Source organism: Pituophis catenifer, unplaced genomic scaffold (genome assembly GCF_029215685.1).
Source record: "Pituophis catenifer annectens isolate HBS135680 unplaced genomic scaffold, rPitCat1.0.hap2 SCAF_13, whole genome shotgun sequence".
NCBI lineage: Eukaryota > Metazoa > Chordata > Lepidosauria > Squamata > Colubridae > Pituophis > Pituophis catenifer.
The window spans coordinates 8,562,975-8,634,658 of record NW_027256893.1 but is presented as its reverse complement, the minus strand read 5'-3'; the positions used below and the strand labels follow the sequence as shown (position 1 = coordinate 8,634,658).

The following is a 71,684-nucleotide window of genomic DNA, read 5'->3' as shown; positions in this document are numbered from 1 at the left end:
GTGGCAGGGGAAGGATACTGCAAAATCTCCATTCCATCCCACTCCAGGGGAAGGTTACTCCTATGCCTGAGTGGCGTAGGAGGCTAATGACTCCTAAGGCAGCATTTAACATCCAGCTGCCTGCAATTACTGCGAGTTCAATTCTCACCAGGCTCAAGGTTGACTCAGCCTTCCATCCTTTCTAAGGTGGGTAAATTGAGGACCCAGTTTGTGGGGGCAATAAGCTGACTTTGTAAAAATACACAAAAGTATGAAGGCTATTGCTTAGCGCATTGTAAGCCGCCCTGAGTCTCCGGAGAAGGGCGGCATATAAATCAAATTAAAAAAAATAAATAAATAAATTTTAAAAAATCCCCATTTCTTCCCGATCAGCTGGGAATTGGGAGGCAGAGAATAGATGGGGGTGGGGCCAGTCAGAATTTTTACTACCGGTTCTCCAAACTAAAACTTTCTGCTACCAGTTCACCAGAACTGGTCAGAACCTGCTGAAACCCACCTGTGGTGCTGACCCAAAGAAGGATCAACTCTGGGTTCAATAAGATCATAACTTATGTACAGGTAGTCCTTGACTTATGACCCTCCTTGAGTCCATAATTTTGATTGTAAGTCATGAAGGAAGTAATGACACCCGGGCAGGTGAGCGGAGCTTTGGTCCGCCATTGCTACCGGATTGCCGAACCACCGGCCAAGCTTGCTATCGCCTCCTGGTGTGGGACTTTGGGCGAAGGCTGGAGGAAAGTGCCGCTGGTGGTGAAGAGCCGTGAACTCCACATAGGCGTCAGGAAGGGCATTCGGCCAGTAAATGCTCAGCTCCATTCAGTCACCCTGACTCCACCCTGATGCAAGGGATTACAAGGTCATTAAAAGAAAGAAAAATATGTATGACCTTCTGATAATTCTTCGGATGCCTTCTTTCACCTTCAGGTTTGTTCAATATCGAACTTCTTCCGTCCCGTTGGTGAAGATATTTGCAAAATTTGGTAAGTTCTTAACTGAAAAATGAGTGCAATTTTCACCCACCAGTCTAAATCAGTGTGAGCAGCTGTTCCCAACACAGAAGAGGGTGTAACTGTCAATACTCCTTGGGTAACAAAATCCAACAAGCTAATTCAGCCCCACAAAATACAGATGAACAAGAGCTTCAAGGCTGTCAAAAAAAAAAAAAAAAAAAAGCTTTCGATTCCCTGTAGCTGGATGGGAGTTTTGTTTTCTGACACCATTTAAATATATATATATATATCTCATGCTCTTTCTGTCTCAGGAAGAAATCTGTGGATTCTCACAAGTTCTAATCAGGAAAAGAATAAACGAGAGTTCGCATGTTTTCCCAATCTGACTCTGAGTTAGACGTGTTCCCATTTTAAATAAGGCATGTGTCCAATGGTGGGACAAGTGTTTGCAAAGTGAAAGCCTGATGGAATCAAAACATTTATTGCTCCACAAGCTTTTCTCAAAAGAAATGTCTGAAGTAGAAATGGAGGCGGAGGGAGGAGGAGGAGGCAGGAGAGGAGGAGGAGGAGGAGGCAGGAGGAGGAGGAAGAAGAAGAGGAGGAGGAAGAGGAGGAGGCAGGAGGAAAAGGAGGAGGAGGAGGAAGAGGAGGAGGAGGAGGAGGAAGGAGAAGAAGGAGAAGGAGAAGAGGAGGAGGAGGAAGAATTGGGAGAAGAAGAAGAGATGGAGAAGGAAGAAGAAAGAATTAGGAGAAGGAAGAAGGAGGGAGAAGGAGGAGGAGGAGGAGGAGAAGAAGAAGAAGAGGAAGAGGAGGAGGAGGAAGAAGAAGAAGAAGAAGAAGGAGAAGGAGAAGGAGAAGGAGAAGGAGAAGGAGAAGGAGAAGGAGGAGAAGGAGAAGGAGAAGGAGAAGGAGAAGGAGAAGGAGAAGGAGCCTTTTGTTACATGTTACACATGCCACCTCAACTTTGATGTCCTCCAACCTCTGATGCCCCCGACTCTTCATGATTCCTCCCGACCTCCACCCCCATTTTGGCTGCTTCCCATTTTACCTCCAGTGAACTTTTAACAGCATCCACATAAGAGAATGCAGTAATTATTTTTGAATGACTATGTTGTGTGCGCGCTTATGTCTTCTATTGGCTTCTATTCTATCAGCTTTTTACCTGAAACCTTGATTCCATCCCAATAAACTATTTTTTAAAAATAGGACAGAATTCCCCAAGTGATGTGAGTTACATGCTTGCATTGGATGCTATGAGGTAAAAAAAGATGTGAATATCCAAGTTGTAACGTGTGCATGGTGACATCAATGGCATTCAGTTTATAATATATCTTGCTCAACCGAATGTTAAAATAAAAATACAGATATATAGACGGCGCTAATTCAAACTACCGGCTATTGCACTCCTTCTATAATAATGACTCCCTCTTACCGTAGTCCAATATTTTACTGTGCAGGTAGTCCTTTACTTACAACAGCTCATTTAGTGACCATTCAAAGTTATAACGTCACTTAAAAAAATGATTTATGACCATTTTTTCACACTGATGACCTTAGTAGCATCCCCATGGTCTGTTCTGCCCCAGCTATGGACCCCAAAGAATGCAGCAAACACAAAGTCTGTACAAACCTTAGTTTACTAAATTAAATAAGTTTTTTTTCCCAAACAAAGACTGTTAATTAACTTTCTTAACAGGAATCCAAAGAATAAATAATCGTAATTTTACTATGGTTGGCAGAAAGCCCAGAAGCAATTTGCAAAGAACTAAGATCAAGGCATGAAGGAGAGTGAACGAAGTTGTTCCCTGCAAATTGTTTCAGTCGTCATCCTTCCTTAAATAGGCTAAGGGAGTGGCCAATTGGCCCCAAGCCTTCCTCTTGAGGAGACCTCATCCTGAGGAGCCACTCCTGCCTTTTGGCAGCTCTGCGCACCCGTGCATCAAGAAGAGGCTCCTTCTCTTCTTCCTCTTCACTTATGGGAGCTTCTGGAGGTTCTGAAGGCCCTGGCTGAATCCCCGCCTCTGGCATCACATCTTCTCCAGCCTCATTGTCCGACTCGAGTGCCAGCTGCACAGGCTGCTGGCGCAGTACCACACCAGCCTCCTCGCTGTCCGAATCAGCCACCAGCCGCGAAGGCCGCGTACGGGCCACAGCATGGTCACGTGATCAAAATTCAGACACTTGACATCCGACTCACATTTATGACGTTTGCAATATCCCAGGGTCATGTGATCTTTTTCTTTTGTGACCTTCCGACAAGCAAAATCAATGGGGGAAGCCCGATTCGCTTAACAACCCAGGTTACTCACTTATCAATGGCAGTGGCTCACTTCACAACTGTGGCAGGAAAGGTCGTAAAACGGGCCCAAACTCACTTTAACAAATGTCTCGCTTGACAACATAAACTTTGAGGTCAATTGTGGTGGTACGTTAAGGACTATCTCTTTGCAATTTTCCATCCCAGACGGACTCGCAAGCTGTGGCATCTCCCAACTGCAACCCGATAGGAGAGCAGCAAACTGCCACACTAAATGTCACTGCCTTGATTTAATGCAATCGTTTGGGGAGCAGGATATTACAAGCATCATAATTTGTCACATCAAGGCCCCATCACTTAGCACAGCTCCCTTAGGACAGGGCTTTTCGTGATCAGCAACGTTAGAATTAGAAGCAAGAAACAGAGAGGTGGTTTAAAAAACAGGGCCAGCAATACAAAACTGCCAGAGCAAAAAAAAAACCTCTGTAATCGACCCACGAAATCAGATGAATTGGTTTTATTTGGACAAAAGAAAGGAAGAGACTCAAATGGCATCGTATCACCTCTACCCAGGAAATTTCCCACTAGAACCTACAGCAGGGATGGCTAAAGTGGGGGTCGTGCAGGCGGGTCGCGCATGTGCATGCCCACACCCTTAATTCAATGCCCCACACTCCCGCCGCTTTTGGCATGTGGCGGCAAAAAGGTTACCGTCACCCTCCCCAGGCTCCAGGGGCTTTCTTGGAGCCCGGGGAGTGTGAAAACGGCCTTCCCCACCCCACCCCCCGGAGGCCCTCCGGAAGCTGGAAACAGCCCGTTTCTTGACTTCCAGTGGGCCCGAAAGACCCGAAAATTAGCTGGCTGGCGCACGCTCGCATGGCCACAGATACGGCTCCGCGTGCCACCTGTGGCACATGTGCCATAGGTTCGCCATCACGGACCTATAGAATAATAGAATTGGAAGGGACCTTGGAGATCTTCTAGTCCAACCCCGTTTTGAGCAACACCCTATACCATTTTAGACAAATTGTCTCTTTTTGAAAGCCTCACCCACAACTTTTGGAGGCAAATGGGTCCATTGGTTGACTGTTCTCACCGTTAGGAAATTTCTCCTTAATTCCAGGTTGCTTCTCTCCTTGCTTAGTTTCCATCGTTTCTTGTCCTGCCTTCAGGTGCTTTGGAGAATCGGCAAAGACCACCTCTAGCTGGCCCCTGACTCTCTCTTCTTTGTGGCAACCCCTGAGATATTGGAACACTGCTATCATGTCATCCCTATTCCTTCTTTTCATTAGATTACACGTACCCAATTCCTGTAACCGTTCTTCATAAGTTTTAGCCTCCAGCCCCATGATCATTCTTGCTGTTCTTCTCTGCATTCTTTCCAGAGTCTCAAAGTCTTTTCTTTTTTTATTGTGGTTGATCAAAAACACAGATTGATTCCAAATTATTAGCTTCCCGCAAGTTTTTAAAACTGGAATTGTAATTGAAATCTCCTGCTCAATTGTACTGTTATTGCTTTATTTTTTGTACTTTATGTTGTGGCTGTTTTATTGTACTTCTATTATATTGTTGATGGCTATATTGTTCTTGTTAGCTGCTGAGAGGTATAAATCTGACTGATCGATCTACCAGTATGTTGGAATCAAGCAGATAGTTTGTCAAAAAGAATCTAGTCTACAGCCCAAGTCTTAAAGTAAAAAAAATAATAATAATTAAATCAAGGTTCTGCCACTGAAAAGACTTTCTTGTAATATTCCATATTGGGTTTAACCATAGCCATAAACTATATTAAACATACCGTGTTCAGGCACAAGTCATACAACATATCACAACAGCTGGATGAAAACATAATTTCATTTTTTTTTTTGGTTTAGCTGATGAATAAACCAGGCAAAGGTGGCCTGTTAAGCCAACTATAGCTTAAAATGACCCTCTATATCTGTCAGTGGTCAGATGAGCACATTGTTCTATGCAGTGATGAAATCCAATTTTTTTTACTACCGGTTCTGTGGGTGTGGCTTGGTGGGCGTGGTGTGGCTTGGTGGGCGTGGCTTGGTGGGCATGGCAGGGGAAGGATACTGCAAAATCTCCATTCCACTCCAGGGGAAGGATATTGCAAAATCTGCATTCCCACCCCACTCTGGGGCCAGCTAGAGGTGGTATTTGCCGGTTCTCCGAATTGCTCAAAATTTCCGCTACCAGTTCTCCAGAACCTGTCAGAACCTGCTGGATTTCACCCCTGGTTCTATGGCAAGCTAATCAAGGTTTTGCATCCACGGTTTGCCGAACAAATTGTAAATAACTCTTAACAAAGTATACTAAACCATAGTTTGTAAGCCAGAACAACTGCTTTTATGGCACACTAACTCTTGGTCAACTACTTTTTACTGAACTAACCCAATTGGTTAGATTTATACAATGCACTGACAATGTTCATATAGCCATAGTTAATGGAACCGTGTCCCAAAGGTGATTTTTCAAAAAGCAACTGGACCTTCTTTGTTTTTCCTTGAAAGATGTTTCGCTTCTCATCCAAGAAGATTCTTAAGAACTGATTTGCAGGATTCCCTGGGCATTCTTTAGATCAGGGGTGTCAAACTCGATTTCATTGAGGGCCACATCAGAGTTGTGTTTGACCTTGGGGGGGGCAGGGGGGGCATGGCCAGCTCAAAGTCACTCATGTCAGGGGCACCGGTGGTGGCCCGAGCGCTCTACACACGAAAAGGGGCTCTTGAGCTCCGTTTTCAGCTGCGACGGCCTCCTGCAACCCTCTGCCAGGGAAAATAGAGCTTGGGGGGCCACATGTGGCCCTCGTGAGCTCCGTTTTCCCTTGCAGAGGCAACCCGGGCCAGTCCTTCATTGTTTCCAGGGTGGCCCTGCGGGCCAGATTTAAGCACCCCGTGGGCTGGATCCGGCCTGTGGGTCTTGAGTTTGATACCCCTGCTTTAGATCATGCCAAATAACTGAAAAGCATTCAGATCTACCGGTTGCAAGGCATTTTTATTACTGCAGGTTAAATACGTTTTCAGTGTCCAGGAGACAGTAGAAAAGGTACTTTTTCCATTGACCTCTTAGTGTCTGAATAGCCACTTCACCAGTTCTAACCCTCTGCTCAAGACTCCCTCAACCTCCGGTGCATCTCCTTTGCATGTTGGTGGCTCTTGGCTCGGTTGGCTTCATACTGGAAGGAAAGGAAGGCAGGAAATGAATCGCAAAGAAGCCATGGCACCACATTGGAAATGCAGCAAGCTTTCCTTATCATGCAGGAAAGGAATACACGTGACTTGAAAGAAAACGTATACATGAACTGGCAAAACAAAAGCAAGCAAAGAAAGATAAAAAATTCTACTTCGGTTATTATTTGATTTCCGTGATTCATTGTTTCACTCAGTTGAGGTCACTAAAACAGGCAATAAATTTGCTCCTTTCCAAAGCCTCCTTTGCTTCCCTAACGCTAGCATTTAGATTTATATACCGCTTCACTGTGTTTTTACAGCCCTCTCTAAATGGTTTACAGAGTCAGCCTATTGCCCCCAACAATCTGGGTCCTCGTTTTACCGACTTCAGAAGGATGGAAGGCTGAGTCAACCTTGAGCCGGTCAGGATCGAACTGTCTAGCACTTGGCAGAGTCAGCCTGCAGTACTACATTCTAGAAGGGAGGGAGGGAGGGAGGGAGGGAGGGAGGGAGGGAGGGAGGGAGGAAGGAAGGAAGGAAGGAAGGAAGGAAGGAAGGAAGGAAGGAAGGAAGGAAGGAAGGAAGGAAGGAAAGAAAATAGCAATAGCACTTAAACTTATATACTACTTCATGAGCCGAGGTGGCGCAGTGGTTAGAGTGCAGTACTGCAGCTACTTCAGCTGACTGCTAGTTCAGCAGATCAGCAGATCAAATCTCACCGGCTCAAGGTTGACTCAGCCTTCCATCCTTCCGAGGTGGGTGAAATGAGGACCCAGATCGTTGGGGGCAATATGCTATTTAGTATACTGTCTTTGGTGCAAGCCGCCCAGAGTCCTCGGAGAGTGGGCAGAATAGAAATATGAATAATAATAATAATAATAATAATAATAATAATAATAATAATAATAATAATAATAAATAATAAATGGTGCACAAAACGCTGTTACCTTCCCATCAAAGTGGTACCTATTTATCTGCTTGCATTTGCACGCTTTTGAACTGCTAGGTAGGCAGGAGCTGAGGCAAGGAGCTGAGGCACCCCGTAGCTCCAAGCTTGGGTCTCGAACCCAGGCTGTCAAATTTTAAATAGTGCCTTACCTCTTTCCTTAGGCATTTCCTCATTTCTCTGTCAAAATCATTGCAATGGCCAAAAAATTTCAAGAAGGGATGCTGGAAGGAAAAAGAAAAAGAAAAACAATCACTTTGATATTATTAAAAAGAAAAAAAAATCCAAGAATCTCCAGTATTACTTCTCCCTATGCCAACCATGTACTTTTTAAAGTCTTCAGCTATCAATCAACAAGAGAAGCAAAAACATTGCAAAATCAACATCCAACATTAAATTATTTACAAAATATGTGTTTTTTCTTAAATTTTCTTCCAAGAAAATAATAGCAGTTGCTAAATTAAAAGGTAAATTGTTTCATCCTATTCTCTACAATGGTGGAATGTTGTTTGCTTTATGTTGAATTTTCGCTTTGGTGACATCAGCTGTCGAAGCTTGTTCTTGAGCTGCTAAAATAAAGCCTTCAATTTCTTTCTTTAATATGCTTGATCTTACCCAGCTTCATGTGGGGTTTTTACTGGCTTTCCCTTCCATATCCTTCACGTATTTTACTATAGTATTATTACTATACAGTATTATATTTTATTATGGTATTATTACTATATTATACTTTATTATAGCATTATTACTATATTACATTTTATTACAGGGGGATGGGGAGTCTGGTGTGCTGTGGTCCATGGAGTTGCGAAGACTTGGACATGACTTAGTGACTGAACAAAATTATAGTATAGTATAGCCGTGATGGTGAACCTATGGCATGCATGCCCAAAGTGGCACACGGGGCCATGTCGCCTGGCACACCTGGTGTTGCCCATTCCTCTTCTGGGTTTCTGGCGCACATGCGAGCACGACAATCAGCTGGCTTTTTTGCATGCAGCAGTGACAGAAACTAGATCTTCTAGCTGGTCTTCCGTTTTCCTGCGTGAGCATGCGCACTGGCTAGCTGATCATCGCATATGCACCAGAAACCCAGAAGAGTAGCTAGCTGAAACCAGAAGTTCATTTTCGGGCACGCACATGCGCCCTGGGCATCTCCTCTTCCAGGTTGCAGCCCAGATGCGCATGCACTCGGTGCTGAAAAGGTTTGCCATCACTGTCATCAAAAAGAGCCTTGGTAGTACAGTGGTCTAAAGCACCCTGTTATTAAGACCAGCTGCCTGCAATTACTGCTGGTTCGAATCTCTCCAAGGTTCAAGGTTGCCTCAGCCTTCCATCTTTCTAAGGTAAGTAAATTGAGGACCCAGTTTGTGGGGGCAATAAACTGACTTTGAATAAATATACAAAAGAATGAAGGCTATTGCTTAGCGCATTGTAAGCCGCCCTGAGTCTCCGGAGAAGGGGGCATATAAATCAAATTTAAAAACAAAACAAAACTGTATTATATATTACTATTACTACTACTACTACTACTATCACCACTATTAATTTTATTATAGTATTTACTACTACTAAAATTATTATCCACCTCAATCCAAAAGATTTTGGGCAACTTACAAATTCCAATACACAATTAAAAACATCAAAATGTAGAACAGCCTGGGCAAAATCAGTCAAAACAAAAATTACCAGGGCTCCATTCACCTTCAGTATTGCCCTTCAAAACTGAATCTTGGCATGGATCTAATAATTAGCTGCATAATTTCCTTTCAGTACACCTGTAACTAACTGGAAGGGGCACGTGAAACTTGAAAATATGCTGTGTTTAGACGGAGGTGAATTCCTGCTGGAGCTCAAACTATTTTCTCAGGTGATACTGAGCTGGAAATGGAAGTACTCCAGGTAAGCTGGAGAAAATATCCAATGCGTGACAAATGAATAATAGTCTTTTGGGAGGCACACTGGTCATTTTTAAGTCAAACAAAAAGCCGAGTTGGTTTTGTCAGATTTGGGGAGAATAAAGAACCGTAATTTATTTGCAAGTGGTAAATCTTGCAAAGTACAGAGGAAATGCGACTCCTGTTCTACAGCATAAAGACCCTTTTCCTCGCATTGTAATTTAAAATATAGCTGAGAAAGTGTTTAATCCAGCATCTACAATTGAATAAATAATTCCAGAGGCTCAGAAAGGATTTTTTTTTTTTAATATTGCCTCTCCACCCTCCAGTCAAAGGACCTTTGACTAAAAAGCCATTTTTAGCCAATACAATAGAAGAATTTGCTTTTAAAAAAAAATCTCAATGAGAATTTGAGAGTTTCTGAAGTTTTATTTGAATCCTTTGTTTGGTTCAGAAGACAGAAGTCATTGAAAAGACAGGAAGCGGTTGGCAATTCTATTGCTTCCAGTCTGGATAGGCTAACGTTTATGCATGCATTTTCACAATGGAAGACACAATTCGTGGAAACAGAAGTTTGCGTTGGTTTCAAGCTGCCCAAAACACCATTGGCACCAAGAACATAAAAGCCCAAGCAAAGCATTCCTGTTGAGAATGGGAAGTATACAGAGGATTAAAAAGCTTTATTTACGAAGGGAAGGACGAAGAAAGAATATTTTCGTCCTGTCTTCTCCCCGGACCCTTCAAAAAATATTTTCACAAGTGGTGCGGGAGGTAGATTATATATAATATTTCAAGCATACTATCCTTTTTCACAACGCCGGTCCTGGGAATATGTTAGGATAATGGAATGCTACCGGTCTTTGCTGGACCAGCCATTCCTAAAAAGACTGATCCCAAATATGGTTAGAAAAAAAATTGCCTTCAGTTCTTCTAATGCTCTCAGTGGAGAAGAAAGTAGCGGAAGAATTTCTACAGCAATTGAAAGAAATGTTAGAGGCTGGAACTGCCTTTCCACCCCGTGGAAACAAAGGACTCTTAAGACTCTAAGCTCAGTTCCGTTAGGAACGGAATCAAAGCTTCAAGGACTTCACAAGGGTATCTCACCTCATGTGACTTCCTGCTTAAACGTCTAGGGCAAATCTTGTTTATAAGCACAATAAAAAAGTCACACTGTTCAAGGTATAAAGAAGTTCTAACAGGGGGAAACTCTTTTTGTAAATTATGGAAAGCAATTTACCTACAAAGGAATAGAAATTTACAAAGGAAGCAATTTCTTTTTAATCACATTCACCTTTTTTTTTTCCAGGAAACCCTAAGTAATAACAACTCTGCCTTCATGTGTGTCTGTCGGTCTCTTTCTGTCTGTCTGTCTGACTGACTGACTGTCTGTCTGTCTGTCTATTTATCTATCTGCCTCTATCTATCTATCTATCTATCTATCTATCTATCTATCTATCTCTTATATCTATCTCTCTATGTCTATCTAGCAAGCTAGCTCTATCTACCCTGTTCCCCCCAAAATAAGACATCCCCTGATGATAAGCCCAATCGGGCTTTTGAGTGCATGGCAATAAGGCAAGGTGCTTATTTCAGGGTTCAAAAAATATAAGACAGGGTCTTATTTTCAGTGAAACATGGTATCTATCTATCTATCTATCTATCTATCTATCTATCTATCTATCTATCTATCTATCATCCATCCATCCATCCATCCATATCTATCTACCTACCTACAGTACCTATCATCCATCCATCCATCCATCCACCCACCCACCTATCTCTCTATCTATCTCTCTATCTCTCTATCTATCTCTCTATCTCTCTCTCTCTGTATCTATCTATCTATCTATCTATCTATCTATCTATCTATCTATCTATCTATCTATCTATCTACCCTGTTTCCCTCCAAATATGACATCCCCTGATAATAAGCCCATTTGGACTTTTGAGTGCATGGTACTTATTTCAGAGTTCAAAAAAATATAAGAGAGGATCTTATTTTTGGGGAAACACGGTATCTATCTATCTATCATCTATCTATCTATCCATCTATATCTATCTACCCTGTTTCCCCCAAAATAAGACATTCCCTATAATAAGTCCAATCGGGCTTTTGAGCGCATGACAATAAGGCCAAGCGCATATTTCAGGGTTCAAAAAAATATAAGACAGGGTCTTATTTTCAGGGAAACACAGTATCTATCCATCTATATCTACCTACCTACCTACCTACCTACCTATCTAGATCTATAGCTATCTATCTTTCTATCTACCTATTTACCTACCTACCCACCAACACCATAACATATGAACTGGAATGAATAATGTTAATATATTGTTGCCAGTGTGATATCACAGGTACTCATTCTCTCTTTAATGAGTACCCATGATAAAATAAAAGCTGTTTTGTGTCCTTTTAACAAGCCAAAATACTATGTAATGAGGACCAACGTAAACCACTACCCTGGTCAGGTATAATTATGGCTAATATTGTACTTAAAGGTACCTAGTCTCTGAATGCATGAAAGGATTGTGACTGTGCATGGATATTAATTCCGAGAAAGGTTCTCTTGCAATCAGGGACAGGCAAGGATGTTCCCACAGATGAAATCCTCCCAAGATGGGGGGGGAGGGGTGAAAAAGCTCTTAATTATTGACTAAGGCATAATTAGGAAGAAGGAAGAAGCATCTCATTGCTCAAAGAGAAAAGCTGCAATCAATTAGACTTGAAAGTGAGACAATGGCCATTGCTACAACAGGCATGTGAAAACAGATCTTTAGTGACAACTTTACCATATTTGAAAATTTGGAGTTTATTAACAGGCAGAAAGGAAATCTCTAAGGAACTACAAGAGAATAAGAGTCATACTACTAGGACTCAAAAAAGACTGAAAGAAGGAAAGGAGGGAGGGAGGGAAGGGAGGAAAGAAAGAAGGAGGAAGGAAGAGGAGGGAGGGAGGGAGGGAGGGAGGGAGGAAGGAAGGAAGGAAGGAAGGAAGGAAGAAAGAAAGAAAGAAAGAAAGAAAGAAAGAAAGAAAGAAAGAAAGAAAGAAAGAAAGAAAGAAAGAAAGAAAGAAAGAAAGAAAGAAAAGAAAGAAAGAAAGCAGGCCATATTTAAATTTGAGAAGAAAAACTAAAAGCAGATATAACTGTCTCTAAACACAGGCAGTGTTTTCCACAAACACACAGACACACATATACACGTAAAGATTATAATCCTTTTATAATCTACACCAGACAGGATTGAGAATAACAGTTTTAAATTACCGAAAGGGATTTTTTTCCCCCCTCCCTTTCAGAAGAAAAATTTCTCAATGTTCCAGTCCAAGAACAATCTTGGCCAGGCCCCTTAAGGGAAATAGAAACAGTTTTGTGTCTCCTTCTGCAATGCCCTTTTTATATGACATTGAATTAATAACTCCTGACTCATAACCAGCCAAAATCAGACAAGGGGCTCACTTGTTTCCTCTTAGCTGGCAGCTCAGCGAAGATTTCTTGACGAGTTGTCAAATTTCTTGTGATGATTACGGCAGAAAGACAATTAATTGTTTAGCAGTCATTTCTTTTTCCTCAAAACATTTATACTAAGAATCCGATCATCTGATCTGTGTCCCCGGCACTTTTTCTGGTTTAAACTTTTTTATAGCTTCAGAAACTTCCTCTATTGTTACAGGTCCATTCATAATCTCTCTCTGCTCCTCGGTAATCCTCGATAAATTTTCTTTCTTTAGAGGTCCATCTATTTTCTCCACAGAGATATCACTTGCTTTATACAAGTTAGAATAATATGATGAAATGATTTTTCATGGCCACACTATCCATTGATATGGTGTCTCATAGTCTGAAAAAAAAAATCTTTTTTTCCTTTTGTCATTTATATACCAACCATTTTCCTGGCTTCTTTGCAACCTCAAAGAAGTTTTTTTCTTAACATACTTAGTTTTTATTTCCATTTAGCTTACTGTTAACATAGATAACTGTTTGTTGTAAAAGCTTAATTTGATAAGAAATATTTATCTTCCCTGGGAATTTCTTTTAATACTTCCATTTTTCCTGTGTATTATCCAAAATAGCTCGTTGTTTCTCTTGCCTCTTTTTAAAATCATTATTATGCTCTTTGAAATAACCTCTGATAAAAAGCTTTACAGGTAGTCCTCGACTTACAATAGTTAATTTAGTGACTGTTCAAAGTTACAATGGCACTGAAATATGTGAGTTATGACCATTTTCACACTTCACACTGTTGTGGCATCCGCCCGTTGTGATCAAAATTCAGACGCTTGCCATCTGACTCATATTTACGACCGTTGCAGTGTTCTGGGGTCATGTGCTCACCCTTTGCGACCTTCTAACAAGCAACGTCAATGGAGAAGCCAGATTCACTTAACAACCGTGTTACTAATGTAACAACTGCAATGATTCGCTTAACAACTGTGGCAAGAAAGTGATAAAATGGGGCAAAGCTCACTTAACAAATGTCTCACTTAACAACAGAAATTTTGGGCTCAATTGTGACCATAAGTCGATGACTACCCATACTTACATCCCAAACCATTCTTATATCAGTAACTCTTTTGTTCCCGCTTCCTAGAAAGGCTCTGGAGGCTGGGGACAGCAAAAAATGGGCCTTCCGGTCCCACCAGAAGTTGGCAAATGGGCCGTTTCCGGCCTCCGGAGGGCCTCCAAGGGGATGGGGAAGGTCGTTTTTGCCCTCCCCAGACTCCTAGAAAAGCTTTGGAGGCTGGGGAGAGCAAAAAATGGGCCTACCGTGCCATCGCGTGCCAGGAGCAGGGGGAGCGGGGGGGGTCGTGCATGCATGCACGAGGGCAGGGCGCATAGAATTATGGGTGTGGGCACACACGCGCATGACACCCCCCACCCCACCCCGGGCATGCGATGCCAAAAAGGTTAGCCATCAGTGACCTAGGCATTCTGGTTTGCAATACAGGCAATGTGTAAAAGAACCCAAAAACCACCTTGTTGTAAAGATATTCCTAGCAACATTCTGTGCGTTCTTGAGGGAGCAAGGGACAGGCAGAACTCTCTAGGCAAAATAAACTATACTATGGCATTACCAACAAAAGCCAGACTTGTCTAAGAACAGGAACACAAGGTAAGCCTCTTATCGGTGGAGATACTGCAGCATCCTGGATTTCTCTTGGAGTCTTACCTCCTTGTGGCACTTTTGAAGTTGACGGATGATAACATTACACTCTTCAGTATGTAGGTGAGGCGACAAGTTCGGATGCATCACGAGTTAGGAAACCGCTCATCCAAAAGGAAAAAAAAAACATAGATTCTTCCTCCTGTCAATATTGTGATATAAATAATGCTTAACGTCATGCCATCTTATTCTGAACACATTTGTTGAGGAAGAGCACAGCGGTGAAATCTACTTACTTCCGCTACCGGTTTGGGCGCCCTCCCGCATGGGAGCGTGCCTCTTCTGCGCATGCGCAGATGGTTAAAAAAGGGACATAATGATGTCCTGGCAGGTGGGCGGAGCCTCCTGCTGGCGGCGGTACCAGTTCGGCAAGCTGCATAGAACCGGGGGGATTTCACCATTGGAAGAGCAACGTTATTGGAACCACAACATGGCTGTAAAGCAGGGGTGTCAAATTTGATTTCATTGAGGGTTGTGTTTGACCTTGGGGGGTCGGGGATGGGCACGGCCAGGTCAACGTCACTCATGTCGGGGGTGCCTGTGGTGGCCTGAGTACTCTGCCAGTGAAAATGGGTTCCCAACCTCCGTTTTCGGCTGCAACGGCCTCTTGCAACTCTCTGCTAGAAAAAACGGAGTTTGGGAGTGCTGCCCATGGCCCTCAAGAGCTCTGTTTTCAGCTGCAATGGCCTCCTGCATCCCTCCGCCAATGAAAATGGAGCTTGGGAGGGCCGCACACAACCCTCCCGAACTCTGTTTTTGATGGCAGAGTTTTTAATTGGTAAATGAGTTTTAATTGGGCCAAATTTATATATCTTTTAATTGTTTTTAATATTTGTTCTGTATGTTTTTTAATCTGGCTGTACACCGCCCTGAGTCCTCAGGGAGAAGGGCGGTATAGAAATCCAATATAAAATAAAATAAATAAAATAAATTGTGGGACAGTTCTTTGCTGTTTCCAGGGAGACCTCGCAGGCCAGATCTAAGCACCCCGCGGGCTGGATCTCAGCCCCGGGCCTTGAATTTGACACTCCTGCTGTAAAGCAGAGTGGATAAAAATCAATGATTTTTTTTAAAAAAATAAAAAAAAATCAGATTTTTTTTTATTTAAATCGGATTTTTTTGATTCAAATCGGATTTTTTTTTATTTTTATCGAATTTATTTTAATAAAAAACTTTTGGGGTAAAAATCTATCGTAAGATAGTTTTCTATTTAAGATACATAAATAATGTATCTTAAAATAGTTTATTCAGCATGAAATGGAGCTTAGTTATGTAGCATGAGGCTGTATATTCTGCAACACTGGGACTATCGGTGAGTCAACAGTGGGTCAAAGGAGTAGCAGAGATGGCAGTTGCTCTTTAAAAATTATGATTTAAATCGAGTTGATTTAAATCAAGCCTTTTTACTAGTGATTTAAATCATGATTTAAATTGTGATTTAAATCAACTCGATTTAAATCAAATCCACCCTGCTGTAAACCATTTCTGCGTGCAGTTGACCTTGAGCCAACAGCATGTTCTACCAGCTTCCTGCCGTATGAAGAGTACTCCTCAAGTCAATTCCAAAGCAGTGGAAGAACTGGCCTAATGGTCATTCAAGGAAATACAGACAGGTTTTCAAATGGGATTGATTTAAAGAGTGACCTAATCCAGCCAACCTTCTGGAAAGTCGCAAAAAGTTGCTGACACATCAGCTCTTCCTAGAGAAGTTCCAGCCAGAATTAACCACTACAGTATACAGTATGGCAGGACCTGTCCAAGGTCCTGATATTCTTCTTTTAAAGACCACTTAAAACAAAGCCCTGCCCTTCCAATAAGTTTCTGTATTGTAGACTGCGTCCATTGAGATATTTGAACTACCTAGTACAGAATATAGCTACAAAAAGCCCACATAACAAGATTGTGGAACCTGTGTCTTAGAGGCCAGATTTGCTTGTAATCTTAGAAGCTTAGAAGGATCCATAAAGTAAGGACTCCAAGTCTAGCTTGATAAACTTGATAAACATGATAGTAAATCTTCCAATATTTTTTTTTATTTTTTTTTTATTGAATTTGTATACCACCCTACTCCCGAAGGACTCAGGGCGGTGAACAGCCATAGAATAAAACATATAAATACAAAATTTAAAATAGATTAAAACGAATTAAATAATTTGGCTGAACAAATTAAAACCCCCAATAATTTAAAACCAGATTTAAAATTTCCATTTAAAAAGGGGAAAGACTTAGGTCAGGCTGGCTTGATGAAATAGGAAGGTCTTGAGCACACGATGGAAGGTACGCAGATCCGGGATCCTCCGTATCTCCGGGGGGAGCTCAGAGTTCTACCAGTTCTCCAAACCACCCGCCGCCACCGCTACCAGATCAGGCTATCCGGTCCGAACCGGGAGCATTTCACCCCTGGGATTAACCTATTCTCCAAAGCCCCTGAAGGCAGGACAAGTAGCAATGGATGGAAACTAATCAAGGAGAGATCCAACCTAGAACTAAGGAGAAATTCCCTGACAGTGAGAATAATTAACACACACCCCCAACTTGGTAGAAATATATGAATTTTTGAGGGGGAGGAAACAGCTTGTTTCGAGTGAGTGGCCTCTGTGACTATGAAATGCTGATAAAACAAATCAACGGAACCCATTACAGCTAAAAGTATGTTTTCTAACGGTCTTTGAGAAGCTGGTTTAAGTATTAGTTCTTTATGCAGCGATGTAAAGTTACTTATAGATTTGAGTGATTGTTTTAAGTGACATAGGCCATTCAGGTGGCTGAAGTTCTATACGTGATCTTAAACTAGGTTGTGGTGTACGATTGTATTAATTTCTTCCTGCGCTGTTTTACTATTTCGTATTATGGCTAGTGACAAGCTCATAAAAACTAAAATGGACAGTGTTGTTATTCCACGTTGCACACTTTGTTCTCCCTCATTACAGTTTTATTATTGGCTAACTTTTCCCTGCTTTTCCCAAGTTACTAACAATCTGAAAACAGATCTAAATTTGTTCGCAGGGATAAACAACAGTCACACAGGACCTAAAGATCAACTCAGCTGATACCACCAGGTAAATAACTAACTTTACAGCCAACTGTTTTGCAGGAAACACTCACTTTTCAGGGACTTTTTTTTTTAATTTGATTTATATGCCGCCCTTCTCCGGAGACTCAGGGCGGCTTATAATGCGTTAAGCAATAGCCTTCATACTTTTGTATATTTATACAAAGTCAGCTTATTGCCCCCACAAACTGGATCCTCAATTTACCTACCTTAGAAAGGATGGAAGGCTGAGTCAACCTTGAGCCTGGCGAGATTCGATCTTACTTTAATTGCAGACAGCTGGTGTTAAATTACAGTGCTTCTGTCTGTTCACCTATCCAGACTTCAGATGAGAACAAATCAAACCAACCAACAATGGGCCTTACTCCCGAAATATGTCAACCTTAGCATTTACCTGCGAGATCTGCAGTACCCATAATACAGGTCTCCTGTTAGGAAATGTCACGAATCCAGTAGCAAATATTTATGGTCCCAGGATTAAATCACATTAGATTAATAATTGAGAAAAGGAGGAGGGAGGTGGAAGAAGGGAAAGAGATAGACATGTTTCAACTCCTATGGATGGAAAATGGCAAGGAATATCTAGAAGGTTGTTTCCTTCCTTCCTTCCTTCCTTCCTTCCTTCCTTCCTTCCTTCTTTCTTTCTTTTTCTTTCTTTCTTTCCTTTCTTTCTTTTGTTTGTTAATTTTTTATCTCACCTTTAGCCAAAGTTACCCTGCTGATTTTTCCACGCCTAAGGCAGGACTAGACCAGCTCATGGTGATTGACTCAAAATCATCGAGTCGACTTTTATGCCTAAAGTGGAACTAGATCTCACAGTCCCCTGGTGACCAAACTAAAGTCACCTAGCCAGCTTTTGTGCCTAAGGTGGAACTAGAACTCATACTCTCCTGTTTTCTAGCCTGATGCCTTAACCACTATACCAGTGATGGTTAAACTTTTTGCCATCATGTACCAAAAGCAGGGAGGAGCATGGGGAGGTCATGCGCACGCATGCCCACACCCATAATTCTATGCGCTCCGCCCCCGTGCACGCGCACGAGACACATACACATCACCGTGTTCCCTTCGCTTTGGCACGCGATGGCACAGTGGGCCCTGTAGGCTTGTTTTTCACTCTCCCCAGTTGAGAAATGGGCCATTTCTGGCCTCCGGGGGACCTCCGGGGTGGAAGGCTGTTTTCGCCCTCCCCAGACTCCTAGAAAGGCTCTGGAGCCCAGGGAGAGTGAAAAACGGGCCTCCCCCACCTCCTCGGAGGCCCTCTGGGGGCTGGAAACAGCATGTTTCCTGACTTCTGGTCGGCCCAGAAGGCCCGAAAATTAGCTGGCTGGGGTGCACATGCACGCCAGAGCTGAGCTCATGTACCCACTGATATGGCTCTGCGTGCCACCTGTGGCACACGTGCCATAGGTTTGCTATCATGGCACTATACCATACTGGCTCTTTATTCCTTTTTATACTCTCTAATCCATTGTTGGCAAGAAATAGAAAGAAAGAAAGAAAAGGCTGGGGCCAAGTGATCAGATCACAAGGTCTGCAATTTTGTATTAAAGATAACTCATTTTGCACATTTCAAAAATTATTCTGAAATGCTTTGGACTTGGACAAGCAGAACCCTACACTGTTATTTAATCCAGAAGCCCAATCTCACCCAGGCTACCATGTGAAGCTGAAACAGTGGTACCGCTTTAAAGATCTCAACCTCTAATGAATGGATTTCTTTAAAGCAGTGGAATTTTCTTCATTAAAAAAAATGGGCTCCATTAATGAAGAGCAAAAAAGCTTGAGTAAAGTATCAAGCACCCTTTAGAACCATGGTGGCACAGTGGTTAAGAGTACAGTATTGCAGGCTACTTCACTGCCCACTGCCATGAGCTCGATCTTGATGGGGCTCAATATTGACTCCACCTTCCATCCTTTCGATGTCAGTAAAATGAGGACCCAGATTGTTGGCGGTAATATGCTGCCTCTGTAAACCAGGGGTCTCCAACCTTAGCAACTTTAAGACTTGTGGACTTCAAGTCCTAGAATTCCAGAATTGAGCAAAGCTGGCTGAGTTGAAGTCCACAAGTCTTAAAGTTGCAAAGGTTGGAGACCCCTGCTGTAAACCGCTTAGAGAGGGCTGTAAAGCACTGTGAAGCGGTATATAAGTCTAAGTGCTATTGCTATTGCTATTGCTACCCTTTCCTAATAATTCCTGTATGCCAAGCCCTATTACTAACTGGTAGAAAGATGACTCCACAGATTGCAATCTCCATTTGAGGTTTGTGTGTCTATGCAGAGACTTGCATGCTGCTCTTACATGTTTGGAAGCAAAATTTATGAATAAAAACTGTTCAGAAAAATACGTGATGTTGATGGGATAGATATCAATAACACAGATGTCAACTTGCAAAGCTTTCAAGTTGCCATGAGGAGGATGGAGGGAGAACGATAGAGCTGATTGATTTCCCTAACTGAAGTGCATTCCATACATTCTTCCTGACCACAATCAGAAGGAGGGTGCTGGATTTCACAGCCAGCCAAAGTGGTTAATTGAAGAATGTGATTTATGACATGGCCAGAGAGGAGGGGAGAGACATGGTCATAGGGGAACGTAAATCTACGTGGGATTAGTTCTAACTGCATCCAAATATTGCTGAAATGGTGCTCCTAATAAATGACTGTATTTCTTTTGAAGTTCGGCTCATGGCTCATCGATTAATTAGGGCATCTTTCAGAAACTTCACAGACAGTTAGAACTTCACAACAGAACTGTAGTTCTGCAGCACCAAAACACAAAGTTAGCGCAAGCCCTGGATTAATAGAGCACAGAGAAATAAGTTAGGAAGCTTACACGATGAAGTTGTAAAGCTATTACAACGGGGAAAGTGATAAGGAGAAATTCCATTTCGTAAATGGCTCTAGTATGTTTGCAAAATTGGCACATCTCTGATGAGCAACTGGCCAAGATGTCAATTAAATGATTTACTGGGAAACAAACAGTTGCGTTTGTTTGCTTGTTCCTTGTTGATGGATTGCAGGATTAGTAAATGAGTTAGTCAAACTCATAAATCACTCAAGCGTAGAGCTTTTCTTATTATTTGATTCAAGGGTAGCTGAACCTACATGGAAATTGACTCGTTTTCCTCCACTTGCTAAAACAAAAACAAAAAACAGGAAGCAAATACAGCCTGGCCTTCTTTTCTCTGGCTCTAATCTGAGATTAGAAAACCTATCTGGTTTGGTGAAGGCTGTCTCGAGTTTGGAAAACATGTCATAGATGCCCTCATAAAATAGCTGCCATCATGGAGACAAATCAATTCACAAGCTGGCATTTTGTGTGGTTTTGTTCCCTTTCGTCTTTTCTAATCTCCTTATTCAAGATGTTATCCCAGCACAGATCTTCCTTTCCTTGTAGGCAAGTGGATCCAGTTCTAAATGAAGTGTGGAAACCTTTTAACAACCCATAAATCGATCCCTGATTTGGATCATATGAATTAGTTTGTCTGATGAGCCTGAACATCGTAAAATAACTTTCTACATTCCATATAAGATTTATTTATTTATTTATTTATTTATTTTATTGAATTTGTATACCGCCCTTCTCCTAGTGGACTCAGGGCGGTGCACAGCCAGAACTAAAACACATACCAATACAAAATTTAAAATTATTAAAAGAATTATATACTTTGGCCCAAATTTAAAACAATTTGAATTAAAACCCATTGCCAGATTAAAAGCTAAACAACTAAAAAACTAAAAAAAGGTGGGGGGGTTCATGCCAGTCCTGCTTGATGGAAAAGAAAAGTTTTCAGGGCACGGCGAAAGACCCAGAGATCCGATATCCTTCTTATCTCCAGGGGCAAATCGTTCCAGAGGGCGGGAGCTGCCACAGAGAAGGCCCTCCCCCTGGGGGTCGCCAGCCGACATTGCCTGGCTGACGGCACCCTGAGGAGTCCCTCTCTGTGGGAGCGTACTGGTCGGTGGGAGGCTATCGGCGGCAGAAGGCGGTCCCGCAAATACCCAGGTCCTATGCCATGGAGCGCTTTAAAGGTGGTAACCAACACCTTGAAGCGCACCCGGAAGACCACTGGAAGCCAATGCAGCTCACGCAGGAGAGGTGTCACATGGGAGCGACCCCTCGCTCCCATAATCCCCTGCACGGCCGCATTCTGCACCAGTTGGAGCCTCCGGGTACTCCTCAAGGGGAGCCCCATGTAGAGAGCTTCTAGCATAGGACAACTGCATCCTCCCCTTGCTCACAGAGACATCACAACAGAATAGAATAACATAGTTGGAAGGGACCCTTGAAGTCTTCTAGTCTAACCCCCTGTTCAAGCAGGAGACCCTATAACATTTCAGACAAATGGTTGTCCAATCTCTTCTTAAAAACCTCAAGTGATGGAGTGCCCATAACTTCTGGAGGCAAGTTGTTTCACTGATTGTTCTCACTGTCAGGAAATTTCTCCTTATTTCTTGGCTGCTTCTCTCCTTAATTGGTGTCCATCCTTGTTTCCTGCCCTGGCCTTCTGATGCTTTGGAAAATAGGTTGAGCCCCTCTTCTTTGTGGCAGCCCCTCAAATATCGGATCACTGCTATCATGTCTTCCGTAGTTCTTCTTTTCTCTAGTCTAGTCATACCCAATTCCTGCAACTATTCTTTGTATATTTTAGCCTCTGCCCCAATCATCTTTATTGTTCTTCTCTGCACTCTTTTCTGTATCATGGTGACAACTGGATGCAGTATTCCAAGCGTGGTCTTATCAAGGGATTATAATGAGTTAAATAAGGAAATGATGCCTTGATTTACACTCAAGCATTGAGCTGCTCTATTTCCCGCTGCCAGGTGCCGCTGCCATGGAGGAGAAGAAAAAGTCAGCCTTGGAAAACTGACTTAAACTGATGATAGCCAACAACAGAGGGTTTCAAGATACTCCCCACTTCCTTTCTCCCCGTACACTAATGTTGAACCAACCTAATGCAGGATGACCTTGATCAGCACTCATATCATTGTAGGGCTGAGCCATGCTTTGGATTCAGTTCCAAACCAATGCTTTGCAGCCTGCAAAGGTGTGTATGTGTGTTTGTGTGTGTGTGAATGTAACTCCTCTCTGCAATGTATTTGAAAGCGAGTCCCACTGGTATTCTTTTTTTAAAAAGAAAAATGGCAGCTGGATGCAGCCCAGAGCTTTAATTTACAAATGGGCCCCCTGCCTGAAATAGAAAGCAAATCTTAGCTGGGATAATAGCATCCTGGATTGGGAGGGGTGGGATCGGAGAACTGAGCTTAACTCCTAGTGATGACATAAATATATCCGTTCGATTTTCTTGCCAACGGTACGGAAGAGGATTGCCATCTTCTGATTTTTTATTTATTTATTTTTTACTTCCAGTCTAGTCTGTAGCCTTGAAATTCTCTGATAATTTCCTGTCCAGCTACAAACCATGCCCGGTTCCGTTTAGCTTTTGAAGCCGAAAGGTCCTGCTGTCCATTAAGAGCAGCTTTGGGGAAATAGGAAGAGCATTTCCCAACATGTCTCCTAAATCTATGGATTACGGATGTTCAAATTATATAGCACCTGCAGAAGATCACGCTGGGAGCATTTGAGCTGCTTTTGAGCCAACTGGCAAGCGTCTTCCTTCTGCTTTTAGGGCTGAGGAAATCATTTACCCAGTAAAAGGAGTTCCTGTGAGCAAGAAACAAGTTTTCTCTGGGGAGAAAATTATTTCTGTGCTTATTCATTTTTTTTCTTATTGTCATCCCACCTGGCCTGGACGTTTATTCAACGTGGCTGAGCATTCCACGAACAAATTAATATACAAATAGCCACAAGGTGGCGAGGCAGAACAGATTATCCACTGCCCTTTTCTTGTAAGTATTAATATGTAAACCGTGTAAGAATAATAATTCTATTTGAATAAGAAGCTTAAAATGCCAGTTGTCCTGTTTTATGCAAAAAATGCATTTTTGGCCAGGATTATTTGATCCCTTACAAAGTGGTATCATATTAAGAACTTTATGTTCAGTTATAGCACAAGGCTATTTATGGCCTAAATTATGTGACAAAAATGACATTTTCACGGATGCTTCCCTACAACATGCTGCACAGAGTAATCAGGCTTTTTTCCCCTGGAATTTATGATTCCTCCTTAGTAGTAAGCATCTTAAGAGAAAAATGTCTTTCTAATTCACAACGGAGATATAACAAAACACTAATATGATTCAAATGATGCATGAAATCTATTTCTACGTTTGCACAAACAGAAGAATGAAAATAGAAAAGGCACAGAGTGCCTTTCCTTCAATTTATTTGGTGGTTAACACTACTTTTAGGATTCAATATTTCTGCTACAAAGTTATATATTAATAATGAAATACTCAGAAATTTGAAATCTAAAGCTGCTTTTCTTAAGTTGTTTATTAAGAAGTGACAAAATGACGCTGCCTTAGGAATCTAACATAGCCAAATCATCCTACTCCCAGACTTTTTAATTGGAGTAGTAGTGGCTCTTCACAATATGGTCAAGCTCTTTTAAAAATCTATCTAAGGACCGAGTTCAGGATTAGCTATAAGCAAAGCATGTAGAGGTCCTCACTCAATGGCCAGTTGCTTAGTGATCCTTCAAATTACAACTGCTTGGTAACTGTTTCTCCTTTACAGTCGGTTACAGCATTCCATTTTTACGTGTTGCGATTTACAACATTCCAGCAAAAACACCACAGAAATGCACTGATTCACTTAACACAATGGCATTCCGCCACAAAAAAAGGTTGTAAAATAGGGTCAGTCACATGGGTGCCTTGACTTATAATCATCATGACTTATGATGGAAAGTCTGGGCTCCATTACCATCACTAGTCTAGGACCAACTGTATATGTTATGAAAATCAGTTTTCCCTTCTGATAAATATGAATAGGATTGCTATTACAAATCCATGTTGGTGAATGACAAGCAAATTTAAAGTTCCTTCAACCCAACTTTATTCTCAGTTTAACATCTGCTGCCTAAAAGATACATCACAGTCTTAATATTACTAAAGCAGATGAATATAATGCCCAACATGCTTTGTTCTGCAATTTATATACAGTATCTTCTGTTGATTGATTTATATTTCCACCTTTCATTTCAAGGGTGCCTCCTACAGTATCACAACAATACATTACCCAAATACTTAAATGTCAAAACAATTGTTCTACTAGTTCAGCTTTCAAAATATACAATGATCAACATAACTTACAAATGGGTCACAATCTCAGAGAACAGAAGACTGCTTTTAAACTCATTTATGCTCAATAAATTATTAAGAATCTGTGTTGCTAAGCAAGGCAGTTCTTAAGTAACTTGTGCCTTGAGTTTACAACCTTTTTGTTGTTAAGTGAATCAGAACAGAATGGAATAACAGAGTTGGAAGGGAGCTTGGAGGTCTTCTAGTCCTGCTCAGGCAGGAAACCCTATATCATTTCAGACAAATGGTTATCCAATCTCTTCTTAAAAACTTCCAGTGTTGGAGGATCCACAACTTCTGGAGGCAACTTGTTCCACTGGTTAATTATTCTAGCTGTCAGGAAATTTCTTCTTAGCTCTAGGTTGCTTCTCTCCTTTAAATTTTAGAGTCTGGCTCTCAAAGTCTGTCTAAGCATCTGACATCCAGATATGATTGTCTGAAAATACAGCAAGGTGATCACCCAAGACAGAGGAAGGAAGAATAATATCTTACTTAAAGAGAAGAAAAACCATAAAGGCTACACTTATTTAAAGTTTTACCCCCTGGTATTATTTAATACTGATGACTGATGGGCTGCATGCAATCAGGTCCCCAAAAGCTCAATGACAAATATGTCCAATTACCCAATTTGATCCATTTATTAATAGATTAATCACTAAACATAAGAAAATCAGCAGTATCTAAATCCAGTTAGCACTTTAACTGCATTATTTCTCTTTTAGGAATGACTGCGATCCTTTAAAATAGCATTAATTTAAAAAAAATATCTTTATCTTCCTGGGAGGCCATTCGCTCTACACAAAACTTTTCTTTTTCACTTTCATCAATGAAGATATAAAGGGATCTTCAACTTTTTTTCTGTTAAACTCTGCATTCCCCTAATAAATATTTTGAGGATAAGCAACCTGATGCTCTCCAGGAATCCAGGACTACAAATCCCCAAATTCCTAGCTTGATTATGTCTGGGGATGATGGGAGTCATAATGCAATACTCTGGAGAAACAAGAGAAATTTTTAGAACATTTATTCAAATAGATTCGACGCGCACACATATAATTTAGTTGTATAACTTCATTTTATATGAAGTTTTATGTATAGACATACATCATTACTATTTTTCTTCCCCTTCACATTTTATATTACTATATAAATCATTACTATTTTTCCTCTCCCTCACATTTATCTCCCTCAATTGAAGTTACACTCCGGCTTTTCACCTCATTTTAAGAAAACTAATAAAAAATTAACTCACGCTGAAATAGAAAGTTAAAATATCTTACCAGGAAGTGCGTAACCCGGAAGCGAACGCTCATCCATCCGGAAGTTATTCTTGGTTAACCTTTCGTCACATGCCGAGGTGTTTCGCTCCGTCCCCGCCCCCCCCCCCTCCAAACCGGGCCCAAGCACTTCCAAGAACGTCACACAAGCACGGAATGTCGCCGGCTTGGGGGAGGAGTCTCGTTGTGATTGGCTGATTAGGCGCGGCGGAGGCGGCCGATTGGCCAATTTGAGAGGGAGGGACTTTTCAGTCTGGAGGCGGCGATTGGGTGATTCGAATGGGCGTTCGGGCGGCAAATGTCCTGAGGAGAAAGAAGGAGACGTCAAAAATGGCGCCGAAGAGGCGGCTGCGGAACAGCGGCGGGCAGGATCCCCCGTCGAAGTGAGTTGGGCGGGAGAGCAGCAACGGGAGGGAGGGCTACCGCCAATCCCGAAATGGCTGGAGTCTTTTTGGTTTTTTTTCTCCCCTGTGCATTTCGGGTGGGGTTGGGGGGTCTTCTCGTCCTCACGACGACCCTGCGAGGTCGACCGCTGCTGTTGTGAGACAGGCCGGCAGGCCTGAGCCGCGACGGAGAATGAAGCGGCGATGGCAGTTCGTCTGGGAAACAGACGTGGAAATGCAGGGGGCGGGGCCTGAGTAGCCTCATTCGGGCTCGAAAGGTCACTGCGTGGATGGGAGACCACCAGGAAATCCCAGCCTTGACGGAGATGCCGAACGACGTTCTGCGAGGAGACAGTGGAGAATGATGTGTACATTTTTGCTAAGAAAATGGCCTTATTGTGTTCAAGTAGGCGCCAGGAATAGGGCTTAATGGGAGCCTTTGATTCTCTGTAGGTTTGTTTGCGGGAGGTGTCTGTATATGTTCCACTTTAACATTTTTCTTGAGCTATAAAATATTATAAAATACTAAAGTAAACTTTATATTGATATTGTTTCCTGATTGCTTATTTCTACCCTATGACTATCATTAAATGCTGTACCTTATGATTCTTGATGAATGTAAGTTATTCTCCTTATGTATACTGAGAGCATATGCACCAAAGACAAATTCCTTGTGTTTCCAATCACCCTTGGCCAATAAAAAAACTCTATTCTATTCCAAAAGCAGTGGGGAAGAGACGTGAGGAAGGATAAGGAGAAAAAAAAAAAAAAGAAACAGAAACATTGACTTCCGACTCTCTCTGTTGCAATAAAATAAGGCATTACCATCACATCACAACTTTTTGCTTTTTCATAATCGCATGAACCAGCCGTTTCTGTAAAGATCTGTCAATCTACTTGGTAAAACCCAAAATCAAGGAGGTGTCTGTATATGTTGATTCTAGTATCTTTGCCAGCATTCTATGCAAGGATCAACCAGTTGGATCTGCTAAAAATTCAACATCTGGATAGGACGCACTTGCCATCTTTTCACATATGTACTTAGTGTCTGGTCTTCAAAAGCCTGCCTCTTTGCACAGCTGCTCTACGGGGTTGTGAAGATAATTTGAAAGAGTCAATAGCCCTTGGGTTTCTTAAAGGAAAATCATGTTAATAATAAGGATATGAGTGTACTTTATCAATAGATGAATAATTCTAAAAGCACTTTACCTCTGCAGTGCATTGCAACCTGGTAATACAGGTAGCCCTCAACTCAGGACCACAACTGAGCCCAAAATTTATCTTGTTAACTAAGAAATTTGTTAAGTGAGTTTTGCCTGACTTTTACAACTTTTCTTGCCGCATTTTTTTTTTATTTGATTTATATGCCGCCCTTCTCCGGAGACTCAGGGCGGCTTACAATGCGTTAAGCAATAGCCTTCATACTTTTGTATATTTATACAAAGTCAGCTTATTGCCCCCACAAACTGGGTCCTCAATTTACCTACCTTAGAAAGGATGGAAGGCTGAGTCAACCTTGAGCCTGGTGAGATTTGAACTTGCAGTAATTGCAGACAGCTGGTGTTAATCACAATGCTATTAGTCTGCTGAGCCACCAGGCCTGTTAAGTGAATCACTGCAGTTGTTAAATTAGTAATACAGTTGTTAAGTGAATCTGGTTTCCCTACTGACTTTGCTTGTCAGAAGGTCACAAAAGATGATCACATGACCTGCAGCCATCATAAATGTGAGTCAGATGTCAAGCAGTCGAATGTAAATCACTGACCACTGGGATGCTGCAAAGGTCGTGTGAAAATGGTCATGAGTCACTTTTTTCAGTGCCATTGTAACTTCGGATGGTCACTAAATGAACTGTTGTAAGTTGAGGACTACCTGTAAAATATTAATGTGCTCTGTTTTCTGAAGCAGAAAAATGCTACAATTAAATGTTTTTTTACAATGTAAAAAAATTAATCCCAAAACTGAAATTGGTTGTCCTCACTTTATTAAACCAGTAAAATTTACTGGCTATCAGTGTCTTAGAATTACTCAAGTTCCATAATTGCATTCCGTAGTGTAAGTAGAAATGTACATACTGTGCTGTAACATTTATAACAGCATAGATATCTTTTATTAGTGTTCACTGGTCTTGCTTTTGATACACGTGTGTCTTTAAGTTGTCTTGTAGTTTATTTTAAGATGAGCTGTCCAGAGTCCTTATTTTGAAAGTCCATACAGCACAAGACTTGGTTAAGAACCCTTTGTTTCTATTTTCTATTTTCATTGTCCACTATCTGCATTGTACTGTATAAAACTAGAGTGTTTGTTCTCTGAACAAAATTCCTATCTTATTTTTTTGGAGGGTCTTTATCATGGATGAAACAGTAGCTGAATATATTAGAAGAACTGTGCTGCGAATACCACGTTCAGAAACATCAAAAATGCTGGCTTCATGGGGGTTTCTGTCCGAGACTCAACTTCAATCTTTAAAAATTCATTATTTCAAGGAAAAAGTATCTGAAGCAGTTGTTGAACTTTGTGAGGTAAGAGCAAACTATAAATGCTTTTATGTCATCTCTCTGAAAATATATATATAAATATATATTCTTATAATAAAGGTTCCCTTTTATTGTAATAAAGATGAGTTATTTGGAAAACACATAATTGCATATGTTTACAACTGCTCTTAATAAGATTATGTTCATAAGAGACACTGACCAATATTATTGTTAACCTCATTTTAACCTAATATTTCTGCAAAGTCAACCTATGTTATTTAGCTTACACTTTTTTCTGGTGAGCAGGGTAGCTAAGAATTTTTTAAAATATAATAATTAAAAACATTTATTGCTGATGAGTTTTCTGTATAAATTATTTCCCATAAAAATAGTAAACTCAACTAAATTCTAAACTGAGTAAATGAAAACAACTTTCTTGAAGTAGACAGGTAAGTGATATCTAACAATCTTTTGAAATCCACAAAATAAGATATGTAAATTGGAACCTCATTTTTAAGGACTAATTGCAATGAATGGATTCCATTATTTGCAACAGATTGTAAGCATACATTATTCACATAATGTGTAATACAATTCTGATTCATTTTACTCAAAAATTCACTAGATTGAGACAATTTCAGTGACATTCCTCTATTATATATTTAACTGGTTTAATGCCTTATAACAGGGGTCTCCAACCTTGGCAACTTTAAGCCTGACGGACTTCAACTCCCAGTAATCCCCAACCAGCAAAGTCCGCCAAGCTTAAAGTGCCAAGGTTGGAGACCCCTGCCTTATAATACTCAATATTGTTCCAATCTCAATAATATTGTATTACATACAGTTGTAATATTGTTCATAAGTTACTCTTTGTCTTAAAGGAGAACCAGGCAACTATCAAAGATGCAGCAGAGTTAGACTTAATTTGTAAGTAGAGTCTTTTATTTAAAGAGAGGAAGAGTAAAAGTCTTTTTTTCTTTAGTCTAAATCAATTATATTATAAACTAAGTTCATTTAATGGGATTGATATATATCCTTTCTGTGATACAATTTAAAAGCAGTTTCACTTTTTTAAGAATAGAAAATTATTGTTTTCACTGGAATGAAATATTATATATTATAATAGTAGGATTGTTACAATGGATTTTATACCTGCGTTTTATATACTGTATTTTTCCTAGTATAAGACGCACCCTTTTCTCCCCTAAAAGGGGGTGAAAATTTAGGTGCGTCTTATACACCGAATGAAGATTCGCTCACCCACTTCCCCCACCATTTGGCCTCTGCCTCACAGCAGTTACCTCCTTGCAAGCAAACAGCAAGAAAAAACAGCTCCTTTCAGCTTCAGCACAGCCTAATTAGCACAAGTTGATTGGATCAGCCTCCAGACTCTCAGTTGATTTGCTCTCAGCTGTTTTGCACATGGCTCTGCTGCTTGCTGCAAAGAGGTAAATTGCTGGAGCAGATTTGTTTTTTTTCCTTGTGCTAATCAAGCTATGCTGAAAACGAAAATGAAAGTAAAGCAGGCTGTTTACTGCAAGGAGGCAAAATTGCTCAGAGGCAGAGGGAGATTTATTTTTCTTTTTTTCCTCACCAAAAAAGGTAGGTGCATCTTATACTCTGGTGTGTCTTATACTCCGAAAAATCCGGTAGTTCATAGTCTAAATCTGAATTTTTAGCTAACTAAGGAGATAATTCCCTTGGATTTGATTTCGATTTGCAGCTTGTTAGCGTTTTCAAAAAACTGCAGCATCCCTAATAAACCTACCACTTGAAAACACATATTTTAGTCTTCTGTTGGATACCAAAATTTATTTATATGGAAATATGGACTGTTTATATCTTCAAAGACAATGAGTAAAGAATAGAGATGTACTCCAATTAATGTGAAAATTCATTAAATGTAAAAAAAAATAGTAATACTGATATTCCTGAAATTCATTTTATAGAGGAAAGGCTTTGTCACAATATTCATAGTTTTTATTAAGTTACTATATTATTAAATTAGTAGCCACTCAGTTTGTGATTTTTTTTTTTAGATAACTACACCTATCAAGACAAAAACACCTGGATTGTTTACCAAATGACCAGAGAAGGTAAGTACCCACAACTTACCTTTAGTTATTCTAAAAATAATTGACTATATTGAAATGTCTTATGTTTTAAATTAATATAGTAGAACTTTCCATCATGTTATTTTGAAACCTTAACAGTTAGAACAATTTTTTTTTAACTGAAATAACCACATTTTCATTAGTAAGTTTGATTCATTAACTTTCTGTATTAATCCTCAGTTAAATTGATATTAAATGGGTTAAATGATAAAAATGGAGTGAATATCCTTCATTTACATGTATACCTTCCTTTTAGTATTTCTACTGCTCCTGAGAACCAATGTAGGTTAAGGTTTAGAATTAGGAGGACAAATTTCAAATTCTTCTTCAACCAGTCACACACATGTGGTCCTCGATTTACAATCACAATTCAGCCCAAAATTTCAGTTGCTAATAGAGAACAGTTGTTAAGTGAGTTTTGCCACATTTTACTACCTTTCTTGCCACAGTTGTTAAGTGAATCACTACAGTTGTTAAATTAGTAATGTGATTGTTAGGTGAATTTGACTTTGTTGACTTTGCTTGCCAGAAGGTCGCAAAAAGTTATCACATGACCCTGGGACACTGCAACTATCAGAAATACGAGCCAGTTGTCAAGCATCTGAATTTTGATCATGGGACCATGGGGGTGCTGCAATGGTTGTAAGGGTGAAAAACAGTCCTAGGTCACTTTTTTCAATGCCATTGTAACTTTGAACAGTCACTAAAGGAATGGTTGTAAATTGAGGACTACCTGTATTCTCAATCCAGCCTACTTGACAGGTTTGTGAAGCTACAATGGATATTTTTGTTTTTCAAAACCTTTTAGCTTTTGGGAAATAAGGGAATGTAAATCAAATAAATAAATAAATACATATTATTGTGATATTAAACTGAAAGAAAATGCATAGCACAACAACCAATGCATTTGCCAAAACATAAAGTGAGTTAAAAATACTCCTTTAAATCAATTTTTTTTTTCCTATTAATAAAACTGCCTAGAGACTTGTATTTAGTTTTATGGCCAAAGAATAAAAGAAGCTTGCCTTATTATTAATCCCATGCAGTTTCAGCTGTGGCAGCCTGCTTGTTCTAAAGCAAAATTAGCTGTTGTATGATACTTCAAAGATTGAAATATTAGTTATGTCATATATCAGCAGTCTTCGGCTTCGCAACCTCCTGATGTACTGACAGTTTTGGAGGCCCCTCAGAAATATGCAGTAGTCTAAAAAACATCAAGAAATCATCAGGTTGGTGAAAGTTGGTTTCAGTGGTGGGTTGCTACCGGTTCACCCCGGTTCGGGAGAACCGATAGCAGCGGTGGCGGGAGGCTCCACCCAGACATCATCAAAAACGCTCTGCGCATGCACAGCACCACCCACACGCTCCCCGTAGCGCTGGGATTTGAAACCCACTACTGATTGGTTTGTATAATCATGAATAGTTTCGAATCTCCTTTATCATTGTTAAAAGTAATGGAAAATTGCAGCCTCCAGTGTAAAAGTAACCCTTTACCTTATTTTGTATAAAATATATGTGTGTTAAATGATACCTATCTATTTTAATGTCTTTTATTATTTGCAGATGATGAAGATGCAGCCATTTTTAACTGGACAACTTTCCAAAAGAAATTTAAATGCACTCTGCTATCTGTTTTGAAAAATGTAAGCCTAATCCATGAAAATGTTTACTCTCTAAATTAAAGAGATGATATGTAACCTAATCTACTAAATCATTTAAATGTAAAACAATTTGACATTAAAGGGACAATACCTTCATTTTTATTTAGAAGGGATCCTTCGGAACTGGCTATTTCTCCAATGTAAGGAATAGGTTGACAAACTAAAATGAACTTGATCGTAACATTCAGAAGCTAATCACCTATGAAATGTAGCGTATATCATTATGTGACCTAATAGAACTGATATTTTAAAAATAATTTAACTGTTCACTATAGCTGTGCTGGATACATTGGCTTAGCACTTCTTAAACAGTTGCATTAGCCATAAACAGGAGTGCATATATTATTTTAAACTAAAAGCAGAGCCACTATGCCTTTGTGTTCTGTGTAAGGTAGGCTGTTCTGTTTGTTTTGTCTGTAATGCATATGTGAGAAACAGTTATGTCTTATTTATTTTTGCAATATTTTACTATGGTTTAAACAACCCACTGTATTTCTTTTCCTTTCTCTTTACATCAGGCAACTATCAGCTTTAAAGAATATGAAGACAATGCAGTGTGGATTCGAATTGCATGGGGAACTCAATATACAAGGCCTAATCAATACAAGCCAACTTACGTAGTTTACCATTCACAAACCCCTTATGTCTTTATAACCAATTCTAAGGTTAAGAGAAATAACACTTTGCTTTTTCAGGTAAATATATTCTGTCTTTAGTTATCTTCATTGTCTTTCAAGGTCATTTTTTGATATAACAAGGATCAATTGATATTTTTGGTTTTCTGAACTAATGTATAATGTATACATGCTTAAATATCATAACTGTAAAATGGGCGGATGGGAAGAACAATACATTTCAGTTTCAATTAAAGATTGCCTCCATTTTCATTTGAAGGCTCTGTTGGCTGCTACCAGTTACAAAGACATCCATGAAATGGGTCTCCGAAGCCATTGCTTAAACTCTCTTAAAGTTATTTTGTTTAAAAGATTTTCCCAGGTGAGCTTCTTCTCTCTTCTAAGCCAAAGTCGGGGTTTTGTTTTGTGTTTTGTTTTGTGCCTTTCTAAGCATCCCAATGTGGTGAATGTGACTTCTTCAAAGAGATCACATTACAATCCTACAAAGCTGGATAGTTTCTCAACAAGATAAATGTAACCCTGTGGATAGAACTAATATTTTACCTTTTGTTTTTTGAAAAATCCTTAAACACTCAAATGAGTAGCATAACAATACATTAACTGTTTATATTATTCTAAATTTAGCAATTGACAAACATTACATTTTAGTTTTAGCTAGCACCACAGCATGTATACGCTTCACATACTATTCTTGAAGAGGGAATTCCAACATGTATATGCAATACGGAGCATGTTACTTCCTTGTTTCTACCTTCTCCACTTCTGCCGTTTTCCTGCTAGTTAAAAAATTCTTAATGGCTTCTATGGGTATTCAGCTGAATGCATAAACATTTTTCTAAATTCAGAATTATATGTATCAGTGGAATAAGATTGAGTACTGAGGGGAAAAAATGGATTTGCAGATATAGAACCAATGAGCGTGAGACCACTCTGTACGGGTCTTGCACATTTTGAAATTCCATATTTGGTCATGAGGTACAGAGATTAATGGATAAACTTACAATACAGTATTTCTGCACTAATGTTCCCTTTTTAAAAAAGAAAGTTTCTACACAGAGTTTTCTTAATATTTCTAAACATCACTCATGCAAGAAAATGTACTAACTTAATGCTTTGGTATTATTTCCCGGTTCCTTATTTCTTTTTTAGAACTTTCAGACACATCTCCCTCGACCCCTGCAAGAAAAAAACAGTGCCCCAGAAAATGGTATTTAAACTAACTTGTTAATTTGTTTTCAATCAAAATGATTACTTTAAATTAGAGTTCGATGGACCATGCTCAGTGCACAGCCATCCCTCAGCCCCATATCCCCAAATCTATGGAATAGATTTTATGAGTGGTTAGAGATAAGAGGTAGAAATTAGAGGGAGGAAGATCGTTACATATGAATTAAAGATAAAGATGGTTTATAATCATAAATATGCCAACATATTTAACAGAATTATAAATAAGCCAATATAAAGAAGTTTAGCTAAATTTACATTATTACTATTGTTACCAATATGTTTGTTTTTCTTTTGTAAATGATACTCTGACAATACACTGTATTCAAAATGTTTCTTAATAATTATATGTGTGTGTGTGTGTGTGTGTAGATGGATGGATAGATGATTTTTTTTTTTTTTTAATTTGATTTATATGCCGCCCTTCTCCGGAGACTCAGGGCGGCTTACAATGCTTTAAGCAATAGCCTTCATTCTTTTTTATATTTTATACAAAGTCAGCTTATTGCCCCCACAAACTGGGTCCTCATTTCACCTACCTTAGAAAGGATGGAAGGCTGAGTCAACCTTGAGCCTTGGAGAGATTCGAACCAGCAGAAATTGCAGGCAGCTGTGTTAATAACAGGGTGCACTAAACCCCTGTACTATCAAGGCTCTGTACTATCAAGATGATAGATAGATAGATAGATAGATAGATAGATAGATAGATAGATAGATAGATAGATAGATAGATAGATAGATGATATAGATAGATATATAGATATATATAAAGGAAGTTCCCTCGGCCCCACTGACCATGTGCCTTAGGATGTCTAACACAGGGCAGCTTAGTTATCTCATGGACAGATTCCTTAACATTTTGGCATTTGGGGGCAAATGGAACATAGAACAATATTGCAGTATGTGCTAAGCATGTTTTCAGAACATCGATGTGTTTTTAACATTTTTTTTCACAGTTGATCCAAGGATAATTCTTGAAGATAAACGTGAAAGGGAGAGAATTCAAAAAGTTAATCGGGAAATTTTTGGCGATGAACCTCAACCAAAGTTAGAACACGCACAATACAAGGTTAATTTCTACTTTACATAGACATTGACAATGTTTCTTTTGGTCCCTTTATACTTGTATTCTGGAGATTCCATGATTGTTCTAATTTTCTATTAATTAAATTGATTTCCAGAGGCTCTGAGCCACTTACAGTGTTAATGTCAAAAGATTAAAACAAAACTCAGTCCAATGTACATGGTTGGCACATAACCGCTGATTATACAAAGGCCTTCGTGGTCACAACCTCCACTTGCTGTTCAAACAGAAGCAGCAATCCCCTCTCAAATTGTGAGGGTTTATCCCTGGATTCAGTCAGCTGCTGAACACATTGGGTTGGTAGATTGATCTAAACCTGTTTCACCCTATCCAGGCCCTAAATGCCTCCAGTTACCAGGATGGGACCACCATTGCATCTCCTGCTCAGCCAAGGAGAAAGATATGTTGTTAAGTATTATTAGCATATTGATAAGAAAGAAAGGGACACGGTGGCTCAGTGGCTAAGACACTGAGCTTGTCGATCGAAAAGTTGGCAGTTTAGCAATTTGAATCCCTACTGCCGCATATTATTAATTAAATTAATTATTAATTATTATTAATTAAATTTGTATGCCACCCCTCTCCGAAGACTCAGGCGGCTTAACACATAACGGAGTGAGCTCCCGTTACTTGTCCCAGTTTTTGCCAACCTAGCAGTTTGAAAGCACATAAAAAATGCAAGTAGAAAAATAGGGACCATTATGGTGGGAAGGTAACAGCGCTCCATGTGCCTTCGGCATTGAGTCATGCCGGCCACATGACCATGGAGACGTCTTTGGGCAGCGCTGTCTCTTCGGGTTTGAAACTGAGATGAGCACCGCCCCCTAGAGTCAGGAACGACTAGCACTCATGTGCGAGGGGAACCTTTACCTTTAAGAAAGAGAGAGAATGTCATGCTGAATCAATACACTGCAGGGTGAAAGCGTCTTCACTGAAGATTATGGACCGTAATCTACACCCAGTGTTTCTCAACCTCTGTAGCTTGAAGATGTATGGACTTCAACTCCCAGAATTCACCAGCCACCAAGGTTGAAAAACACTGATCTACATGCTGCCAGTGTGATTTGCTACATGTATGTCTATCTTCCCAATACTTTTAATACAATCAATAACAATGCTGAATAAATTACTGTATTTAAATTAAAGTTCTGCTGTTTTGGGGTTGTGTATTAGAACTAGATATTTTTTCCACTAGAGGGCACCCTTTGATTTTTCATGTGCATATTTCTTACAGTTGTATTTAATATCATAGTAATAAATTATTCTTGAATAAAATAAGAGCATATGAAAATGAAATCTGAATAGATGCCAAGGAGTTTTTGTTAATCAAATTAATTTTGCAATTATTGTTTTGAAGAAAAACACATTGTAATTTTTGGTAATGTTGACGAGTTATGTAAGAATACTACTGGTACATTTTAAAATGTCTTTATAATGAAACAGCTATGATATTTCAGTTGGATCAGGTCAGGAAGATTAAGATTCATGTTCCCGTTCTGTCATAGAAATCACAGGTAATTTTGGGGTCTTTTTTTGTTAAGCTCATCCTAACTCACACAATTGCTGTGGGATCAAATTGGGGCAACATAATACGTTAGGCTTTCCTGCATTTTATTCCCACGACAGCAACCATGTGAATTTGTTTGGTCTTAGAATGGGGCTGGTCCAAAGTCATCCAATGACTTTTCATGGCTAGCAGAGGATATGAATGTGAATCTCCCTGGAACCTTAACAGTCATACCACACTGATCTATTTACAGTGTCTGGATTTTGTTTGTTGTTATTGCAGCTTGAAACAGTGTTTAAAAGTGAAGAAAGAAGCATTCTGAATACTGATGAGCCATTTAGATGTACGATCAGGTTTTCTAGTCCTCATCTTCTAGAAGCCCTTAAGTCTCTAGGGCCTTCCGGTAAGTATTTCAATTATGGTAAAACCTAAAAGCCACTATTATATAATATTTTTACAGACTAAAACTGCCTATAAAACCAGTGATTCATAGGTCTTTCCATAGTGATGCAAACTACTCTTTTGAGTTCCTTCCTTGCCAACTAATTTAAACTGTATTTTAAAAACTAGTGTCGGGGTGGTTGGGCTCATCCTAATTAAGCATCTGATGAAATAAACTACTATATTCAAATGCAGATATTTGAATTCTGTAGTAGTTGGTTCATTCTAATGTAAATTAATAAGGCAAAAGTCCCTTTTAGGCTGCTCACTATAGTAGCTTCTTTTAAATTTCTCATGTGAATGAGCAGCTTTAATGCATGCAGAATTGCATTTTAATTCTGGATGGATATAGTACCTGAGTTCTTCCATTTTGATTTTGCATCTTGCCAAAATCTCATGAGAATTAAACAACTTTTAGGCAAGATCTCAAACATAGTTTCGGACATTTAAAAAAAATCACTAGCATGGTAGCTGAAAATGTCATTTTGCCAACCCTTGCCTGAAACAGATTTTGATCCCAAGCCATTGTGACATGCAGTTATATATGAGTTTATGCAGTGCTATTAAAAGACATCAGATTCCTGAACTTCCAGTTCACTTACACAGCTATAAGTGATCATATATTTATTTTTATTATGTTTTTTAATACTAGGAATAGCAGATGCTCCTCTTTCACCACTACTCACCTGCATCACTCGAAAAGCCAGGAATTATTTTAGAATCAGAGAGAAAAAAGATGATCTTTCACAAACCAATAATACCTTTCAAGTAAGTTAAAGAACAAAGAGAGACAGATATGGACTCCTCTCCCTCCCGGCATCTTTCATATTACTTTATGGCTTACGGAAAATAAACTGTATAACTTGGAAGGATGAGACACTCCCTGTATTATAACCAGCAACTCTTCATATACGTGCCACATTCTTCTGAAGCAAACCATACAAAAAAGATTTTAGAAATTGAACAATTCACAGGATTATCTTTGTGAGATTTGGTAAATAATTATCAGTGAAGGTTTGTGTATTCGTACCATGTAATTAATAAAAGCACCACTGAAACTGACAATTTGATTTTAAATATTTTAGTTAACTGATGCATGTGAGATAAATAAGCCTATAGACTTATTTATAAAATTGTAATGATGGCATGTAATTTTCAGGCAAGGATAGATAACAAAGTTGTTAAATTTAACTGATAGTCAGGATGACAGCATTCTATGCTGGAGTCAGCCTCTTACAAAATAATATCCCTAGGAGATCCATAAGCAAAGGAAGAGGAAGAATCTTTTCATCCATCTTTTACTAATCCTTCATTCCACTCTGATCTGTTGAGCATAAAATTTACTTTTCATACTAGTTTGAAAGATGAGTAGCTGGGGAAGACATTGGCCCTTTTCCATGGCCAACATCAATATACAGGCTTACATGTTTGAAAAAAAGCATTTGGGTTTTTCTAGTAGGCTTATTTATACACCAGTGCAGATGTTATCAATGCTCAATCAGTATTGTCTAATTAAAAATGTTAATCTGGTGTATTTAATCCAGTTATTTTAATTGCTTGTTTTAGAGAAGTTGCTGTGAAGACAGAATACACTCCCTAAAAACATTGACAATAAATGTTCAATTCTACTGAATTGAATTTTAAACTGAAATTTTTAGTGAATCATGTATATTTTTAATAGTATGGCTTTATATGTACTTAGATGTCCATGACAAAAGGAATATATACTAGCCAGGTACTGCAGAACACTGTTAACAAATGACAGGGTTTTTTCAGACTGCAGATACCTATTTTAAGAGGTTTTTGATTCTCATACTTTGTAAAAATAAACTATTTATAAAATTTCACTGTATTGCTGTTACTGTATTCCAAGTTCATCCTGCTGCTTGATAATAAGTGTGGCTTATTAGCCCCTTATCAGTTTTATATGCACTTCACCTTAACCATAATTTAATCTGGAGTTGGCAGACATTTACACTAAATCAAATTGTTCCATGGTTTATTATATTATGCAAGCCCCTTCTTACTCTTAAGATTATTTGAATTTAATTGAAGCCTAAATTAAGTGTAATCTTTAACCAATTATGCAATATCTGAAAAATTAGTCAAACAACTGGGTTTTTTGTTATTCTCTATAAATGGGAATAATCAAGCTTGGCTTGAAATGTTAGTGTTTATACTTCATGAATGTTAAATTTATGATTCTATATGCAAAACATGTTAGATAAAAACTGGCTGCGGTTGCATTCCAATTTGCTTTGCAGTCGCCCTAACTACTCCAAATAAGGACTGCAGGATCATAAAAAGGCAGATTTGTATTTTGAAATACTTGATGTTTTCGGCTTCTCCTATTACCCCTTTTTGCTCTAAAATTAATAGGATTGTCAACTCCCAAGGGATTCTTTCTGTGCTTGGAATCTGGAATTTATAAAGGCATAGAATCATGGAACATCTAAGGAAGGGACAGCTAAAATAATTGGCAAGACAAAAGGCATACTTAATTTTGCAGAAAAGGGTTGCTAATTATTTTTTTAAAAGCAGGCAAGTAAACCTGTCAGCAGCCTTTTTTCTTAACGTTTTATATACGGAATTAAGTCTGTTAAACTACATCTTATTAACTGAAATAATTTGGTATTTCTATTGTTTCTGGTTGAGCCGCAGTGGTTAGAGTGCAGTACTGCAGGCTACTGCTGCTGGCTGCCTGCAGTTTGGCAGTTCGAATCTCACCAGGCTGAAGATTGACTCGGCCTTCCATCCTTCCCAGGTGGATAAAATGAGGACCCAAATTGTTGGGGGCAATACCCTGTAAACTCTGTAAACCGCTTAGAGAGGGCTGGAAAGCATTAGGAAGAGGTATCAAAGCCTAAGTGCTATTGCTATACCTTTATCTACGGTTTGTAGCCTGGATCCTGGACTGGCCTGAAGTGAAACCTGCCAGTCAAAGGACAAAACTTTCAAATAACGCGAGTCATTTCATGCCAATTTCTAACACAACCTGTTAGAAAAGGCGCATTTAAATTCAACAATGCGCATTCAGTAACCTGCAAAATCAAACGGCCCCGGACAAGAACCCAGACAAAGCCTCCCTAAGTTAAGTAAACGGGCGGCCGCGTTAAACCCGCATTCATTGATAAAAAGAGAGGGATGAATCGCAGACCGAAATCCGCTCTGTCCCACGTGACATCAAACCAGCCGCGGAGGGGGGCGGGGCTCCCGCTCGGCTCTTTTTCCCACGCATCCCTCATGAATATGGAAAAACGGCGCCTCTATATATTCATGAGCTTCCCCACCCCCACCCCCTCCCACCGGAAGTGCCCGACCGGTCGGTTGGGGAACGGCCGCGAGGAACATGGCGGCGGCCGCTTCTCCTCAGCCTCAGCGGCCGCCTCAGCGCGGGAGTCCCGGCTTGGGCCCGGGCCTGGGGCTCGGCCGTCCCCGCCGCCCGGCAACCCGCGACGTCGGGCAGAGGCCGTCCAGCCCCCGGGAGCTGGTGACGCCCTCGGTGACGGAGCTGTCTCGGGCCGTCCGCAGCAACATCTTGTGCACGGTGCCCGGCTGCGGCAAGGTGCTGCCCAACCCGCCGGCCCTGAGCATGCACCTCAGCAAGGCCCACCGCCTGCAGCAGGTAAGCCCCCCTTCCCCTTCCCCTCCTCCTCTTCCTCCTTTCCTCCCTTCCAATGACTGGAGCCCCAAATCCTCCCGGCCTCTCTCTCTCCCACCCACCCACTCACTCTCTCTTTTCCAGCTTCTGGTCAGTCTCCTTTGGGAGGGTCTTTGCCAGGCTTCTCCCCCCCCCCCCCGCACCCACTCACTCCCCCCCCCCCTTTTTCCAGCTTCACTTAATAACAGTAACAGAACAGTAACAGAATTGGAAGGGACCTTGGAGGTCATATAGTCCAACCTCCCTGCTCACGCAGGAGACCTGTACTAGGGATTCGAACTGCCAAACCGCCGACCTTTCTAATCGACAAGCTCAGGGTCTTAGCCACTGAGCCACCTAGTCAGGCTTCCCACCACAACCCCTTTTCCAGCTTCTGGTCAGTCTCCTTTGGGAGGGTCTTTGCCAGGTTTCCCTCCCTCCCCCCCACTTGCACCCACCCAGCTTCACTTAGTAACAATAACAGTGTTGGAAGGGACCTTGGAGGTCATATAGTCCAACCTCCCTGTAAACCGGGAGTACAGGAGACCTGTACTCCGTGGTTTCGGGGTGGAGTACCATCAGTACGCTGACGACACCCAGCTGTACATCTCCACCCCGGATCACCCCAATGATGCCCTTGAAGTGATGTCCCGGTGCCTGGAGGCCGTACGGATCTGGATGGGGAGGAACAGGCTCAGGCTCAACCCATCCAAGACCGAGTGGCTGTGGTTTCCAACGTCCCGATATAGTCAGTTGACGCCATCACTGACTATTGGGGGTGAATCACTGGCCCCCACGGAGAGGGCTCGCAACTTGGGCGTCCTCCTGGATTCACGGCTGTCTTTAGAAGAGCACCTGTTGGACAGGAGGATTTTTTATCAGGTTTGCCTGATTCGCCAGTTGTGTCCCTTTCTGGATCGGGACTTGTTGCGCACGGTCACTCATGCCCTCGTCACCTCCCGCCTGGACTATTGTAATGCTCTCTACGTGGGGCTCCCCTTGAGGAGCACCCGGAGGCTCCAACTGGCGCAGAGTGCGGCCGCGCGGGTGGTAATGGGAGCGTCGTGGCGCTCCCATGTGACACCTCTCCTGCGCGAGCTGCACTGGCTCCCGGTGGTCTTCCGGGTGCGCTTCAAGGTTTTGGTTGCCACCTTTAAAGCACTCCATGGCTTAGGACCTGGCTACTTACGGGACCGCCTACTACCACAAACAGCCTCCCACCGGCCGGGACACTCTCATAGAGAGGGGCTCCTCCGGGTGCCCTCAGCCAAACAGTGTCGGCTGGCGGCCCCTAGGGGGAGAGCCTTCTCTGTGGGGGCACCTACCGTCTGGAATGAGCTCCCCCCAGAGATACGGAGGATCCCGGATCTGCGCACCTTCCTCCGCGCTGTGAAGACCTTTTTATTCCATCAAGCGGGCTTGGCCTAATCTCCTCCCTCTTTTAATATGTAAATTTTAATCTGTTTTTAAATTATTGAGGTGTTTTAATCTGTCTGGGCCAAAATGATTTAATTTGATTTTATCTGGTTTTTAAATTTTGTGTATTTATATATTTTATTGCTTGGCTGTTCACCGCCCTGAGTCCTTCGGGAGTAGGGCGGTATACAAATCAAATAAACTAAACTAAACTAAACTAGGGATTCAAACCGCCAAACTGCCGACCTTTTGTTTGTATGGGTTTGTTTATTTGGGTTTGTTTATCTTTTTAGCATATGTTTTGTTTGTACGGGTTCTTATGTGTTAATGTTCCCTGTATTTAACCAGGAAAATGAATGTGCCCTCTTGCCACCTCTTAAGGATGATGATGGTGGTCTGTGGGGATTTTAAATGCAGGTAGTCCTTGACCTACGACTGCGATTGAGTTCCAAACCTTCTGTTGCTAAGCGAGGCAGTTGCCCAACTTGAGCTTTGTCCCATTTTACTGCCACGGTTGTTAAGTAAATCGCTGCCGTTGTTTATTAAAGCGGACGTTAAGTGAATCTGGCTTCCCCTGTTAACTTGGCTTGTCAGAAGGTTCAATCAATCATAATAGAGCTGGAAGGGACCTTGGAGGTCTAGTCCAACCCCCTGTTCAAGCAGGAGACCCTATATCATTTCAGACAGGGAGCAGTCCAGTCTTTTGACCATGGGACACTGCAACCGTCATAAATATGAGCCGGTTGCCAAGCATCTGAATTTTGCTCCTGTGACCATGCAGATGCAGCAGTCATAAGCGGTCATAGATCACTTTTTTTAGTGCCGTTGTAACTTCAAATGATCACTAAATGGATTCTTGTAAGTCGAAGACTACCTGTATGGTTTTAATGTGGGCTGGCCAATCATTTTGATTTTGAGAACCCCCTGAGGTGGACTTTGGGAAACTCCATGGTCCTAAGACCACACTTTAAGAAATAGTTCTGACCTAGGCTTCCCCAAAAAGCACAAAGCAGTGGGCTGGTCCCAACAAAACCCCTTTTATTAAACAAACAGTGAATTCCTCTCATTCACCTTCAGCAAAGTCTTTCAAGGGAGAATTTAAGTCACAGATCTTATCTGGCTTGGAGAGCTGCCAGGCCGATATCTTCAAAACTTGGCAAAGAGTCTCGGAAATCACAAATCAATTAAGCGAACTAATTGTCTCTTGCAAACTCCACTCCTCTTTTATTCCCTCTGGGAGGGGCCCTTCATCATCCACCTGTGGCCTTACTCCCAAGTCGACCCTTGTTCTTTAGCTGTTCCCTTCGTCTGGCAACTCTGTGCATGCGCACACTGGGAACAGGCTCCAGTTGTTCATCTGCCTCACTGATGTTTGACTCTGAAGGCAGCTGATAACTGTCGGACGACCCTGGCCCCCTCTCTTCCTCCGACGCAGAGCCCTCATCAGAGCCTTCCCCAGACTCCAGGACTGGCCCAGGCTCTGTCCGAATCTGCTGCCAGCAACAGAAATGCTGTTTTGGGAAATACTTTCCTTGCCTCTTAATAGGTTATCTTGGAGACCTTCCAGGGCTTTCTTTTAGAAATCTCTTTCTCCAATGATCTATCAGGGAAAATCTTTCCTCCTTCGGCTTTTTAGGTCCAGAGTTTCCTGGGAGCCCACCTTCACCATGCAAGGAATTGAATAGTTGTCATAAAATGGGTAAAAGGGGTTATTCTGGCTGCTGGGGTTTTTATTTACAAAAATAGAAAAGATCGGCCTTGAGCAAATGCTTCTCTGCCTGCCTCCCATCATCCTCCAGTGAACTCTTAGGGAACACCTTTACACCTGCGTTCAATCACTACCAAGTCTCTCTCAATCAGCTAAAGAATGCCACTGGGACAATAATAGATTGTAACATCAGGCATCTTGGGGTTTTTTTCTCCTGGTTTGTAATTACTTCATCCCGCTTCAGAGTATTAATAGAATCAAAAATTTGCAACAGTTGAAAAAAAAAATTAAAGCCTTTGTTGACTTGGGAATTATGCTTCTGACACTGCCTCCAGGGCTTTTTCTCACGTATTTATTTTGGACCGTCCCATTAATTCTTCTTACTGTTGGCTTTATTGATTTTGTTTGAAACATTTTAGGCTTCCCTTAACAAAACTACTGTGTTGGACATGGATCAAAAGAACAGTATGATGTCTGTTCATACAAGTTCGTGGTAATGTGATGTGTTTCCAAACAGCAGCATAAGAATTAAATTTTTTGAGGCATCCTCAGAAGATTTGGCAGATAGGATTCTTTATTTATACTACAAGCCCCTCCTCTGCAGGGATTTGTCTTTCTCAAAATTGGGATTTAAGCATGCTGTCAATAATTCCTCCTTCGTAAGTGTGAAAAACAGTCATTTTTTTCAGTGCCGTTGTACCTGAATGAGCTGTTGTAAGTCAAGGATTACCTGTAACCCAAAATCTAGTTTACCTTCCAGCTGCTTCTTAATTCTAAAACGTGTTTCTTTTTAATAATGCGTGCCACTTCAGGATGGAAAAATATATCCTGCAATGAGGAAAGATTTGAAAACGCCACAGAAATACTACTGCTGTCCAATTGAAGGTTGTCCTAGAGGACCTGGAAGGCCGTTTTCACAGTTTTCTCTCGTAAGGCAGGTATGGAACATAACTACATTATTTAAAGATAAATTAATGGCAATTAAGTGGGTGGAATGTCATCCCAAAAAGTTATGCATTTTTTTCGGAATTACACTTTTTATATGAAAACATTCATATGTATAACAAATCTGCATGCCAATGCAAGATCTAATTGTAAATTAAGTCCTTACTGTGGGATTAACATGTGAAATAAGAGAGAGCTTGATTCAAATAAATGAACAAGCAGCAGAGGCATGAATAGTCCAGAAAGTTACAACTGTAGCATTTTTTGAAATCTAAACTTAAAGTGTGGCAGTGAGGGAACTTTGTATAAAGTTACACAAAAAAGTTACACATTTTTGTTTGGTTATTCTGAATCTAAATAATACAAATAGAGTTTTGTTGTATTCCAGTTATTTTGTGGCATTTAAGTAAAACTGTTAAATCCTAAATTATCTGTTCTGCATCATTCAAAGTGAACACTGAATTATAGTAAACAACTGGGCCTGTTAGGAAATAGACCTAATCAAAGTTGGAGGATCTGATTGGCAAGCTCTACCTTTAGTCTCCAACATCTCCAGGTGGGGTCTAGAAAGATTTCAGTCTAAAACTGAAAAAAATCTAGTAGTTTGAGAATGCTAAAAAAAATGATGTGACCAATAATCTCATTGGTTCCAAATTGCTTCTCCGTATCCCTGCAATTTCCCTAACGTTTGATTGTTTCAGCACTTCATGAAAATGCATGCTGAAAAGAAGCATAAATGCGATAAGTGTACCAATTCGTACGGCACTATATGGGATTTGAAGCGCCATATTGTGGACTGTGGCAAGACTTTCCAGTGTACCTGTGGGTGTCCCTATGCCAGTAGGACAGCATTGTTATCTCATATTTATCGGACACAACATGAGATCCCGGTTGAACACAGGTATGGCAGCATTTTCCAAATATCTCCTGCACATCATCATCATTTAACAACCCCATAATTCCTCGCAGGGTGGAGTCTGGGCAACTGAATGGAGCTAGCAGAGTGTTTAATGGTCAGATGCCCTTCCTGTCGCCAGTGCGGAGCTTTAGTCAGCAGACATATTCTCATATATATAGAGAGAAATATGTGCCTCTACCTAGGATCAAACTAACAGCCTCCTGATTGTGAGGCGAGAGCTCCACTTCTAGGACAACGCACCACTCTAAATATCTCCTGCACATGCACATATTAATTTGGGGGGTTTAGAAGTTTCAGTGTTGGTAACTGCCAGCAATGGCTCCTTTTCTCTGCTTTTGGTTTCATTACTGCTCATAACTCTGTATTTTTCTTGGTCTTACATCCATGCATCCTTTATCAGATAGTCTGCCACGAACAAAATCTTTACATTCTCTAATGCTGCACAATGCTGTGTATTGTTCTCCTAATTCCTAGAACTGCAAATGCGGCCATCGCTTATTTCAGCCAAATAGTTAGCACCGTGGGCTTTTGAATGTTGCGTGAATTAGAGCATTAGAGGTTGAAGAGCACAGCACCAACATTGTATTACATTAATGTTATTGGTCTGCAGTTCATTTCATAAATGATGGGTACGTAATGCGGTAAGCCGCCCTGAGTCGTTGGCTGTGAGATGGATGGTAAAAACATAATAAAATGATCAAAGGCAGAAATAAAATTGAATCAATGAAATGTCGTGTTTATTCATTCAATTATCTAGTCACACTTTTGAGTAGGAGGAAATGCACACTGACTACCATTAGCTTGTGCTTTGTCCATTGCATAATGTTTAATCTCAACTCCTTACCATTTCATTTTAGAGATAAGAGTCATGGGTTGGGAATGATTTTTATAATGGAAATCTGCTGCTGCTTCTGTTCTTCATCAGTAGGCTCTAACCTCTGGCAGTGATTGTAAAGGTATAGTAGAATCTCTGGTCATGAATGCTTCTGACCATGACCAAATCAGGTTTCGACCAAAAAAATCACAATTTTTTTTTTGGTGGTCAATTTTTTTTTTTGTTAGCACCAAATTTCCAAAATTAGGTTCGGGTCACGACCAAATCGGGTTGCGACCAAAGTTATGGAACGAATTATGGTCGTGACCAGAGGTTCTACTGTATGTGGAAAGGACTTCAGGAGACAGCCGGGAAGACAGATAAGAGGCAGCTTAGCTGTAAAAGGAATGTAGCCATGGCAAATGTCTCAGAAAGGAAACTGCCTCCCACTTTCTTGAACTGTGAAAGTGGTGGGGGAGAAATGTACAGGTAGTCCTCAACTTACAACCATTCATTTAGTGACTGCAGTTACAACAGCACTGAAAAAAGTGACTGACCGTTTTTCATATTTGTGACTGTTGTAACATCCCCCCATGGTCACATGATCAAAATTCAGCCAGTGGGCAACTGACCCATATTTATAATGGTTGCAGTGTCCTGGCAACCATTATCACCTTTGGCCACCTTTTGACAAGCCAGGTCAATGAGGAAGCCAGATTCACTTAACGACCATGTTACTACCTTAACAGCTGTGGCAATTCACGTAACTGCTGTGACAAGAAAGGTCGTAAAATAGGGCAAAACTCACTTAACAACTGTCACTTAGCAACAGAAATTTTGGTTCAATTGAGGTAAGTCGAGAACTGCCTACACTTTCAGACTTGCAAGATTGATGTCAACCTTGTGGGATAATTTAGACAGGGAACTTACCCAGATGGAACCTCTTAGACTGCATTGTAATGTTACTTTAACACAGTGTTTCTCAACCTTGGTAGTTTGAAGATGGGTGGACTTCAACTCCCAGAATCCCCCAGCCAGCGCTGCTGGCTGGGGGATTCTGGGAGTTGAAATCCACCCATCTTCAAGCTTCTAAGGTTGAGAAACACTGCTTTAACAGAATCTTGCAAGTCTGAAAGTTCATTTCTCTCCTGTCACCAACCAAGAAACCAGGGATGATCCTTTCTGAGATGTGTACCACACCCACATTTTTGTTGAGGGCTAAGATGCCTTTGACCTGGCTATTCCCCTGATTATGGCTTTTCTCCCTGTGTCCGAAGGTCATTCTCGCATACTATTAAAGTGATGGACTATATCAGTGATGGCGAACCTTTTCAGCACTGAGTGCCAAAAAAGTCATGTGGAAATGTTGCTCACACGCTCGTCGGGGCCACACTCCAGAAAAGGCGACTTCCGGGTTTCTAGCGCGCATGCGCGCCTGATCAGATGGCCAGCCCACATGCGCAGGCTGGTTTTTGGCACTGCCACGCATGAAGGGATCACGCTCTGAAAAAACCGAACTTTTGGGTTCCGGCACACATGTGCACCCGACAATCAGCTGCCCAGTACGCAACACCAGTTTTCGGCACTGCCACGCATACGTACAGCTGATCGTTGCACGCACATGTGTGCCAGAAACCCGGAAGATAAACAGGCAAGGCCGCGCATGCCGGGCTACATGGCTACATGTGCCACTTTGGTCACACATGCCAGAGGTTCGCCATCATGGGACTATATGCTTTCATTTTCCTGAAGTCCTTTTCTCAAATTGGGAGCAGTGGGGAGATTTTGCTGCAGTACAACCACATTTCTAACAATTTATTAATGTTTACAGGGATCCGCCTAGCAAGAAAAGGAAAACTGAAATTTCACTGTCTAACTGCCCACTGGAAGAAAAAACGACAAACAGGACATCCGCCAACATCCACGGCAGATGTGCCAGCACTGAGGATTTGGAGACCCCTGAGCTCAGGTTGGCAGTTTCCTTTGATGATCCCAGCCAATCTTACTTTACTCAGCAAACTCAAGCACAGCCCAGAAATGCACCAAAGTTTCTCTTGCCTAAGCCGAAAGTGGGTTTGGTTAAGCTCCCTGTAATGCAGCTGACTCAGTTGCCTATCTTGGTGCCAGCACCGAGCTCTTCTGTGAAGCCTGTTGTGCTGACCGTGGATGAGAAAGGTTCTGTTATGAGTACCGTTCACTTAATGCCTGTGCCAGTCGGAATTATGATACCCACACTGGAGACTGAAGCCCTTGCACTGAAAACCCCCTCAGCCCTTTCCAGAACCAAAACCGCCGATGGTACTAAGCCAGTTAGTACAGGCATCCAGGTGAATTTAGGCAAAGCTGCACCTCATAATCCAGTTCAGGATCTAGAAGCTCTGTGCTATAAAAACGGAATCTGTTCCACAAATGTTCAAACTGACCTGTCTTACTTTTCCCAGAACTTTTTGCCTTCTGCAGCTTGGCCTCCTGATTCCTCAGTGTCCTCTTGTTCTCAGACAGACCTGACTTTCAGCTCCCAAGCGTTGCTTCCAGTTAGCGTAGAGACCCAAACCCTGTTACCCAGCTCAAAGCTGACTTCCTCCATAGCTGCTCAGACGGATGTGCTCACTCACGCTTGCTTTCAACCCTGTGGAATTTCCCGGGAGACTCAGACCGGCAAGTCACAAAAAGGTATCGATGGGAACGTACACATGGGCCAGACTGTCACATGCAGCAGTCTTTTCAACAGCGTTAATCCCTCGTTTCCCGATTCAAACCCCATGACTCATCCTGGTGTCCCCTTGATGGCAGCCAACCTGGATCAGAATATGCTACCGCAAGGAAACTGCAAAACTTTGAGCCCGGACACGAAATGCGAGCCAATGATCAGCTTCAACTCACCAACAAACGGTATTCTTCCCCAGCAAATTATGACAGACAATCAGACGCAAACAATGGAGCTACTGAATGACCTGGAAACAATTTTTTCAAATAACTCCACGGGCCACTCGTTGGATAACCGCGGTCTTTTAACGGATACTCACTCCAACCCTGGCCTCCCCTTAAGCTCCGTCTCTACCCAGAACGCAGGGATAGATTTCGACATCGAGGAATTCTTTACGGCCTCCAATATCCAAACTCAAACTGAAGAGGCTGAATTGGGCAACTTGAACTCCGTGCCGGCCTTGGAGTTCCTAGACATTGAAACCCAAACAGATTTATTTTCAGACCACACTACCCAATCCTATACCTCTCGAGGTAATTCTAACTTCTTAGGCTTAGAAATGTTTGATACGCAGACCCAGACAGACTTAAATTTCTTCCTGGACACTCCATACCTGCCTCTGGGGAACATCTTGAAGCCTTCTGCTTTTCTGATGAGCGCGGACTCTTCCAATACAGAAACCCAAACGGAAATGAGATGTCCAGACGGCGAGATCTCCGATCACATGTCAGACAGCAAAGTCCAACTGAGCAGTGCTGAAACGCAAACCATAGACAGCTGCCTTGATACCTTAGGCAATTTATTTCTCACCAGCAACGAGACTCAGACCGTGATGGATGATTTCCTTTTGGCTGACTTGGCCTGGAATACCATGGAGTCACAGTTCAGTTCCGTCGAGACACAAACCTGTGCAGAATTGTGCTCTTTCCTTCAGGGCTCCAACAAAGCAAGCTGTTGAGTATGCGGTCCCCACACTATAGCATTTTGAGGGTTAAGTTATAGGGGAAAAGAGAATGCAGTTGGGGTTAGCACTATTTGAGTGTAACTGACTATAAAGCCTTGGTTTACAGATCTTGCCAGATTACAAAGTACTTTCACTGTTGTGTATTGTGACTAATTTAAACCCTGTTGCATATGGTTACAGTTGTACGTTATATTTGGACACTTTATAAGGCATCTGCTGCTTGCCTCTGCTATCCTGAATGTATGTTCACAAATCCACAGTTCTCCTCCGCACATCTGTTCTAATCCTGTCTGCCATCTGACCTTCATATTGCTGCTAAAGCTGCATTCTTTGAGAATTGACAATAGGACTTCTGAGTAAATATAATGCCCCAAGTTTTAACGCTGTAACTTTTCCTTTTTCTTGTTTTTCTGGCGTAAACCGGATTTGGTTGCCTCTGTTTATAAGAAGTTTATCTCTTAAGAGGTCTCCAGCCTGTGAATTCAGTCTTCAGCGTATTGATCTGTTACAGTTGACCAGTTCTGCAGCCATGTCAGTTCCAATGTTATTAAATGTAATTTTCTAACAAAAGGAGCCACAAAATCTATGAACCAGATTTTCTCTAACTTTTGCCTGTGTATTTTTTCACTGTCAGGAAGTGAATAACATTGTCTTATAGGCCCTGGGCCTGACAAGATGCCACACAGTTTACGTTTGGAGTAGGTGCAGCTTGCTACTAAGAAAACAATGAGTACCTTATAGCCAGATTGTTAAAAAAAACAAAACAAAAAAACCACTCCTGTGTAATCTCAATTGATATCACAGTTTTGGAGTGGAACTCAATAGTTCCAAAACTTCTACCAAGTACAGAAAATAAGCAGAGGAACGCAATGCAGAAATGGAAAAGGAATCCCCTAAAGAGATGCAGCGAAATTCCTTTTCAAAATGCATTTTGAATTTAACAAGTCTTCAAAGTTTCTGGTTTAAGCATAATCTTCTGGGTTGTCCAAGATTGTTTCTTGTTCACCCTTATTTCTGCTGGACTTAATTGCTTCCACTGTTTAGAAATCTGCACCCTGTTTCTAGAGACACGATATGTCAGCTAGTATTAAAATAGCCGCTTCCAGAACACTGATTTAAGACAATTGTTTAGAAAGCCAAGAACAGGTTTACGGTTCAACCAAGTCATTTGGTACATCTACAGATACTGCAGGACGACAGTGTGAACAAAGGCCAGGTGTCTCACAGTCATCTTTACCATACTATTGGATTGCATTGGTGAGGGTGAGTAAATTATTTTATTTTTCTGTGGAGCACTGGATTCTCTGAGCACCATTGTAGTTTTCCAGAAGTCGAAAGGATGTTGATTTTATTGTTTCTAGCTCTTCCAATAATTAGGCAAAATGAAAAGAACTGGTTAGTGTGTTTCCATTGGGAGTCTGCACAAGGTTTTTTTAAAGAGAAATATTTCATTAAATTTCTTCAGGCCTTATTCTCTCTAAAGTTTCCTTAGTAAGATTGCTTATCTCTCTGACAGTCTGCCTTGGAAGAGGGTTCCGGGCTGTTGAATTGCTTATCTAGTTATTTAAACTAAAGAATGGCAGCTTGGTAAAAAGCCCATGTACTATAATTTAGAACTGTGTGGCTCACTCTCCAAAGGATGTTTTACATGTGGTGGGAAATAATGGATTCAAATGAGACATAGATTTTGTCAAAATGCATCAGTGACCGCATCAGTCTGTAAACACTGTATATTTGTGTGTGTATACACATGTATGCCATACAAGTTGCTTTTATCAAAGAGTAATTGCCTATACAAGGAAGTGTTGGTATAGTTTCAAATTTCACAAGGAAGAAGCATCAATGTTTTTACTGTAGATTTGGGAGAACATTTAGGATGTACAAGAACATTTCTAATCCTGCTAAAGTATCAGGCCGACACTTGTGCCTATAAACTAGTGCAGTCCGCTTATAGAAGTATATAGCCCAGTAGCTAGAATTCAGAATGCAATGCCCTTGCTCTACATTTGATAGAAATCCTCACAGCCTCCTGGATCTGCCTAATGTGTCTGTGTTTCAATATAGCCAAACATTTGTGCATTAATCTAAGTGCATTTACAAAGGTTTTGCTCAAATAGCTATCCTGTTATATAAAAGTAGCAACACCGATTCAGTGGAAGTCATGTTGATATATAAGCTGTTCCTTGATGGTGGATTTAAGGAACTATTTATAGAAATAAACTTTTTTTCTGGTACTGACCAGGTTATTGCCTTCTGTGCCCTCGTGGATCCTTTCCAACTGCCCGTGTCAATCAATCTGTGTGTTTATCCTTAAAGTTGGGGAAAAGGGACAATTTCATTCTTCTGGGTTCATTGCGCTAGACTTGAAATCTACATATGTCTATTATATTGTGGAAGCCTTTTGGGGAAAGTGTATTTTCTAAAACTAGCTAATAACACCACTTTTTTGGGGGGATATAGAACTGAAGGGTGTTGAGTAAGCTTTGGAAATCATACATTATCATTACAGGTACCTCTTATATAAGGGTACTAGGAAGAGCTATTGAGTTTGTTCCAAAATAGATACCTTCCATCACTTTAATAGTCTGTTCTTCAAATAGGCGTTTATCTTATACAAGAACATCATCCTTAATTGTGACTAATAAAGAGTTTATCAAAGGGAGTTTGGTATCTTTAACTTCTGTTACAGCCTTTAATTTTGCAGTTGTAGGATCATTTCTAGCCATGTGCTGGTCTTACCTGCCAGTGTGAAATATCCAAATTTTTAAAAAATCATGACAACTGTACAGGCGTTTAGTAAGATCCAGGCATGATTAACTTGGCTTAGTGGTATATTATCAGAATTGTTTTAGAAAGATAAATGCTTGCAACTACAAGTCACTTATAGTCTCGAAGTTTTGATATCGCAGGTAAATTGTCCGTTTTTCTGAGCTGTTTTTCAAACAAACTACCAAGCCCTTAAAAAAAACAATTTGCATTCAATATATTGTTGACAAAAACGACTACATCTGTCTTTTAATTATTTGTTTGAAATGCCTATTGATGTTATTAATCTTAGCTACAGTTTTGAGATAAAAGGCCTATTCCTCATATTACAATGGTTTTGTTTGCACACTTGGTTCAATACATGTACATTCCATATAATAAACACACCTTTTATCGGTTCCTAAATTTAAATTTTAAGGGATCTAGTCCTGTTTCAATGCAGCATCAGAATTAATGAGGGCCAAAACTTTAATTGCATCTTTAGACATTAAAACATGAATGCAGTCCTACAGGTTGCTCATTAAACATGAATGCAGTCTGATAAGTTGCTCTCCACATAAGGCCCTAACAAATAACAGTTGCAAGCAACTACATGTGAAATATTTGCATGAGGGTGTGTAAATGTTCCTTTGCCATAGGTCTGTCTCATATGTTTTAAGTACCTGAAGACAGATACTTCACAGTTGTATTTAAAATGTTGCAGGGCAAGAGATGGTTGAAAGACAGGAGGTGAAGACAATGCCTCTGCAACTATTGAAAGTTGTGGAAAGCAGGTTTTAGAAAGGGTTAGAGAAGTGAAGTGAGCAAGAAATTAAAAAAATCAGCATCCTAATGTGTAGAAAGTAACTTCAGATAATATTTCGACGTGAGAAAAATAATGCTGTGATATTGTTCAGAGGAGTCCTTTGAAAGAAATCCTTTGAAAGTCCTTTGAAAGAGAGAAGCAATCTGGAATTAAGGAGAAACTTCCTAACAGTGATGACAATTAACCAGTGGAACAACTTGCCACCAGAAATCGTGGGAACTCCATCACTGGAGGTTTTAAGCGAATGGACAGTCACTTGTGTGAGATGGTGTAGGTTCTCCTGCTTCAGCAAGGGGCTGGACTAGAAGATCTCCCAAGTTTCCTTCCAACTCTATTCTTATTCTAAATTACTGCAAGATGTAGGATGAAATTCATTACTGTTGCATCCACTCTGAAAGGGCCCGTGGGGTCTTTTCATTGCTTTGAAAAATTGCCAGAAGAGTTTTATTTTATTATCATTATTTATTTATTAAATGTTTATGCCGCCCATCTCCCCTACAAGGCGATTCCGGGTGTCTCCCAAGTTATAAAGCAGGTAAAACACAATTAAAATATTAAAGCTACACAAAATATTCTTAAAAACTGTACTAAAAATGTGCCACCTCCAGCAAGTGAGCCAGTTTTAAGAGTCAGCTGTAGCCTCTGTTTTGATTCTATACCTGAAAGGCACATTCAGTTGAACCTCTTCCTTATAATCCTCTGGCTTTATGAAAATTGACTAGGATGCGATTCTGAATGAGCAGACGGGGCTCTGGAGGAAGTGGCGCAGAGGCTTTCTTGATGCGCACGTCTTAATGCATTTCTACACAGGCACCATCAGTTTAGAAAGCTGGTTTGTTGGAAAAACGAGTTTAACAACTAGCTTTCCATAGACAGGGAGTTATTTAGAGGGAGGAAGATTTACTCACTGGGAGCACCGCTCTGGAATCTGAAATTACAGTCTAATCAGACACCCTGTTGTGCAATGCTGTGAACTCTGCATTCCCACCCATTGTTAATTGCGTGGGAAATGATGGATCCGCCCGGTTTAAATCGCCAGGAAGTGACATTTATACTATCAGCCAGTAATTTTTTTTGAGGGGGAGAGGCATAAGAAAACAATGCGGCTTCATGGAGAATTGGAGGAAGGGAGAAGGTGATAGAAAACTTGAAAATAAAAATTGTGGCTTCTTCCTTTTATGGAGAGTTTTGAGCTCTTGTTGACAGTTGATAGAGGTAACTGTATTCCCCCCCCCCCCCCCCCACTTTTCAATGCTGCTTCCTTTTTGCCAAGTTTGTGACTAATTTTCCTTTGGGGTTAGGAAAAAAGTTTTACTTTTCCGCTTCAACTTTGTGGTCGGTTTCCCGAAGATCAGATAGGATTGTTAACTCTTGCATCTGTTAAAATTGCACAAGCTTCTGGGTTGATTTTGTTTTTTTGTACCTCGATAAAGGCACACTCACTTGAAGGCAACTAAATATGAATTGCAAAGAGGAAACAAACATTCATTACTGAAGAGCCGAAGTGGCGCAGTGGTTAGAGTGCAGCACTGCAGGCTACTTCAGCTGACTGCTAGCTGCAGTTCGGCAGTTCAGATCTCACTAAGGCTCAAGGCTGACTCAGCCTTCCATCCTTCCAAGGTGGGTAAAATGAGGACCCAGATTGTTGGGGGTGATATCCTGACTCTGTAAACCACTTCGAGAGGGCTGTAAAAGCACTACGAAGCAGTATATAAGTCTAAGTGCTATTGCTGTTCACACAGATGTCTGACACTTTAATGCTTCTTGCCCAATGAACAAGAGCAGAGCTTCCTCTGACACTCTTCCCCCAGTAAAATTGCTAATCTGAACATTTGCTGTGCATTTGTAGGTTTACAGGCAGCATACCGTGCATAACATTGCAAATATGTTAAGTAGCCCTAAGTGAAACTGATTGAGAAGGGCGGGGGAGGGGCTTGTATGTCATGAAATATACGTGCACTTATTCACCAGTCACTTTTAAATAGTTTTGGGGGGAGTAAGTGCCCACCGCATTGAGGGGGAATGAATTCTGTGCAAATATAATAGATCAGAAGTATCCAACCATAGCAACTTTTTAAGACCTGTGGACTTCAACTCCCAGAATTCCACAGCCAGCCATACCATGGGAAATTAAGAGCCATGGTGGCACAGTGGTTAGAATGCAGTACTGCAGGCTACTTTTGCCGGCTGCCAGCAGTTTGGCTGTTCAATTCTTGCTCAAGGTTAACTCAGCCTTTCATCCTTCCAAGATCGGTAAAATGAGGGCCCAGATTGTTGGGGGCAAATATGCTGACTCTGTAAACCACTTAGAGATGACTGAAAAGTACTGTGAAACGGTATATAAACCTAAGTGCTACTGCTATTGCTATTCTAGGAGTTGAAGTCCACAGATCTTAAAGTTACTAAGGTTGGACACCCCTTTAATACATGATATTTAAGAAGAAGAGTTATGGCTATATAAATGGGGATACTCTTGTTTTAAATAATGGAAAATAATCACAGTCACACTAGCACATTGTGTTCTACTACTATGGAATTCACCAGTTAGCTAGATATTTGGGGGAGATACACCCCCAATACATCTAGAAAATTCCACATTAAATAAGGCTTTTTAAATGCCACAAGGAAGTACTAACCATATAGATAGATAAATATTGGAGATGTCTGTGAAAAACTATCGTTATGTTCTTCAGTAAAAGTGTTTTTTGGATCCAGGTCTTCATATAAATAAAAATGTCCAAACAAACATCACTAAGACGTTTAATTTCCTAGTTTATTATTCAAAGATAGTATGCACTAAACCAGCTTTGTTTTCCTCCTTTAAACAGGAGGAAAAGACACAAATGCTTGGGATATTTTATCAGTGGCACGTTAATCTATCGCCTCCATAAACATATCATGTATTCTTATCATCTATATTTATTTTGTGTTAATTACGTAATCTAGACCCAAATATTTTTATACCATTGTAGGACTTGGTTGATCTGTTAAGCAAAAATATCAGAAGCATGTACGTTTAAATTAATTAAATTTGTTAAATATTTTAGATTACGATCTACAAGTGTAGCATTTTAAAATCCCATTATTTTCATTTGGTGGGACTGAAAATTATGAGGTAATAGTTGTGAGGTCATGAGTATTGCAGATTAATATGACATTTATACAACTGCCATTGAAGAAAGCCTCCAGAGCCCGGGGAGGGCAAAAAGCCGTGGTGCAGGAGGTTGACTAGGCCATGGCCACACCCACCCAACAACCAGGCAGAGAACCCCTTGCTAAAATTTTTGAAGCCCACCTCTGGATAAGAGCCTTAACGAATCTGCGGTAATGTCCAATCTGATGTATTCCATAATTTAGTCCTAAATTCCTTAGCATGCTATAGATAAGGGAGGTTGGCTTCGGTATAACCCAAGCTGAGTTACCGGATTACCCAAACTGTATCCATTGATGGTTAGCTGGAGAAAAGGTGTACTGGGAATCGCCATTGTCTTTCTGAAAGGATTCATGATTCATTGAGACTCCATGCCGTATCGCCTCTGAGGTCCATTACCTTACAAACTGCTTCCATAGAGGGAGAAGCAGTACGGTAACTCTTTCTGTCTTGAAGAATTTTAAAATTCTTAAAGGGGAACTTTTCAAGGGACATAACAATCTGAAAAGTTGCAACACCCAAGCAAGAATGCAAGTATATCATGTTCTACAGCTCTTCAGATTCTCTGATTAAAGTTTGACCCTTGCCAACGATTACTCCCTTGTGAATAATTCTACCCATTATTTAAGGTGGGTGCCTACTACTGACGCCGTGCCGTCCTTGTAAATAATCTCTGTGTTTCTGAAGATAGACAATAAATAGGGAACCTATGTGGTTTAGCCAAAGCCATGGCTTTGTAGTTTTCATTTTCTGTGCCATGCAAAGAAAGGACAAAACAGAACACTCGTGCATCCTGGACAAATCAGAGAGCGGTACATGATTTTTGTATTTGCTTTTTCACCATATGATCTATATCTACTTTGTTTTGATTCTTTTCTTTGGCTTCTTTCGCAGCATAGCTGCGAGAGACGATGCGAGTTGAAGCGCCGTGCCTCTTGTCCGATCTCTTGACCACAGCTGCTTTAGGTTTAGGAGGGGGCTGCAGGTGCAGGTTGATGATGCCAGCTTCCGGCTGGATGACCAACAGTGCATTTAAAGTGATGCAGCCCACGCTGCTGGGAGGGTGGCCTTGGCTCGCTTTTGGCACGCTCAGGACCTCCTCTTCCGCCTGCTGGGAATACTTGATTTCATACTCCTTGATCGGCAGAGTCCTTTTCTCACCTAGGAACGTCTGAATGGAGTCTAGTTTTCCTCTTACCCTTTCTCCGTCCGGGTTGGCATTCATCGTTGGGATGTAGGTGTAAGGCTTGACGCAGGAAACGCCAGCCTTTCTGCTGCTCGCGATGGGTTCTCCCTTGGTGAATTTGCAATCCAGGCTTGGTTGTTGGTTGGTTCCCCGAGACACGTTTTTCTTAAGAGACTGTGACACATTCTGGTGAGGTAGACTTGAGGTTGGCTGAGTTACCTTTGACTTCTTGGGCCGCTTTGGGGTCTCACAGCAAATGAAAGGAGTAACTTTTTCCCAGCTTGGTTCCTAGTGGGGCGAAAAAAGATGGAACCTTCTTTTTATTAGTGTAAAGAAACTTCGTGGCTATACCAAAACTACCATGTTTCCCCGAAAATAAGACCCTGTCTTATATTTTTTTTGAACCCTGAAATAAGCGCCTGACCTTATTGCCATGCGCTCAAAAGCCCGATTGGGCTTATTATCAGGGGATGTCTTATTTTGAGGAAAACAGGGCATGACTTTTCCAGACCTCAGTTTCATGGAATTTGGGTAAACTTTAAATTGGAGAAAGCTTTCAACCTTTCCCATGGTATCTTAAGGTGCTTTCCCATGCCAGAGAGATTTCACTTGAAAATTACAACCTCACCTATTAAACTGGAGCTCTGTATTAAGTTAATGGATCTCAAGAAACTGAGAAATTAATAAAGACCTCTTAGTACGTCCCCCCAAAATTAAGTACCGCTAACTGAAAGGCCTTACATGAGTCATTTGTGTGATCAATGGTGCATTTAAAATATATCTTTTTGTGTACAAGGATTTTCTCGCCTTCTGTGTTCCAGGCCATATTACAAATTTATATGGACATTTCATAATTTAGTGCTGGTCTATTTATTTATATCAAATACCGAAATCTGTTTGTTTCTTTTTTTTTCCTCTAGCTAGCATGTTGTCAAGAAAAACAAGTCCTCATCTTTACATAACTGGTTTCCATCCATAGTGGTTTCAAATTCGTTAATATATCTAAAGAGGAGCCCTGTATTTTGCCATTCTGCATACTGCAGGGTTTCCACCCCTTTTTGCATGCCTACAGATGCCTTAAAAAAACGGCCAATAAAAACTCATTTGCTATGTTAGAAGTCATGGTGGCACAGTGGTTAGACTGTAGTATTGCAGGCTAACTCTGCCCACAACTTGGAGTTTGATCCTGACGGGATTCAGGGTTGACTCAGCCTTCCATCCTTCTGAGGTCAGGAAAATGAGGACTCAGATTGTTAGGGGCAATAAGATGACTCTGTAAATGGATTAGAGAGGGCTATAAAATTCTATGAAGCAGTGTATAAGTCTTAGGTGCTATTGCTATTAACTAAAAAATTAGTTAATTTTTAGGAGAATTAAAAACTTTGTATGAGTGTGTGTGTGAGAGAGAGAGAGAATGCTGCTAAAAGTAAAGTTTTTGCTATGTATTATATGTGTAGATTTTAAATAAATATTTTATTTTAAAACCTAATTAGTTCTGTAGTAACATAAATTGTAACAGTTCTTTTTGGAGAGCAGAAAAAGATTAATTGGGGCTTCAATTAAATAGTGCTTGTTTGTTTATTCCATTCAATCATGTCTGATTCTCAGAAACTACATGGAGAAGTTCCTGCTCTCCATGCAGGAAGGTTTTTCAGAAGTGATTGCCCATTGCCTCTTTCCTAGGGCTGAGGGAAAGTGACTGGCCCAATGTCGCCTACTAAGGTGGGACTAGAACTCATATTCTCCCAGTTTCTAGCCTGATGCCTTAACCACTACGCTAAACTGGCTCTCAAACAGTGTTAAATACCTATAGTTCCCACTAACTCCAAAGTCATAGTAGATGTATGTTTATTTAGGAACTAGTCAAATTAAGTAAAGTTTTACAGCAAACAAAACAGTAGAATACTGCCCTCTTAAACCACTCCCAAAGAAATGGGACATCTAAGCTAATCCTAAACATGCTTTTATCTAAGAGTAAGTTCCGCTTTAAATATTCTTTTTGACAGATCCTTAATGATATTTTTTTTACTTTTGATACAAAAAACTATAAACTGTTAAGCATGGTTTCCTAATTTAACTTTATTACATACATGTGTCAAACAAAACCATTTTTCTTTCTATTTTTTTTTCTGGACAGCAGCTTCTATTTTATTTTTCTTTTCTTATCCATGGTGTCAGTTCAGTTATAATTTCTGACCTTTGCCCCCCAAAATTGATAGTGATGCCATTCTCATACCCACTGCAATTAATATAAAGTTCATTTGTAAGTATAGATTTTCTCGGTCTTGAGACTGTTATGGCCAGTTTTGTAACAAACTGGGGACAGGCCTGGATTTTCCTAGTCAAACGTAACATAGGATTTTACTGTTCATGGACACAAATAGTAAGCATTGCGGTAGATCCTAGAATAATTGAAGCATTCTATCAACCAAGCCTGCATGTTTTCTATATCATTTTCTTGGGGTATAACCATGCAACTTTCAAATTATTTGGGTATGAGCCCTCCAAGTGCATGTTCCCAGGAATATTATTTCTTTAAAACCAAGAAAAGGATTTTCTTGGCAAAAATCTTTCTAAGAATTACTTGGAAGACTTTCTGACAGCTAATTGAATCTAGGCAGATTCCCCAAATCAAGATTTTAAAATGAGATTAGAGTCTCTTGCAATTTGATGTCCAGAACTGTTGTTACCTTCCCGTTATTCAAACTACATCAGGTAACGTAAGATAATTATGGTAAATTATTGACAGGAAAATATCTTGAACTGAAATACTGAGGAACCTGTCAAGAGTGCATTCAGAAAAGAATTTATTGAAGCTATCTAGATGGTAAAACAAGGTAAGTTATCTAATTTGGCATGGTAAGAAAAGTCCTAAGCAAGACACAGAAGTCAAAATTACATACAAACCAAAAAACAAAGACAAAATCCCCAAACAAATAAACATCTTCACATACTGACATATCTATAAATTGCTTAAACATTTAAATCAAAAGGCAAGTTCAAAACTAAATTCTTAACAGCATCTAAAAGTGGCTTAAAGGTTCCACCTAAAGATGAGTGAGCATTTTTTTCTACCTTCGGTGAAATATTGTCCAGATTGTTGACCTACCAAGATGAACACAGCTCATAAAACGCATCTGGTTAAATTTACAAACTGCATTTTTCTCGAGAGTCTCTTAAGTGTGCAACTTTAAAACAAGGCAAGATTTGAGTCAAAGACCCCTAGGAGAGACCGAAGCATATGATCCTGTTAGTTCTGCAGTAGTCCTCTCCACATATATGGCCCAACGACTACAGTATAATCTGAATCATTTTATAGTTGCACATGAGAGATTGGCAGGGCTAAAACCCCATCCTCAGTACCCTCGGTGAGCTAGGCAGGTACACTTTTAACCATAACAAAAATATTGTGGTAAGTTTTCTCCTGAAAGCAAAGCAACTTCAAGGCTTTTTTTAAAAAAAAAGCAGGGGTGTCTAATCTTGCCAACTTTTAAGATCTGTGAATTTCAATCCCAGAAGTTCCCCAGTCGGCCATGTCAGCTGGGGAATTCGGGAAGTTGAAGTCCACAATCTTAAATTTGCCAAGGTTGGACACCCCTGGCTTAAGAGTCGGTAACTTTAACAACACACATTTGAAGTGCCAGGGAAATTACGGCTTTAGAGTAGCTGACCAAGCAGTCAGTTAATTTTTCTTCCGAAGGTATGGAGAGGTTGCCTCTAAACATGGATGATAATAATAACAATCCAGTCTGCTTAATAGGGAACCTTCCATATTAGTTCTCCTATACAGCGAGCCAACCGAATCTATTAACGTCTCGACACTAAATTACAAATTAAGAAAGTCAGGTCAGCCTAGAAGGTAGTGCTGTTAACCCAATCCGGCTGACCGTTAAGGAAGGGAACAGTCCAGAAAGCAGTGGGATGTCCAGAGATTTGGCCTGACTTCCTTCCTGTTTGCTTCCATTGTAACTCCTGCTCCTAATTTCATTGGCTTTGCCGGCGTGGGTTCCTTTCGCATGCAGGGAATGGCTGCTGTGGAGATGCCCGTGTCTTCTCAGCTGAACTGAACTGCTCAAGGTTAGACTTTTCCTCTCCGGCAAAAAACCACAGTGCCAGTAGCCCCGATCCAAATGCCTCGAGAGGAGTGAAGTCTTGGCAAGCCTCGGTACGAAAGCGGAGGCTATCTCGTGCATTTTTATCTGCTCCTTCACCGCATCGTACACGGCCTCTATCCTCGGCTGGCCCTTGAGCTGCTTGGATTTTAAAAACTGAGGGCAGGAAACCGTCTCCGCAAAAGCATGGAAGGTTTTCTCACTGGCCTGGGGATTAACTACCTTACTTTTCTTTGGAGAGTTATCCAGACTGTGTCTGAGCGTGGCATCCTTCAGGGGTGGCAGGACCAATGATGACTTAGCAGTGATTTCAGTGCCAGACTGATTCCACAGAAGAGGCTCGTGGTTCCTTATCTCTTTGGTCTTGATTGTTTCTAGACTTTGGGGCTTTCCCGGTGACAGGATGTTATATTCCTTTATGGGCACCGGTTTCTTTTCCGCTGGGAACAGCAGATTCTCTTTCAGGAGAAATAACTTTTTTTCACTCAGGGAAACTTGGGCTTCTCTCAAGACCATTCTTTTCTTTTCTCCTTGGGACATTTGAATAGAATGCAATTTGCTATATTCTGTTTCTTTCTTAGGCTCATCTGTTGCAGAAGAAGGAGGAGGAGTAGCAGTAGTTGTGACTGAATTAGAGTAAAGCAAAGTCTGTTTTTTTTCTGGAGAGCTGCCCGTGGCAGCGCTTGGGTTGAGTTTGAAATCAGATTTGACTTGGACGATATTTTTGGGCTCCGGTTCCACACCTTGCGTCAGATCTAAGCAGTAAAGGCATCTGTTGACGGACTCACTTGTCTTGGACTTTCGGGCTTTCTTTTGTAATTGAAGGTAAGCAAACGGGGCTGTTTTGCTCCAGCTTTGGACCTGAAGACGTGAAAGGAGGAAAAACGGCATTCAGTAAAAAGGCCTGGGGATGGTAGCAATAGCACTTAGACTTACCGTATTTTTTGGAGTATACGACGCACTTTTTCCCCCCCAAAAAGAGGATGAAAATCTGCATGCGTCTTATACTCCGAATGTAGCCCCTCCCAGGCTCGCAAACGGAGATTTCAGAGGCTGAAAGAAGCCTCTGAAATGAAGCTTCAGAAAAGAAGCCCCCAAACAGAGCTTCAGAAAAGAAGCCCCCAAACAGAGCTTCAGAGGCTTTTTTTTCTGAAGCTCTGTTTTGGAGGCTTTCAGAGGCAGAAAAGAAAGTTTTTTCTGAAACGGAGTTTCAGAAGTTTCAGAGGCAGGGAAAAAAGCAAAAAAAAAAAAAAAAAGCAAGGCACAGAACTCACAACCAAGGAACCTGTTGCTAAAATTCACCTCTGGGAACAGCTGATTGGGGGTATTCCGGGAGGCCGATCCACCTGCCAATCAGCTTTTTTCTTATTTTCCTCCCCAAAAACTAAGGTGCGTCTTATACTCCAAAAAATATGGTATATATCCTGTTTCCCCCAAAATAAGACATCCCTTGATAATAAGCCCAATCGGGCTTTTGAGCTCATGGCAATAAGGCCAAGCGCTTATTTCACGGTTCAAAAAAATATAAGACAGGGTCTTATTTTCAGGGAAACACGGTACCACTTCACAGTGCTTTTACAGCCCTTGCTAAGGTTTTTTACAGAGTCAGCCTATTGCCCCCAACAATCTAGGTCCTTTTTTTACCCGTCTCAGAAGGATGGAAGGCTGAGTCAACCTTGAGCCGGTGGGACCTGAACTGCCAAACTGCTAGCAGTTAGCAGAAGTACCCTGCAGTACTGCACTCTAACCACTGCGCCACCACGGCTCTTATGAGCAAACCCTATGAGGAAATGGCGTGTCGTGAATGAAACTACACTTTTAAAGGATGAAATGATCAGACCTTCTAGTAAAAGCACTTATAGGTAGTGTAAAGTGCTCGACTTATAACCTATTCATTTAGTGGCAGAACATTTCGTGCCCGTATAGGCCTTACCAGCCACCTGCGGACACATCGTGGACAGCCCACAAGCCGTTAGATGTCAAGGTCCTCTTCGAACACAATGGACGAACATCATTCGTTTAGTGACCACTCGAAGTTAACAACAGCACGAAAAAAGGAACTTCTGACTGCTTTTCACACTTAAAACCATTGCAGCAGCCCCATTGGATATGTGATCAGAATTCAGATGTTTGGCAATTGGTTCATATTTATGACAGTTGCTCTGTCCGGGGTCACACAATCTCCTTTTGCCGCCTTCTGACAAGCAAAGTCAATGGGAAAACCAGATTCGCTTATATCAACCATGGTATTAACTAACTCAACCCTTGCAGTGATTCCCTTAACAACGGTGGCAACAAAGGTCATAAAATGGGGCAAAAACTCAACAAATATCTCAATTAGCCGCAGAAATTTTGGGCTCAGTTGTGGTCGTAAGGACCGCAACTGTGTAAGTTTAAAATTCAAGCTGAGTGTAGAGAAACAAGAGTCTTTCTCTGGAACGATGCAGTAAGAATGACGTTTTCAGGCCATTCAGAAGCACTTCTCTTTATCCAGTGAAGCATTTTAACAACCCCTTTGGCAGCTCTGGAATGAATCACAGGATTTAACGGTGGCTCCAAAATAGGCCTCTCGTGGCTTTTGTTCTCCCCTCTTTCTGTTTAAAATCACGTGCGTCGGCATCTTGCACCAAAACCTGAGACGACTCCTGCGAGGAAGGGAAGCACTGTGTCCTTGGAACATACCCTAAAAGACTATGCCAGACACCTCACCCAACCATCTTGATTTCTCTGGATCGTGATCAATTGGTTTGCCTAGTGGTCTCCCTTGCATGTTCAACTGGAGGAATCTGAAATTGTCCACTAAAACAGGGCTCCCCCAAACCCTGGTCCGTGGACCGGCAACGGGGTCACAGCATGCCAGAAACCAGGCCGCGTAAACAAGCCATCCGCGGGATGCAGGCAGCATGCAAAACCACGCCCCCTCCGATCCACGGAAGAATCTCTCCACGGAACTGGTCCCTGGTGCCCAAAAATTTGGGGGCCGCTCAGGGGTGAAATTAAATTTTTTCCCTTACCGGTTCTGTGGGTGTGGCTTGTTGGGGGGAGGGTCATGTGACTGGGTGGGCATGGCCAACTCGACATCACTCACATCGAGGGGCTCCTCACCGGCCCCTCCCCTCCCAGCCACTCCTTGTCTACTTTGCCCCATTTTACGGCTTTTCTTACCACAGTTGCTAAGTGAATCAGTCACAGTTGTTAAATTACTAACACAGTTGTTGAGTGAATCATTGACTTTGCTGGTCAAAAGGTCACAAAAGCCGAGATTACATTTTATTTATTTTATTTTATTTTATTTCAAATTTATATACCGCCCTTCTCCCTGAGGACTCAGGGCGGTGTACAGCCAGATAAAAACATATAATACAAACATTAAAAACAATTAAAAGAAATATCTCTGTTTGGCCCCAAATTTAAAAAGACAAAAGCAATTAAAATTATTAAAAGAATTTGTTAAGCCAGCCCCCGGGACATGACCCCGGGACACTGCGACCGTCATAAATATGAACCGGTTGCCCAGCGTCCAAAGTTTGATCACTGGGAATCAAGTGTGAAAAACAGTCCTAAGTCACTTTTTTTCAGTGCCATCATAACTTTGAAGGGTCACTAAATGGTAAGTCAAGGACTACCTGTTCTGTACATTATTTTTGCACATTTTTTTTTTTAAAAAAGAAATTACTGTTCATTAAGAGCAAGAAGTGATTGACTTACTGCTTCCTCCCATCCCGTTCCATTCGCACACTCCAAGGGCCTTTCTTCTTGCTCATTTACACTATTGCTGATGCTCAAAAGGGTGTAAATCTGATTCCTCTCCCGCCTCTCATTGGGGTAGACGCAGCGAGTCTCCGTTTCCGCATTTCTCGGCTTGGTTGCGGCTTTGTCAGCGTTGATTTCACTTTGGTTCTGTCCAGAGGAATTCATAACAGTTGCTGTCACTGCTGGTTGTGCGCCTTCTGCCTGCAGGTGGATGAGGACGGATTTTACATCAGCATAAATGAACTCCCAACGGGTGGAAAAAAAAAAAAGTTTGGTGTTTTAATTGACTGGGTTTCTTTGATGCGGTAATGCATAGATAGTCCGCTAACCTTTGTTAGGAACGGTTTACTCCAACTTAATAGCCTTATGAGCTCATCCATGTGTTAAATAAGGTTTATTTAACACAGGCTCCTACTCTTGTGTTTCATCTCAAGAAAAAGTGCACTTAGCACAGTTCATCTTCATAGAGGGCTGTGAAAAATATCTACAGACCAGGGGTGAAATCCAGCAGGTTCTGACAGGTTCTGGAGAACCGGTAGCGGAAATTTTGAGCAGTTCGGAGAACCGGCAAATACCACCTCTGGCTGGCCCCGGAGTGGGGTGGGAATGGGGATTTTGCAGTATCCTTCCCCTGGAGTGGGGTGGGAATGGAGATTTTGCAGTACCCTTCCCCTGCCACACCCACCAAGCCACACCACACCCACCAAGCCACGCCCACAGAACCGGTAGTAAAAAGAATTGGATTTTACCACTGCTACAGGCCCTTCACATCTGGGACATAAATTGTTTCAACTTCTACCCTCAAAACGACATTATAGGGCAGTGTTGGTGAACCGTTTCAGCACCAAGTGCCAAAATGGGAGCAACCGTGTGGGGGAAGCACCGAAAACCGGAAGAGCAGTTGAGCTGAGTTTCCAGCGTGCATATGCGCGCCGGTCACCTGGTCTTCTGGTTTCTGATGCTCATGCTTGCGCAAAGAGCAGCTGGCTGGCATGCATGTGCGCGCTGGAACCCGGAAGAGCAACGGGCAACAGCTGGAGTGCCACTTCCACCACACATGCCATTGGTTTGCCATCACGGTTATAGGGCATTGCACACCAAAAAGACCCAGATTGTGGGGGCAATAAGCTGACTTTGTATAAATATACAAAAGTATGAAGGCTATTGCTTAACGCATTGTAAGCCGCCCTGAGTCTCCGGAGAAGGGCGGCATATAAATCAAATTTAAAAAAAAAACAACAACAACTAGACACAAGGACAGTGTTTTCCCCCATGCTGTCACTCTGTTAAACAACCTATTCTATTCTATTCTATTCTATTCTATTCCATTCCATTCCATTCCATTCCATTCCATTCCATTCCATTCCATTCCATTCTATTCTATTCTTATTTATTTATTGGTTCGATTTATATGCCGCCCTTCTCCAGAGATTCAGGGCGGCTTACAATGTGTTAAGCAATAGCCTTCATACTTTTGTATATACCTGCTTTCGCCCCCCCCCCTCCCCTAAACGGTGTTCTTTTTTATACAAAGTCAGCTTATTGCCCCCACAATCCAGGTTCTCATTTTACCTACCTCAGAAGGATGGAAGGCTGAGTCAACCTTGAGCCTGGTGAGATTTGAACTTGCAGTAATTGCAGGCAGCTGGCAACTAAGTGCTACTTAACAGCACTTTAGTCCGCTGCGCCACCAAAGCTCCTCTATTTTATCCCATAACCCTAACCTTAACCCTATTCTATTCACAGTCTTCATACACACACACACACACACACACACACACACACACACACACAATATGATAAAAAGTCAAATCTTCCACCCACTTTCAGTGTGGATGTGAATGTGGATTGATTCTCAAGAGGCAACAAGGATGCTCATACCAGCCCAAACTTTTGGATTGGTTGGATCTAGTTCAGTTTCCTGTTTTGCTTCTCCTTCCTCATTTTTCCTACTAGCTCATCAATCCCCCCCCCCAATGTTTGCTTGCTTTATTTGTTTGTTTGTGTCCCGTCTTTATTAGGGGTGACATGATAGCAGTGTTCCAATATTTGAGGGGCTACCCCCAAAGAAGAGAGAGTCAAGCTATTCTCCAAAGCACCTGAAGGCAGGACAAAAAGCAAAGCAATGAATGGAAACTAATCAAGGAGAGAAGCAACCTAGAACTAAGGAGAAATTTCCTGCCAGTTGGAACAATTAATCAGTGGAACAACTGGCCTCCAGAAGTTGTGAATGCTCCAACACTGGAAGTTTTTAAGAAGAGGTTGGACAGCCATTCCTTTGAAATGGCCCCTTCCAACTCTATTGTTCTATTCTGTAGGTCTTCAAACTTGCCAGTTTTAAGACTTGTGGACTTCAACTCCCTGAATTCTGGGAGTTGAAGTCTACAAATCTTAAAGCTGCCAAGTTTGAAGACATCCGTTCTATTCTATTATTTTTTTTACAAATAATAACACTTCAGCTTTCTAGCCTGCCATAATAACCTGACCCAACTGGCTCTTTCTTTTTCCATTTCCTTTACAGAGTTTGGGAGGGGGGAGCTCAGTCCCTCTTTGACCCTCCAAATATGTACCTTGCCTTCAACACCCCACACCTTCTTATGGGGGAGGGTGCAAATGGCAACTCCTTGAATGTATTGTCCTGCTAGTTAGCACTGGGGAAGCCTGCGGAAGTCCACTAAAGCTTAAGAATACCGGGGGTCAGAAGATGCGGAGAGCCATCACCCACCCACCCTTCCGTTTTTGCTGAACTTGGCCAGCCAGAGCCACCCTGGCCTTTGAACTCAGGGCCTCTTTAACTTCCAACCCCCCCCTCCGCTGTAGGGAAGGCACTCTGCACTTGCTCAGGAGCTTCCGGCAGCCTTTCCACTCGGCTTTCCACCGAAGCCATACCGGGCTTCATGGGGGGGGGGGATCGGGGGTCAGGGGCGCCGTTTCCTTGGCGGCACTCTTCCCCTGCTCAGGAACAATCTCGTCCCCGGCTCCTTTCCGTGGAAGGGGCTCCGCGCGCGGCCGGGAGAGCCGTTACCTTGGCGGCTTTCCGCCCGTGTTCTGGAGCCTCTCCGGGAGCCAGACTTGGCCGGATCGGTCTTGGCAGGAAGCCAAGCCGGCCCGGCCCTCTGCACCCGCTCAGGAGCCCTCTCGCCCGCCTCCCCGCACTCACCCCATAATCCCGCGTGCCGTCCGGCCGATCCTTGGGCTCCTTCCCTTCCTTCCCCGCCCGCAACGCCCGTGTCCCGCCGCCTCCGAGAGCTCCGACGCCGTTCAGCCGCTCAGGGGGGGAGGCGAGGAGGACGCGGCGGCCGCCGAGGAGTAGGACGGGCTCGGCTGGCGGCGTGCTGCCGGGGGAGATGGAGCCGCCGATGCGATCACAGTCCCCGCGCCGCCCCCCGCCTCTGTCCTCGTCGCCCGGGACCCCGCCGTTGCCGGGCGACCGGAGCAGGCGGCGGGGAGGAGAGGGGGCACCAGCCCATCAGCGGAGGGAGGGAGAGGGCTGGGAAGAGGAGGAGGAGGTCTCCCCTTCCTCAACCCCGTCCTGGGTCCCGAGCATCTTCGGAGGGCAGCCCAGGGTTACCGAGCCTCTCCGTGCAACCCGGGATGCCCGGGTGGAATTAAAGGAGACGTAAGGCTTCCGTTTTAAACAGTAACAGAGTTGGAAGGGACCTTGGAGGTTATCTAGTCCAACCCCCCTTGCTCACGCAAGAGACCTGTACTAGGGATTCGAACCGCCGACCTTTCTGATCGGTCTTAGCCCCTGAGCCACCTAGACAGGCTATTTATCCACGGACCGATGTCTGCAAAATATATGTTGTCTCTTGAAAAAGTTTTAGTTGGCTCTTCCTGTTTTAGTTTTTCTTCTCGTATCGTTGTGTACGCATCTTTATTTTTCTTAGCTTTTGTATAGGGAGGGGGGGAAGATGGATGGATGGATGGATGGATGGATGGATGGATAGAAGAAGGAAGGAAGGAAGGAAGGAAGGAAGGAAGGAAGGAAGGAAGGAAGGAAGGAAGGCTTTTCTAAACTGCAGTCACTTCATCAGATGGATAAAGCAAGTTCTGGTGATGAAATGAGCTGCCACTCGGGAAAGCTTCTGCCTTTTAATCAGTGGTGAAATCCAAATTTTTTTACTCCCGGTTGTGTGAGCGTGGCAGGAGAAGGATACTGCAAAATCCCCATTCCCTCCCCACTCCTGGGGAAGGATACTGCAAAATCCCCATTCCCTCCCCACTCCAGGGGAAGGATACTGCAAAATCCCCATTCCCTCCCCACTCTGGGGCCAGCAAGAGGTGGTATTTGCCTGTTCTCTGAACTGCTCAAAATTTCCGCTACTGGTTCTCCAGAACCTGTCAGAACCTGCTGGATTTCACCCCTGCTTTTAATAATATGGATTAGCAGGAAAGGGGACTACTAGATTCCTGATTCTTGGCAAACTTGAAGTCTTATTACTATGGTTGTTGTTATGCCAGCATAATGCCCTAATATTGTGATTAAATGGAGGGTTGTCCCTTGGGGTACCCATGTTCAGGTTGAACTCTCCTTTGGGCCAGGCGTGCTCCATGCCAACCTGCCTCTGGGAGGGAGTTGCTGGGCTAAAGAAAAGCCAGATGTAAATCCTATAATGGAAGAATGATTGACAATCCCTGTTTCTCCTCTAACTTTAAAATGGAAAATGATCTGGATTAGAAAAACTGACCCCGATGAACTAATTTTGTTTTGCAAGGCTTGTTTCTGTAAAGAAAATACACATCCACACAAGTCCCATTGCCTGTTTATCTCTCCTGCTCAAGTCACTGGGTCTTAATCTCAGTGTAGTGTTCATAGCTGCCTTTTAAAAAAAAAACTTTATTGGCTTTTTTCTTTGAAAATGTTTCAAAGAAAATGAGAAAAGTTTCTCATCCAAGAAGCTTCTTCATCAGTTCAGTTCTTCAAAACTGAAGAAGTTTCTTAAATGAGAAGTGAAATGTTTTCAAAGAAAAAAAAAACCCAACCTGTTTCTCTTTTCAGAAAAAGAGAAAGGCTGAAGAATCCACTTTATCTCTTCCCAACCATGGCAGAAGATAATTGATCTCACTCTCCATCCAACCCTAGATTATTTCTTCCATTTCCTTGCAACACCCCAAAAAGAATTAGGGTTCCCACCCATATGACATAGATAATGCTTATCAGTGTTAAGGCAAAACACCCTAGATTGTAGATTAGATTAGACTGTAGTTATAAAATATATGATAAATCAACCGCAGGCAGAGTAATAATCATCTATATTTTTTTTTTTGTAAAAATTCTTGTTTGCCAGCATTTATTTGTTTATTTGTTTGTTTGTTTGTTTGCCTTGAGTTTATAACTAT

At 41.4% G+C, this 71,684-nt stretch overlaps 3 protein-coding genes across 3 annotated transcripts; 2 read left to right on the top strand and 1 right to left on the bottom strand.

Annotated features, from left to right (window-relative positions):
* Window positions 1-6,188: 6,188 nt before the first annotated feature.
* On the bottom strand, window positions 6,189-26,016 carry CMC2 (C-X9-C motif containing 2). The gene is made up of 4 exons (XM_070952997.1): window positions 25,933-26,016; window positions 14,398-14,533; window positions 7,482-7,553; window positions 6,189-6,388 (listed from the first exon to the last, which is right to left on the bottom strand). The coding sequence occupies exons 2-4, from the start codon at window positions 14,476-14,478 to the stop codon at window positions 6,320-6,322; spliced, it is 222 nt and encodes a 73-aa protein (XP_070809098.1). The 5' UTR covers window positions 14,479-14,533; window positions 25,933-26,016; the 3' UTR covers window positions 6,189-6,319.
* Window positions 26,017-28,663: 2,647 nt separating this feature from the next.
* CENPN (centromere protein N) lies at window positions 28,664-38,901 on the top strand. Its single transcript, XM_070952914.1, has 10 exons — window positions 28,664-28,834; window positions 29,671-29,716; window positions 30,829-30,885; window positions 32,467-32,546; window positions 33,083-33,259; window positions 33,459-33,560; window positions 34,349-34,406; window positions 35,380-35,492; window positions 37,297-37,417; window positions 38,108-38,901. Exons 1-10 carry the CDS (start codon window positions 28,664-28,666, stop codon window positions 38,230-38,232), a joined length of 1,050 nt encoding a protein of 349 aa, XP_070809015.1. The 3' UTR covers window positions 38,233-38,901.
* Window positions 38,902-40,808: 1,907 nt separating this feature from the next.
* Window positions 40,809-52,818, top strand: ATMIN (ATM interactor). The gene is made up of 4 exons (XM_070953110.1): window positions 40,809-41,080; window positions 45,032-45,157; window positions 45,866-46,065; window positions 48,729-52,818. The coding sequence occupies exons 1-4, from the start codon at window positions 41,048-41,050 to the stop codon at window positions 50,560-50,562; spliced, it is 2,193 nt and encodes a 730-aa protein (XP_070809211.1). The 5' UTR covers window positions 40,809-41,047; the 3' UTR covers window positions 50,563-52,818.
* The last annotated feature ends 18,866 nt before the right edge of the window (window positions 52,819-71,684 follow it).

Excerpts from the sequence above, each read along its gene's own strand:
- ATMIN (XM_070953110.1), top strand. The coding sequence starts at position 41,048 with ATGCACCTCAGCAAGGCCCACCGCCTGCAGCAG. Across the intron at positions 41,081-45,031 it reads AGGCCCACCGCCTGCAGCAG|GATGGAAAAATATATCCTGC; the intron begins GTAAGCCCCCCT and ends GTGCCACTTCAG. Across the intron at positions 46,066-48,728 it reads GAGATCCCGGTTGAACACAG|GGATCCGCCTAGCAAGAAAA; the intron begins GTATGGCAGCAT and ends TAATGTTTACAG.
- CMC2 (XM_070952997.1), bottom strand. The coding sequence starts at position 14,478 with ATGCATCCGAACTTGTCGCCTCACCTACATACTGAAGAGTGTAATGTT. Across the intron at positions 7,554-14,397 it reads TTCAAAAGTGCCACAAGGAG|CATCCCTTCTTGAAATTTTT; the intron begins GTAAGACTCCAA and ends TTTTCCTTCCAG. Across the intron at positions 6,389-7,481 it reads GGAAATGCCTAAGGAAAGAG|TATGAAGCCAACCGAGCCAA; the intron begins GTAAGGCACTAT and ends CTTTCCTTCCAG.
- CENPN (XM_070952914.1), top strand. The coding sequence starts at position 28,664 with ATGGATGAAACAGTAGCTGAATATATTAGAAGAACTGTGCTGCGAATA. Across the intron at positions 29,717-30,828 it reads AGCAGAGTTAGACTTAATTT|ATAACTACACCTATCAAGAC; the intron begins GTAAGTAGAGTC and ends TTTTTTTTTTAG. Across the intron at positions 32,547-33,082 it reads TGCTATCTGTTTTGAAAAAT|GCAACTATCAGCTTTAAAGA; the intron begins GTAAGCCTAATC and ends TCTTTACATCAG.